This window comes from Camellia sinensis, chromosome 2 (assembly GCF_055761805.1).
Source record: "Camellia sinensis isolate YWXY chromosome 2, ASM5576180v1, whole genome shotgun sequence".
NCBI lineage: Eukaryota > Viridiplantae > Streptophyta > Magnoliopsida > Ericales > Theaceae > Camellia > Camellia sinensis.
Genome location: NC_138962.1, coordinates 70,769,621 through 70,841,709, shown reverse-complemented (window position 1 = coordinate 70,841,709; position 72,089 = coordinate 70,769,621). Strand labels below are relative to the sequence as shown.

Genomic DNA, 72,089 nt, shown 5'->3' with positions numbered 1-72,089 from the left:
ATGGAGGATGATTAGAACTAACAGAAGTATTTGGAGAAGTTTTCCATTTATGTTTGGTGATCGTATTAACCTTTTTGTAATATTGATCCATATAATCAAAGAAGGATAATTCAAAACCATATTGAACCATAAAATCATACCATTTTCGAGTTATTCGGGATTGTTGAGTAGAATCATATTTAGCACTATAAGCATGTCTTTTAGATCTATTTTCTTTAGATTTGAAGTCAATAAGTAATTTATCTAAATTAGGAGTAAAATCTTTTTTAATTGTCATTAGCTGAGGATTGACAGGTGGTATAAATCCTTCGAAATCAGTTTGAGTTGGGGAATTATTTGAAGCTATTTCTTCGTCAGGGAAATGTGAGGTAGTAGTATAAACAGGTTTACTAATTTGGGAAGTGGTAGAATTATCAATTCCTTTTAATTTATTTGTTGAAGTTGGATTAGTTGGACCAAGATGGATTTGACTGTTTTTCCTAAATAGAGGAGTGTTAAATATTTCATCTTCAGTTAATATTTCAGAAGGGACACTAGATGTACTATGTCTAGAAGATTGACTTCGATTGAATTTAATATTAACGGATCCATCATTGTTTTGTTGGATATGTTGAATGTCTTGGATTGAAGATTGTTGTTGATTATGTTTGTAATTTTCATTGACAGTAACCCATTGATCAGGTAAATTAATATCTTTCCATTCAATCATGTGAGGAATATTAATGTTTGATTCATTAGTACTACTGCTTTGGATTAATAAAGTTTTATCTTTGGGACTTTTATGTAGAGCATGAACATTTAAATTAGTTTGCATACATTTATAATGAACACGATAAATTAAAGCAATATTATGAGAAGAATCTAACATTTCAGTATATTCACCATGTAATTGAATGTTCAGTGTTAATGCTTTGAGAATATGTGGATCCCTTAAACTTAAGGTAAAATCAGGAAAACAATTAAAATGTACTGGACCTTTATTAAGACCAGTTTCCATCATTCCCATTAAACTAGCATTGTAATTAAGAAAACGAGCATCTCTTAAACAGAGTAAAACAGAAGTATTTTGTCCTATCATTGTTAATGGATTGACACCAATTTGAATTAAACCAATATGCATGAAATTGTAACCACGATCTAAATGTCTTTTGATTAATTTTTTATCAAATAACTGACATGTTTCTCTTGGTTTTTCGAGAGCATAAACTTGTTCAATAGTTTTAACATGAAGAGTAACTTTAAAGACATCCTGCATAAAGGAAGTTTTATAAATTTCTTTAATAGGCAGTTTTGGAATATTCCATCCATAATTAATTTGATCATTTTGTATTTCAACATCTTCTTCATTAATTATGATGCCTGGATTAGGTATGGAAGGCAAGGTAGTTGACCTAGAACTGACTGATGAGTTACTTCTAAATAATCGATTCATTGTTCTGTATTAATTAACCAGTTTTACAGATATCTTAATACATACCCTATTCTTGTCAATTTTATCACATACCTAGTGTACATACATACCCTATCTTTAAACCCCAAAGTCTGACTCTGCCTAAATCGAAGGACTTACAGAAGACTGGGAAGAAGTGGGTGACTTAAACTAGGTGGATAGAACAGACTGATCTTTCGGGTGATTAAGATGAACTGAAAACAGGATTAATTAAACAAACAAGGAAGACGATTGAACAGAAGTAGCTACACAGTTAGAAACAGGATACAACATCACTTGGCTCTGATACCAAAATACTATGATATTCACTAAAATTCGCTTTTTAGGATATGATATTCACCATAATACTATCCTACCCATTAGTCGATCCATTGAATTTGCATCCAAATTTCCTGATGAAATTCTTGATAAAACTCAATTACAAAGGTTCTTAGGTTCCCTCAATTACATTGCTGAATTCTATAAAGACCTTCGAAAAACTTGTCAACCTCTATTTGATAGGTTAAAAGATAATCCTCCTCCTTGGTCTTCTGTTCATACTTCTATTGTTAAACAGGTCAAACAATATGTTAAATCTCTTCCTTGTCTTGGTATTCCCACTGAAAATTCATTCAAAATTATTCAAACTGATGCCTCCGATATTGGTTATGGTGGCATTCTCCTTCAGCAACTTACTCCTCAATCATCTGAACAAATTGTTCGCTATCATTCTGGTGTCTGGAATAAAGCACAACTTAATTATAGTACTATTAAAAAAGAACTCTTATCTACTGTTTTATGTATTCAAAAATTTCAAGATGATGTTTTAAATCAAAAATTTTTACTCCGTGTTGATTGCAAATCTGCTAAATTTATTTTAGAAAAAGATGTTCAAAATCTTGCTAGTAAATATATAAATAATAGATCAATTGGAGGTGCAATAATGGGTTGACTAGATGGCACAATGGCAAGAGATTTTGTAGTAGGTTTATGGCTTGACATCTGTAAGAAAAATGACAGAAGTAGATTAGCATCCACTAAGGACATCTAATCTATTCATATGAAAGTTAACTAGATTAGTGTAATGAGCAATGAAATTACGATAACTTCTAATCTTATTGAATTGAAGGTAAGGGTTTTGATGAAGGTAATAAGGGCCATTTTATAGTGAATTTAAATAGGATATTTTAAACTTATATTAGCGAATAGTTTTGCGGTATCTTGTGACTTGTAATCTGTTTGTAGAACAATAAGGAGTAGGCATGATGCACTATCCTCCCTGTAAAAATTTTCGAGTAAGGAAATCAAAGATAGAATTTTGACTACCAGAAATATATTCAATATCAAAATCAAAAATATTTAAAATAGATTGCCATCGAGAAAAAACATGTTTACTAGCAATATTGTGAACATCTTTCTCCAAAACATATTTAGCGCTTTTGCAATCAACACGTAATAGGAATTTTTGATTTAAAATGTCATTTTGAAATTTACTAATACATAAAATGATAGATAAAATTTCTTTTTTAATCGTACTATAATTTTTCTGTGCTTTGTTCCAAACATCAGAATGAAAACGAACAATTTGTTTAGATGATTGGGGAGTGTTTTTCTGAAGGAGAATGCCACCATAACCAACATCAGAAGCATCAGTCTGAATAATTTTGAATGAATTTTCAGTAGGAATGCCAAGACAAGGCAAGGTCTTGACATATTTTTTGACTTGTTGAACAATAGCAGTGTGAGTAGAAGACCAAGGAGGAGGATTATCTTTCAACCTATCAAAAAGGAATTGACAAGTTTTCCAAGGTCTTTGTAAAATTCAACAATGTAATTTAAGGAACCTAAAAACCATTGTAACTGGGTTTTGTCTAAGATTCATCAGGAAACTTAGAAGCAAACTCAATAGATCGACTGATAGGAAGAATAGTACTTTGGTGGATATTATAACTTAAGAATCTAACTTTAGTTTGGAATAGCATAATCTTAAGAGCAGAAATAACTAGACCATTATATTTGATAATATGGAAAAAGGAATTAAGATGTTTCCAATGCGTATTGAGTGACTTAGAGAAAATGAGGATATCATCTATATAGACAATAGAAAAATGACTAAAGGGATTAAAAATTTCATTCATAATGTTTTGAAATTCACTAGGAGCATTTTTTAATCCAAAGGGCATGATATTCCATTTGTGATGGCCACAAGGTGTAGTAAAGGCAGTTTTATAGCAATCATCAAGATGAATTTGTATTTTTCAAAATCCACTTTTAAGATCAAATTTACTAAAGATGACAGCTTGACTAAGTCTTTTAATGAGATCTTTTTTTATTAGGGATTGGATAGCTTATCCATTCTAAAACTTTGTTTAACGATTTATAATTAATGACTAATCGTGGAACACCACGTTCAAGTTCAGCATTTTTATTAAAATAAAAACAGGGCAAGACCAAGACGACTTACTATTACTAATGATGTTATTTTTTAATAATTCATTAATCTATTTTTTGCACATTTCCACCAATTCATGATTCATTTGAATAGGCCGAGACTTAGTAGGAATTTGTATTTCATTAAAATTTTTAATATAATGGAGTGTAACTACATGTTTTTTCCTATGCCAGAAAGCACTAGGTAAAGTGGATCAAACCGTATTGTCTAATTGGTTTTTAAATTTATCAATTTTGGATATAAGAATTGGATTAGTCAATTGAGTTTCAATTCTTTTGTATTTTACTTCTTTTTTGAGAAATTTGAGTTGTTTAGTTAATCGATTAATAGATTGGGATATAGAATATTCTTTAAATTAATTTAATTCTTTAATTTCAGGAGGAGACAAGAATTTAAAAGTCACTGTTTGACCAAAAGCTTGTGTGGTTATGCCATGGTTAGTAGTGGTAAATGGATATAGTAAAAAGATAAACGGAGTTCCTAAGATGACTTTGGGGGTCATATTTCTGACTAAAACAAAGGATGTTTTAAAACAAACATTATTTTGACAAATATGTACTTTGGGTAATTATATTTAATATGCATTTGACTTCCATTAGCAAAACTTAATTGTTCACTAGTTTTATGATAATATTTTGTGGGGATTAAACCTTCTTGAATACAATTTAAATCAACACCGGTATCAATGAGGGCTATGACTTTTATTTTAAAGTCATTAATAACTAGTTTGACTTTCGAATGCCATTTTTTAATATGAATTCTATTAATAATATTTAAACGATGACTATCATTGTGATGATCACTATTAGATTTAGTTGATCGATTATCAAAGATGATGTGGCTAGGATCAGGACTAGAACTAGATTCGTGAGAGGAAGTATCATTATTATTTTGAAAATCATTAAGATTTTTATTGATTTTTAATATTGCAATTTCTTCTTCTTATGATTTGTCTTTAGCCTTTAACTCTTGAATGGTTAGTTTAATTTGGTTAATCTCATTTTATAAATCTTGTAAAGTGATTTCTTTATGTTTATTTTTTCAGAATCTTTCTAAAGTAGTTGTGAGACTAATAATTGGTTTATCTTGATGAGGTTTTTTGTCTTTATTTATTAGTAAAGATTTTAACTTATTAGTGTATTTTCTTTTTAATTTAGGATTTTCTAATTTACTAATTAATTCTAAGAACATTAATTTGTTTACAACAAGTATCATTACATCCAAATTCAATCTATCCGTTAGTATTCTCACTGGGAGAGTAATAAGTATAAGTATCACTCAAGGGAGTGGTGTCACTGGATGATGGACTAGAATGAACAGGAGATTGATTTGGGGTATTGGTTATTTTAAATATGTCGAATATTTGACTTTGATGTTCTTCAGTAATTTGTAGTTGATTAAGCTTATTCTTAAGTTTATCTTTAAATTTACATTTATTAGAATAATGACCCTTTTTTCCACAATTGTAACAAGCAACATTTTGGGTAGATTTTGACTTCTTCCTAAAGTAATTAGTTTGTTTGTGATATTTCTTTTTTGGTTTAGCATAACACTTATCAGGTGATTTGGTAGGTGAATAGTTCTTCCTATATTTAGCAAAGTATTTGTGTGAAGATCTCTTGTTATTATGTTTGCATCGTGATGGTGCAATAGGAGGTAGACCATATTATTCACAGAAATTTCTTAATTCATATTTAGCTTTATGTTTATCTTTAGCAACTTTTTGACTAAGTTTCAAATCTATACAAATTTTTAATCCTTCTTTTTGAATTGTACTAATGATGTCACCCTAAGTTAGATTATCATATTCTATAATACCAGTAGGTTGACTAAGAACATCTCTAATCTTATGGGCAAAAAGACTTGGTAATCCATTGATAAATTTCTCTTTCCAAAATGACTTAGTGCAATCCTCTCTAAGCATGACACGAGTGGTAAAGACATCTTTATACCAGTGAAAATCACTTAAAGTAGGGCAAGTGAGATTACTAAGTTGATCATGGATGCGAGAATGGATATTAGTAGGTGTTCTAATAAAATGTTTGACTATAGTAAATATTAAAGTATTAATACCATCAGGTTTACTTGATCCTATATTTTCATCAAAGATTGAGAAATCATTTTCATCTAATTGTTGAGCATGTTGAATACTTTCACGTGTATCAGAAGTTAGGTATTTATCCCACCAAGATTTGAGCATACCAGTAAATCCGGAGGTAAGTAGGGAGACTATTTCAGGTTGAGTGTAGTCAGGATAATTACTAAGGTAACTATTTGCAACCATGGACATATGATTTAATTTTGGTAGAATTTGATTTTCACTAAGACCATCAATAATAGCATTAATAATATATATACATATATATATATATATATATATATAATGTGATGACTGGTTCGAAAGCCATCCCGTTTCTTTTGAGTTATATTGGGTAGGTTGTTGTTGAAAATTCTTTTCTAAATATTTTCGACTGCATTGTTTCATTTCCGAGTTTTCACTTGTTCCGGAGGGTGCGAGGTCAACTCCGGAGTGTCGGGAGAGAGACCGAGGTTTTTCTGGGATGGAAGGCCAGAGCCGCACGTGCGGGGCCTTGAGCTGCACGTGTAGAAGAAGGGCCACACGTACGGGAGATCAAGCCGCATGTGTGGGAAGCAGGGGAGAGGGTTGTGTGCACACTGCCTAAAAGGCAGGTGCGGAAGTGGAGGTAGGGGAAGGACCGCACGTGCAGGGGTGAGAGCCGCACGTGCGGCCAGACGTGTATTCTGTCTCATTTTTCGTGCATTTCAGCTATGTATTGCACATTTGGCCCCTTTCCTTTCATTTTCTGATATATCACTCTCTCTATAATATTTTCTCTCTTTTGCTCTCATCTCTCTCTACCTAAACCCTCAAAACTTTACATTTCTTTTTGATCCCATGAATCCATTGAGTTTTGGATACTAGTTCCTTATACCAAAATGATGAGCATCCTGAGGGCTTTGTTTTGACTAGTGGAGATCAAATTCTGGCGAGGTTGATTTTTGGGGCATTTCTCATCTTCTCTCTTAAGGTAGGGATTTCTTTGATCTTTTTCAATACCTCTCTTATAGATAGACATGTGGTATATTCTGTTGCATAAAAACCATGTTGTTATGGATCTTTTTGGAAAATCATATAGGGAGATCTCAATATTGATGTGTAAGGTAGAGATTTGGGAAATAAATTATTGTTGGGTTAATTTGAGGTGTGGGTAAACATGTTCATGTTTAAAGAGAAACAAAACCCTAATCTTTTTTTCTTTTCTTTTTTTTTTTTGTAATAATGCTTAATAGGTGAAAATGATTGAAATTGTGAGATAATCATGCTATGAATTAAGGAAATTGACTAATGATTTGGTAATTGAATTGAGAATGAATTGGGTCTTATGATTCTAGCATTAACTTTGTGTTGGGATGATTATAGTTAAATGTAACGAATTGATAATTTGTTATTTGTTAAAAAGGGAATTTAACCATGATATTAGAATTATTGGGTTACACTTTTGATGAGTAGAAAGTGAGTGAATTATGACTTTGTTATCCATGATTGGATTTTTCCTTGTTTAATAAAGGAAATTGAGTTGTTGAAGGTATAGTTGGTGTATTGTAAATTGGAGAATTTTGGAAATAAATTTTGAAAGAAGAAGTGATTGTAAATTTCTTTTTAATAGGAAAAAAAAAAGAACTTTAAGTAATAGATGAAGCCTTAGAGTATTGTTGTTATTGGCTTAAAACCTCAAGAGAATTGGTTAATGGTATTATGTGTTTAATACATACTATTAAAGGTCTTGTCATTGGTCATCGGTGGAGGATGACATTGTGATGTTGAAAAGTGTACATGTATGTAGTGCATTTGAGTTATCTGTGCTTGTTGTATAATGTGATGATTGGAAAAATGTGTACTGCGCTGAGAATCAGAAATACCATTACCTTCTAGCTAGCGCTTGAAGAATTGGCTACGCTGAGAATCAGAGGTATCATTACCTTCCAACTAGCGCCTGGAGAATTGGTAGAGGTACCATTACATTCTAACTGGTGTCTGGTAAATTGACATTTCATTGTGGAAAAATGTTTCATTGGCTTACCATGCTTGAGGCTGGTAGAGCAGAATTTATTTATTATTATGGTCTCAATATATTGGAGTATGTTACGTGTTATGATGGTTGTGGTTTTGGAAGGCCGATTTGCCTAAATTGTTAAAGGAGATTAGTTGTTGGTTACTTGTTGATTTCTCTTTTGTATTAAAGGCAAACTTGTATAAACATAATTGTGTTGGAAGTGGATGTGAGTATTGTGCTGAGATTATGAAAATGTAAAGAGCATCGAATGCTCGTAAACATGTATTAAAAAGGCAAGGCAAGTCAAGTGTAATTTGGGAAGGTGGGTGAAAACATAAAGGTTTTGGTGAAATTCTTCCTTTCAGAAATTTGTCATTTGTCATATAAAATTTTGGTAAAAAGGTAATAAGAAGAAAGAAACATGAATTATTACGTTATTGAGAGAAAATGAATGATTTTGAGAAAAGTCTTATATGTGTATATTTGTGTATGAACTGTCACATTATTATATAGCATGAGACTAAACATTCATGGTCATAGCTATCTGTAAGTTGTTATTATTGAGGATCATGTTGAGATCCCTACTGGACTTTATGTTCATCCCATATTGTTAATCTTTTTCAGGTATATCTCGAGAAGTGTTATAAGGTCATGGATCTTCCTTAACTATTGGCCACGGGGCCTTTTATTTGTGGGGGGAATGCCATTGATGTAAAAGGGCTCCTTTCTTTTACTTTAAAGATGTAAGCCCACGGGCAATTTATTTAGTTATGTACATGTTGCATTCAATTTGCATTCCGGATGAGAGAATCTTTATTTATTCTTACACATGATGTAAAGAGTTTCTTCATGTTATCTCTGAAATTGAATAAACTTAATGAATTTGGTAATGGATAATAAAAAGTGGGCCGTTACATATAATAGCATAAATACATTATTAATGTATTAAATAATATAAATAATAATAAAAAGAATATTATCGAGTCGAGTCGAGCAGAGTTTGGATTTCATTAATATTAACGAATCAAACCAAATTAAGCTCGAGCCCAGTTAGTTATCGAGTCAGGCTTGAGCTCAATAAACAAGCTTGATAAGCAAACGAGCTATGTTTGAGCTCAAAAAAACTCAACTCAGCTCGTTTGCTTCTCTAGCTACTGGTGGTGTTGACACATTTGTATCTCATATTTTGAGTTTTTCCAAAATACTATAGTTGATGTTTATGTAAATAAAGAAAAGAACAAAATTTGAAACCAATATCATAGGGTTGGCAAAACAAGATTTTATCACTTAAGCAACACACACATATATGTATAATTTTCTTTGTCATTATTCTTATATTATTACGTTTTTTTGAATTGAAAACACATTGTGTGTACGCCGGATAGTTTCTTTAATTTTATCTCTATTTAAAATTGTCAAATAGTAAACCTTAAAAACTATGCGGCCTTAGATGTTTAAAACCTGCTTGTTCTTGGTTTGCACCTAAGTAAACTTTCTTGGAAGAGAACTAGGAGAGATTCACACACACTTAAAGATTTCTAGAGAGAAACAATTCTAGAAAGAGAAGCTTTTGAAGAATGATTGTTTTGTATTCACTTGGATGGTTTGGGCAAATGAGGCCTTCCCTTTATATAGGCTACCAGGAACATCCTAGAGATATAAGGATGGAGAGGATTCTAGATCATTCCCTTATCTTCTCAAATATCTATTCTAGAATATACGAGAATAATGTACAAGTTTCTAGAATTATGTACAAGGTTCTATCAATCTTTTGACTGTTCTAGAGAATTGTAGATTATTCTATTTAACCTCAAATTTTATAGTCATTCTCTAGAACTCTTGACCGGACGTGACAATAGTGTAAGCTTAAAAAAAAAATTAGTTTTAATGATTAAAATGTTGTACCTTTTCAAATTGACACGATTTTAAATATTAGAGACAAAAATAAAACAAGACTCAAACTTTGGAGACAAAAAAATATAATTAATTTTTTTTTTTTTTTTTAGGCAAACAAATTAGCCATTGTTGATGGCCTGATGTGTTTAGTATTTTCAATATCCATGGATCCTGTTCTTTATTGATTTTGTGCTTCTTCTTCTGTCTCTCTCGTATTTATTTATTTATTTTCTTGGTGATGTTCTCTTAGGTTTTGTTTGATTACAAAGAAAGTGAAAGTAAAAGAAAATGAAGTGAAAGAAAAGAAATAGAAAATAAAATATATTTTCTTACAAACATTTAATTAAGATGAAAATTTTGTAAGAAAAATATAGAAAAATTAAAAGTTCAGTTTAGATAACTTACACATTCAAAAAAAAAAATTATATATTTCTTGTGTTTTTTTGCAAAAATTACAAATTAGTTACAATGCTAATATGGATTGTACAAGAAAATTAGTTTTCTTATACTTTCCACCACTTTCAAGCTAAATAAACTCATAAAAGTTAAAATTTTTCTCTTTCTTTCACTTTCTACCTATTTCATCCTATACAAACTGAGTCTTACTAGTACCTTCTGTTTTTTTCTCTAACTTTAATTGAGTTAGTTTGCGTGGATAATTAATTGCAATAAAGCTACAGACCATAATTCATATATATATATATATATATATATATATATTATTTATCAAAAAAATAATTCATATATATATTTATCAATACTATTAGAATGAGTACATTTATTTAGCATGTCCAGGCAGGTGAATCGGAGTTTGGCCACATCACTATGGTTCTTTGCATGCCACACGTAGTACCCATTCACTTGTGTTCACCTTTCTTCACTTGAACATTGCTTGCATGGTGTTTGACAATAGCACTCACTGTCACAACACTCCCTTCAAGACAATAAAGATTTCCAACCCTGTTTCCTCTTAACACAACTTTGTCACCCTTAAATACATCAAGTGCCCTTAGATGATTCAAGTACCGTCTGATTATTTATCAAGACAAATTAAATTATTTTGATTGATCAAAATCAAGATAGTCAAGATAGTCAAAATATTCAAAGCAATGTAGGTCCTATCAAAATCATGGAAGTTAACCCATTTAAATAATGGTCATGCCTAAATCAAATGGTCAATCCATTTTAACAATTGGATCAAGTGGTTGGGTCAATCCAAAGGTGCGGGTCCCACAATGACACTTGTCAAAATCTCTCAATAAATAAATAATTGTGGAGAAATTAAATTAAAATTCAAAAACAAATTATTTTTATAAAATAAGAGACAAATTTCACTCTTTTTGGAAAATTAAAATCAAGTAAATATTGATTCAAGGGGGTTTCTAATTGAGGCCGAATTATACAACATTAAAATCGATAATTAGGATCTCTTAACCTTACTTGCCAGTCAAATTGTATATTTTATGTCTGTTTAATGCCAATCAGGTTAGAGCACAAAATGAGCAAAAACACAGCATTTTAGTCACAAAAGGACTTGCCGCACATGCAGAGGACCATTCTCGCACGTGCGGCTTAACCAAATAAGCCAAACAGCTACTACAAAAATTGCACGCGTGGAGGGTTTTCCCCGCACGTGCGAAACCCTCTCCGCACGTGCAGTGGTATTTCCCGCACTTGCGATAGTGCCTTGAAAAGTGTGCCCAATGTTTTGAACCTGTTTGGAAAGGCTAGAGATATAAAAGGCATAAGAAAAGGTTGGATTAGGGTTTTGAAAATTCCAAAAGAAAGAAGGGGCTAAGGTTTGGAAAAGGGGATTCTCAAGCTTGAAGATCAATTTTCATGGGGATTTTTGCTTCTTCTATCTCTTCTCACTCCTACATGAGTGGCTAGGCTCCCATTTCTAGGGTTTTGATGAAACTCTAGCCAAGTAAATAGGTTTCTTTTTGGTTTTCTTTTATGTAATGGTTTGAACAGTTGTATGGTTCTCAAGAAGTTTTAAAATATAATTTTTCATTATTTCTTCAAGTATTCTGCTTTCTGTGATTGTTGAATGCTTTCCATACAATGGTTTTTTATTCTTTCATGTTCAAGGTATGAAATGAGTCATACTATGAGGGACAAGTCGTGTTGCTACCCTAGTTTAGAGCAAACGACTCGTACTACTTGAGATAATTCGCGCCTATACATTGAACGTTTTAATTCTCTTGATAAATGCTTTGAGCTTGTAATTGCAAAGTATTATTTAGTTTGAACCGTAACATAATTGAGTCTCAAATTGAAGCTTTATTTATGTAACTAGTGGTGAATTCATTACCCTAGATTTTTCTCAAAATCAGTAACTTCATCTTTACTTCTAATTGCTAGTTTATTCACTTTGTTTAATTTAATTATCATTAGGTTATAAACAACCATCTCTTTCATCAAAATAAATTTAGGAATTTAACAATTAAATTAGTTTACTTTCTCGTTTGTCCCTATGGATCGATACCTAGACTTATTGTTATTCTAAAAAATTTGGTATAATTTAGTGTTTATTTTTTGTGCGTGAAACGACCCATCAGTTTCCAAAATAAGTGCCTCGTAGACTCTCATTCATGGAGAAAGGGACTTTTGGTTGAAGACTCTGCTGAAGCTCTAGAGATTCAAGCACAGGTTCTCAAGCATTCTCGAAGCTCTGCCAAAACTTGAAGAAACACATCCACCTATTCAATATTCATTTTGATTTTGCTATTCGTTAGTTTTATACAAACATCATAAATATGATCAAATTAAATTCCAAGAATGTAAATAGAATTGCTAATGAAACAAGTTATTTGACTTTAAAAAAAAAATTAGAAAAAAAAAAAGGCACACCAACATAAAATTAATGTGTAAACAGATGAGCAAAAAGTCATTGATCATATGTATATCCAAAAAGGTGATACAGTAGATAAATATAGAAGAAGAAAAATAAATAAAGGAAGGAATAAAACATTAACTAATTTTAAAAGAACCCATTATCATGGTGAAGATATAATGTATCAAATTCTACCAAAAAATTTCACCCAATATATTATAATCAAGTTGTGCTAGATACAGTTTGATTCATGAATTGCCTATTTAGGCTTTAGGGATTTCAAACCATACCTCTTCAATGAGAACTCTTTCTAACCAATAAGCTACTAGAGAAGACAAAGATTTTCAAGCAGCCTTCGAAAGAGAACGGACAGAGAAATCAGAGAAGAAGAGAGAGGGGCGTCATGTTTAGCCAAAAACAAACGAGAGAGAGAGAGAGAGAGAGAGAGAGAGAGAGACTAATGAGGGAGAGAGAATGACTAGGAAAAGTTTCAACTCGTTGAGCAGGTAAATTGAAACAAATGTGTAAAATATTGAACGGTTTAGATTAATTCAATCAAATCCAATGGCTGAAAATTAATATGCAACTTACATTTCATTTCACTTACTTTTTTTCTTTTCGTTTTCAAATTTCCTAACCAAATATAACGTTAAAGTTCTAAACCTTTTAGATTTGTCTTTTATTTTTCTTATAAGTAGATAGGTAAACACCTGCAAGTTAAATTATTAGAGTTTATTTTGTGTTTAGTTATTGTTCTCTTTATCTGTTTGGGGAGTATTCCACTTATTGGAGGAGAAGAATATTTATTATTTAGTGCTGAATTCAAGTAAGTATCTTTCAATTATTGTTTTTAATTTTATTAGTTAGGCTAGAGTTGTTGTTAGGGTTTGGGCGAAATCACATATTTGATTATTTGTTGTTTATGTAACTTAATTCGTTCAATAAATATATGCTTTAATTGAATAAATATTTTTCTTATTCACTCGTCTATTTTTAACTGAAAATAATTAAGGTTAGATTTTCATTGTATTTTGTTAGATTTAGTTTATGATTTGTTAAAAGAGGATATAAATTTTGTTTTAATGGATTCAATGAACATTTTGATTTTAAAATTTTGTTTGGGGAAAGAAAAATATATTTTAAAAAATAAATAAAAAGTACTTTCATGATTATATCATCCGCAACAAAAGAGTTTGCTTACCAACTTATAGTGAAGAAAATTTGAAGAATTAATTAATATGAATATTATAAATATAATGTATGTGACGGATTCTACTGTCCTAGTACTTTAATTAGAGTTATGCTAGGGACCTCAAATAAATTTCCAAATATTCTACCAAACCTCTCACATGAGTGTAGGACCCATACAAACCACATGTGTGTGAGTCCCACACCCATGTGAGAGATTTTTGGTAAAAAATTTAGTAATTTATTTGTGGTTCATAGCATTTTCCTTTCAATTATTTGATTTGAAAATCCTAAGTGATTCGTGATTAGATCAAGATTAAAATATTCCAAATCCCAATTATCCAAAACACTCAATCTAAAATCAACAAGTACTTACGAGAGTGACTTTAGTTTGTTTGTTTTGGGGAATAAACAATAAATCGACACAAACGATTTTTACGTGGAAAAACCACAATTGAAGAACCTTCAATTGTAATAAAAAACCACGGGCGAACCGCCACTAATCAATCCACTACTGAAGAAAGAAAGATTACAAAGATAATACACAAATTACCCAACCCAGTCAATTTGACCTCGAATCTTCTGTAACTCTTTCACCACGCCTTCGTCACGGAATTGATCAATCCTGAAGTTGATTCCACAACTTCACTTGTCGAATAAACGACTACGTATAGAATCAAACGCCTTTTGAAACTCTACGTTTTTAATCTTCGGAAGCCACCAAAGAGAACTCTTTTGAATATAAAGTATCAAACTCCTTGATGTATGAATCTCAATTCATAAGTTTAGAACTCTCTCAAGAACATCAAGGAAAACTCATAAAAATTCTACAGAAGAAAACCTTAGAAAACCTCAAAATAGATCTGAAGAAGTAATCCTAATTTTGGAGTAAACCAACTACTTATAGAAATCCCGGATTTTGAAGCTCGCTCGAGCGAAGCTTCTCTCGCTCGAACGAGAAGCCTATCTCGCGTGATTTCCACTAGTGCCTTCGCTCGAGCCACGAACCCTTCACTCGAGCGAGGAATAACCTCTTTCAGGTTTTTGTATGGACGCAATTCTTTGCTCAAGCCACCAAAGTTTCGATCGAGCGTGCATTGATCTTCGCTCGAGCCACTATAGACACCCTATTTTTGACCGTCCTCAAGACTTGGACGTCACCGTTTGAGCACTCGGTGATCATCCATGTTTGTGTTCGTTTGGAGTTCCCGGAGGTCTCGGCTACACGCCTTGCCTCAGGATCTCCGAACTCGACTGTTTAGTGTCTGGTTTTGCACCAAACACTTGTGTTTTGCCTTGGAGGGGCAGGGAATGCCTTGTAAGGCATCCCCACACACCACCGGCTGTGGACAAAGCTCACCAGCTGGTTTTTTGTTGCCATCGGCACTTTTTATTGCCGGTCGGCACTGTTTGTTGCCGGTCAGCACTGTTTGTTGCCGGTCGGCACTAAATTTTGTCAAAATGACATTTTTGGGCAGCCGACCACTGTTCATCCACTTTATGGAGATATTTTGTGCCAGCTGTGATAGTTGGCACCAACTCTGCCCCCCCTCCATACATGTGTATGGAGGGATGTCCCTCTAAGCAAGCTTGTTGTATAAGCTTTGCAAGAGGGACCTCTATAAGAGGAGGGCTCTCCTCTTGGCTCTAGGTTAGAGACTTGGAAGTAAAAACCAGAGCTTAGAGATATATATACATCCTATCTCTATATCTCCCTCCCTCTCCTCCTTTGTGTGTGTTATTTGGCCCAAAAGTGTGATTTTACCTTACTTTTGCACCATTACACACACCATTACACCTTGCTCCGAGATTGAGGGACTTGGGGGGTTGATTCTTGAGTTTTTGGACTGATTTTGATCAAAAGAGGAGGGCTGGACCATTTGTTCTTCAAAGGTTCTTCAAGGGTGAGCATCTTGCTTTATATTCCCCAAACTTGCAATAGTTTTTTACCTATCTTGCTTGCTGAATTAGCTTTTGTGCATAACATGAAAAAGGCTTGTATTCTCATGCTTTAGAACTTTCATTAAGGTTGTTTTGTGGTTTGAGTGCAAACTCACCTTGTTAGGCTCTATTTGGCCCTTTTTGTGCTTCCCTTGTGAGGCCTTGTTTGCTTGAGTGTGTTGGTCTTTTCACCACTAAAAACCAGTTGATTTTCAGTGATAAAGAAGGTGGTTTGAAGTCTTGCATAGGGGAGGGACCCCCCTCTCCCTTCATTGTTTTGTTCCCTTGCTTTTTGGCTTAAAAGGGTAGCATGTGTGCTTGATCATTTTTTGCCTCATTTCAGAAGTTTTTTAGGTATTTTAGGTCATGTGTAACCTCTGTTTTTGGCCAGATTTATGTCTCTTGGCATGCTTAAAGTACTTGCTTTGTATTGCTCCATTTGGCCTAGAAATGCCCCTTGTGCTTAGGCCATGATTCTTGCATATATTGGCATGGTTCCATGAAGGTTTTGGTATTATTTCATCATGTTTGAGGTCTGTTGATCATCTATTTCAGCCATGTTTGCCTTGTTTGATGTCATCTCTTTATGTTTTGGCTTGTAAGCTTTGAACATTTTGACCTCTAGCATGCATAACTATGATCATCCTCATGATTTGGCATCATTTAGGACCCCATTTCAGTCCATAAATCATGCTTGTATGCCTGCATTTGTGACCTCTTCTATGCTCTTAGGGTGTACCTTTTTATGCCTAGAAATGAGGCTTGGTGGGGGCATTTCATGGAAGTCACCTTAGCTGCCATATTAGGAGGGTTTGGAGTCCATTTTGCATGTAAAAAATTCTGTCTTTACTTGTTTTAGTCATGCCATGAGTGGCCATGTTGGTGGGGGTGAAATGCCTTCTTTTTTGTGCCTTAGCCTTGGGACCATTGGATTGCTTGTTGGCGTAGGTTTTTGTCCACCCTTTTAGACACTTTTGGCCGCTGTTTTAGGGTGGTTTAAGGTCTGCCCCTTTATGGTTTGAGGCCCCCTCGCATGCTTGTCTTGTGACCATTGCATGATTGCTTCATTAAGTGTTGTAACATTTTGGTCCCATTGCTTAAATTGTTCGTATTCGCATCGCATCTTGCATGTCTAGCATTGCATACTCGCCATATAAGTTGCATAACATTTGGCATGCTTTGCATTTCCATGTCATTGTTGCATTTTAAATCATGTTTGCATAACATGCATTGCATTTACTTGGTTTGGGGTGTCAAACCAAGTGTGGGAATCAAGGAACATTCATACTTCAAGTGATGTAATGTGCCTCGGTTCTCGGTCACCGGGGCCTTTGACTCCAACTTGATAAGGCTTTGGTTCTCATTTTGTTTGTTGCATGCATCTTTACATCAAGTGGCAAATTTGATTCCTTGGGCTATCATACACCATTGATGGCTCGAGGATCGAGGGTCATGCTTCCTTGAGTTCAAAGCATGATAGGAAGCATGACCATGCTCACATGTGCCTGAAAACTCCATGCCATGCACTGCATGTTCTCTGTTTGCTGTCAAAACTGTCTTCTGCAAGAAGTTTTTGCCGACCGGCAGAATTTAGTGCCGACCGGAAATATCTGAACGGCCGATGAACCTATGGACAGCCGGTGGAAATTCTGGACTGCCAGTGGGGATTCTGTCTAGCCGGTGGTGCTCTGCAAAATACAAGGAACCTGTTCTGGAGTTTTGGCAATTTTCAGAGAGACAGGGCAGTACAAACAAAGGTGGCAGGGGTACGGTACGGGTTTTTCGAGTAAGCCGAGTTCCGAGCATGCATCATTTGCGCATCCCGAGGCAGAGGCTGCGGCCATCCTCTTCTTTCTTTTGCATTCTTTCCATTAACTAATTAGAATTTCTGTAATAATTTTATTCGTTTATCATTCGGACTGTAATATTTATTTGGCCCTTTCGAGTGAGGGCAATTATGTAATAAGTGTGCGTGAGTGTGTGTATGTCTTCCAACCTCACGTCTTTCTTCCCTTTTATTTACCTGCTTATGATGGTAGATTAGGGCACGTTTAATTTAGCATACCTTATGCTATGCATGCGTGCATTCATGCATTTGTACTGCATGCATTAGGCTCGGTACATCACGCTAACTGCATTTGCACTACAATTCACAAATTGAATATGTGATAGTTGGTCGCATTTCATAGGCCATGTTTAGGTTAGCTGAGCCTATCTAGATTGCATTTTTGCATGCGATGCATTAGCTATTCTTAACATGAACTAGGACATGCATGTTTGCTAACTAGTTTACTGTTTTGGCACGGAGTACGATGTAAGTATTTATGTTTTTAGCATCCCGCATGCGTGTGAGTGTTGCCATGACAGTATGCTTGCCATGCGGCTAAATGCTTATATGATAAACTGTTTGAATGCCTGTGGGTGAAGGTTGGATTGCCTGAGTTGGAAAAATTCATTGAGATCCGTGTTTTAGCCTACTTGCGAGTAGCAAATCCCAAAACGCTTTTTCAAAACAAGCGGATATGCAATACTTATTTCCAAATTACGCAATCTAGTCTATACTTGTTTGTTGCGCGCATAACATAGTAATTCTAGGCTAATAACCGGAATAAGAACACATAAGATTTTCAAAATCGGGTATCACGGTTAGTAGAGGCCGGTCTCCGGACCGGGCGAAAGGGGGTGCTCATAGCTGACCTTCCCCGATCGTACCCAAGCTCTCGAGCCGAGACAACTCCGGTGATGACGGACACGTGGCCTTTGGCACCGAGTCAGGGTTTCCTAAATTCCCCCAAAATAAAATATTTAGGTGGCGACTCTGTATCTGGCAAAGCAGTCCATGTTTGGCATTTCTTTCAAAAAAAAAATCTGTTTTCTCAAAACGATTTGCCAGATTTGGACTCTTTGGTTCGGATTTAGAACCGTGACACAAATCGAGTCCGAGCTGTAGCATGAGGCCCACGCGGGCGTGCTACAGTTTCTGGCCACTCCGCTGGGGAAAATTAGAGAGCTTGACTCGAACTCGTGATATCCTGTTTTGATTTCATTTATGTGTCTCTTTGCATTGAATGTGCATTGGTGCGCCTAGGAACACGGTGTTTGCCATCTGCCATTCCTGAACGGTTTGCCGGAGGCTTGTCTTGTCAAGGCATGACCATAAGGCTGATCGGCTATGGGCTCTGACAGTATGGGAACACAAACCCCGATTTTACCGGGGCACCCTTTTCGACCATTCGACCTAGTGCATATTCGGATCCATAGTGACCATTCCAAGTTAGGACAGGCTGCTTACCCGATGTTAGGTTGTTTGAAAACTGCTGCGTGCATAGTGAAACCCTAGCTCCTGACAAGATAGGACAGGGAAACCCTACCCCAACATAGGGGTGTTTTGGTTCTCTTTACCTGCTATGTGCTTTTAGAGTATATCTCTACAGGAATGTGCATACCAGTTTGCAAGTCTGGGGCATCAGGCTTAAGGGCATGAGTATCAGAATTCGAGAATCAGTTGTATCCGCGGGTATCAGATTCAGTATGTGGGGAACAGAAATCTGGGGAACAGTGATCAGTATCGGGGAACAGTGTGTTCAGTTTACCAACTGTGTGTTGTGAATGCCCAACTGCGTGTTGTATGTGTTTATTTTAAGCAGCTATGCCATCCGATTGTTTGTTTATTTACTGCTTTATTTATCTTTTGCTAGGTAGTTTAGCACCATTGCTTCTAACCCGGTAGATATCCCCCAAGCACTCTGGATCAGAGGTCGTCGGCTCCATCGATCTGAGGATCTGATAGACGGACAACCGGTGTACCGCTCCCTACCCCCGGTTACTAGACGGAGAACAGCTGGGCAGAGGATATCAGTTCAACAGTCAGTTCAAAGGGCCTTATCTACCCCGCCTGAGTTCAGTAGGGATCAGGGTCTTGTTTCACCTACAGAGAGGGGACATATACCAGTAATTCAACCAGAGCAGAATAGTATGGCTAGCTTGGAGGAGATGGTGCGCCAACTCCAGGAAAGCATGAAAATGATGCAGCAAGATGCTGTTCGGCAGGCAGAGTTCGCCAAACAGCAGGCCACGGTTGTGAGCGAACAAGCAGAGTTAATCGGGAGGTTACGACAGCAAGACGGAGCATCTGCTTCGCAACAAGTTCCTCTCCCGCCAAGGGTTCTGATACCCGAAGAAACACCGAATACCAGGAATGTCCAAGAGGATACCGACCTTCCAACGGGGCCAGCTCCGCCCCTGATCCCGCCTCAACTATCCAAAGCACCCACTCCTATCAATCAATCGGATTCTCCCTTCGAGTCCGAGGTGGACCCCATGGCATTAAAAATGAGCAAGCTTGAAAAGCTGTTTAAGAAATCTCAAGGTGTGAAGTCCATCCCGGACATTGGAGACGGATACACCGACGCAGCCGTGACGCTGCCAGACCGATTTAAGATGCCACAAATTGATCGTTTTGACGGATCTGGGGATCCTATGGTGCACCTACGACTGTTTTCAGACATCCTAAGGCCAATGGGCCTCACTAGACTGCAGAAGCTGTCTTTATTTAGCCGGACCCTGTCGGGTGTAGCGGCCACATGGTATGCCAAATTGGAGGATGGTGTCAAGAGAAGTTGGGACGAGATGGCTGAGGCTTTCATCCTGCAATACTCATACAACACACAAATCGAGATCACGACCCGGGATCTCGAGACAACGAGGCAAGAACCCAAGGAGAGCTTCTCTGAGTTTCTAGCCAGATGGCGGGCTAAGGCTTCGATGATGACCTTAAGGCCCACGGACAAGGACCAGATTTGGATGATTGTGCGCAATCTCTAGCCGAAGCTAATGCAAAAGATGATTGTACTCCCCTTCCCTACCTTTTCAGACCTACATGAAATGGGGGTGCAGATTGAGGATGCTTTGAAACAAGGATTGATCGATAATGACCGGGAGCAGCCCCGCAGAACTTTCAATCGCAACGCTAATGCAGGCCCGAGTGGCACTGCAACTACCAGAACCTCCGAAGTGAGTATGGTCACCACCAACCCTTCCCCAAGAAATATGGCAGCCACACCATTTTCCGGTGCGTCCGGAAGCAACCCACAAACAACCAAATACCTTCCCAGGAATACCAGAACCTTCGCTCCGCTTTATATGCCCCTGTCCAAAGCTTTGGGGGTTTTGATCAGAAAAGGGCATCTGAAGCCCCTAGAGCCGCGGCCCTTACCGGAAAGACTTCCTGCTGCCCACAATCCAGCCAAGTATTGTGCGTTCCACCAACAGCACGTTCACGACACCGACCTGTGCTTTCGATTGTGCCATGAGATTCAAGATCTCATTGATAACGGGGTGATTTTATCTCCTGAAAAGCCCAATGTCACTACAAATCCTCTCCACACACATAACCAAGCTCCACCACCTAAAAGAATCAATTTCGTCCATACTGGGGTCGTGTCCTACGATCCTAGTATCTATATCACACCTTCCCACATACCTAAACCGGAAGTTTTCCTTCCTGATTGCACCAATTTGTGCGTGATGGACGTCTCCATAAACCAGCCCAAGCCAGCGGTGGTGACCATCGAGAGCAGGAGAGAGAACACTCCAGAGGAGAAGGGGGTTGTCAAGCCAGAGTCTGTGGAGTTTGGAAGTGATATTGGAAATGCTTACAGTCCGAGTGACTACATTTCGCCGATGGGCCAGAATAGACCAGGTGTGAAGCTTCCAGTAGAGGGAGAGCTGTGTGCAATCCAAGGGGACAGCCGAGGACAGGAAACGGATGATTTGACAGTTGTGGAAGAGGATCTTGCCAAGTTCCAGTTTTACAGTGACCAAGATCCAGAAGACTCAGCCGTCAACTGGTTCGATTACGAGGAATCAGCAGAGGCCACGGGATGGTTGGACGATCAGCCAGATGTGGTAGGAGAGTTTCAGTCAGAACAAGGCCCGGCAGGGGCAGGAATGTCAGTAACAGCCAGGAACGTCGAAGAACAAAGTACATCGCCGAGGAGCGCCGGTGTCGAGAATTTCGCTCGGGAATGGAGCATTTTGAGTACAGGGATTACTGAACAATCTATTGCATTGACACAGTCAGAACGGGAAAAATTTGAAGATTCTGAGAGAATCAGGAAGGCAAAAGCCCATGTAGGGGTTAAGACCACCGCAAGTACAGAGATGGAGAATGCCGCGAGCATAGGAATAGGAGGTACTGCAAGTATCGGAACAGTCATGCCGGAACCAGACAAGTGCCTGTCGGCCGCGGATGGAATGTGGTGGAAAGATGACGATCTGTGTCTTGCCCACACCGACGAGGATTGGGGGAACCACCAACCGGATGATACCTGGTATATCGGCGAAGTCGATCACATGACCAGGAGTGGACGGTATTTCAAGCCTCCACATCTGGATCAACCAGAGGCGTCTGGAAAGGATAGGGAGGCAGAGAAGCAAAAGGAAAAGTAACTCGAGAATGAGGCCGTTTTGAAACAATTAAAGAAGATACAAGCAGACATCTCCATTTGGGGGCTGCTTATGGCTTCTCGAGTACATAGACAGGCTATCCTCTCAGCCATGGACAAAGCTAAGCTTTCCATAGACACCACGCCCGAACAGCTGGTGGGCCTAGTCTTTTCGGGAGGGGCCGCCCCGATGTTGACTTTTTCTGATAAAGAATTACCACCTGAGGGTGCGAACCATAACAAGCCACTCTACATCTCCGTGGAGTGCAGAGATAAATGGATACCCGTGGTGCTTGTCGACACAGGGTCAGCCATCAACGTCTGTCCGGCAAGAACAGCCTACGCGATCGGTTTGAAAGTCACGGATTTTGTGCCAACGGCCCAGGTGATTTGGGCGTATGACAACACAAGCCGGGAAGTAATGGGGACAGTTAGGATTCAAACAAAGGTTGGGCCGGGACAGCACGAGATAGATTTCCATGTCTTGGAGGTTCTTGCAACGTTCAACCTGCTTTTGGGGCGGCCGTGGCTGCATCAGGTAAAGGCGGTCTCCTCTACCCTACATCAAGTGGTGAAATACCCCTATGGGAAGGGAGTAGCCATTGTTTTTGGAAATTCATCGATTCATCCGCCACCAGAGGTGTCTACGCCTGTTCTAGAAATCGAGCACGGTATCGAAGACGTGTTCATATCAGGTTTTACCTTGGCTGAGGCTCGGGTTGTACAGCACATCATGGAAGCTAATGAAGGGGTATATGTCGGTGCCCAAGTAGTCTATCTCATGAACAAACTCCAGCACATCCCCGGGATGGGATTGGGGAAAAGCGGCCGGAAGGGCGTCGCGGCATTGGCCGAAGTGCCACACAACCTTCACACCTTTGGGTTGGGTTACCTACCCACCAAAGAGGACTGGATAAGGAAAGGAAAGGAGATGGCCGGAAGAGCCAGGGCAAAACAGATGGGGAAGCCCTTTGACTTAATGCACCGGCCCATTCAGGGTACCCTAAACGGACGCTTCGTCCGGGAGGGGGAAGACTTTCCGTTCTGTGGCTTCCTTGAGCCGTGGTTGAACGTAGAAGGGAAGCGCGTACCAGGGTTTGAAATTTTCTTCGACCTGCCGTTACCTGAGAATGACATCACTGAAGAACAGACGGATTCGTTAGCCGAGGCTAAGCAAAGTAAGGAAGTACAGTCTGAGGACGCTGAAAATGAAATTGGGGTAGCACTGGCGTGTCTACTTTCAGATCCTCCGATCGAACAGAAGTGCTTGGGGGATAACTCTTCGGTATGCATGATCGGGAACGAAACGGCTGCGGGCCTACCATCAGCTATTTTGGATGCATCCATCGCACCTTTTCTCATCTGGCAATATGAAGAAGGATTTTTGTCCAGCAGCACCGGGTCAGGTAGTGAGCCGGAATCTGATTCCACCGAGTCCTGTGAGTCCGAATCAGGTTCCAGCTCGACTGAGTCTGAGTTCGGTATTCCTGGGGGTGATAACCCGGATGCCATGATCCTGTCTAGGTCATCATTTTCTTTCTCTTTTGAGTCTGTTGTAACAGAAGAATCGGACGACTTGGAAGTATTTAATAAGAATAATATGGATGTGGTTTCTGAGTATTTTTCTGTGCCTTTGATCTATTGCTTAAATCAGGATTTTCAAAATTTTGATGAAAACGACGAGGAAGAAATTCCTCCGGTTTTGCAACGATTAATTGATCAAGAGCAGGAAAGATTTGTTAAACCCTTGATGGATGAAATCACTACTGTGAATGTTGGTACTGAGAAGGACCCGCGGCTGGTCCAGATCGGGTCCACGTTGTCTTTAGAGGAACGCGAGCGATTAGTCGCTTTATTAAAAGATTTCAAAGATGTTTTCGCGTGGTCCTATGAACACATGCCTGGAATCGATCCTGAGATTGTACAGCACCGGATCCCTCTTGATCCCGAGGCCCGACCTGTCAAGCAGAAACTCAGAAGGATCCGTCCTGATTGGGCCATCAAGATCAAAGAAGAGGTCACCAAGCAAATTGATGCAGGCTTCCTGCTGGTATCTGAGTACCCGACTTGGTTGGCCAACATTGTTCCAGTGCTGAAGAAGGACGGCAAGATCCGAGTATGTGTGGATTTCAGGGATTTAAATAGAGCCAGTCCGAAGGACGACTTTCCCCTGCCGCATATCGATGAGTTGGTAGATTATACAGCGGGGCATGCCTTGCTTTCGTTCATGGATGGTTTTTCAGGCTACAATCAGATAGTGATGGCACCCGAAGACCGGGAGAAGACCGCTTTCACCACCCCGTGGGGCACATACTGTTACAGAGTGATGCCGTTTGGGTTGAAGAATGCTGGAGCCACATATCAACGGGCTGCAACCACGATACTGCATGATATGATCCACAAAGAGGTTGAGGTGTACGTAGACGACATGATTGTCAAGTCCAAAGAAAGAAAAGGCCACTACACCGCCTTGCAAAAGTTTTTCCAAAGGATCAGAGAATTTCGACTGCGGCTAAATCCTCAGAAATGTACATTCGGTGTTACAGCGGGAAAAATGTTAGGGTTTCTGATTACACAAAGGGGCATCGAGGTCGACCCTTCCAAAATCAAGGCCATCTTAGAAATGCCACCACCAAGGACTGAAAAGGAGGTGCGAGGCTTTCTAGGTAAAGTGCAATTCATAAGACAGTTTATCTCAAAATTAACCTTGACTTGTAAACCACTTTTTGGTCTCCTGAAGAAAGGAAAGAAATTCCAATGGGACGGCTGATGCCAGGCAGCTTTCGAACAGATCAAAGAATATTTACAGAACCCGCCCGTGTTGTCACCACCAGAGCCGGGTAGACCGTTGATATTGTACCTGTCAGTAACTGAGACTACCATGGGCTTCATGCTCGCACAAGAGTCAGAAGACAAGGTGGAAAGGGCCATCTACTATCTAAGCAAGAAGATGCTAGATTACGAGACCCGCTACACCCCGCTGGAGAAGGCATGCTTGGCCTTGGTATGGGCTACCAGGAAGCTGCGGCACTACCTGTTAGCTCACTCTGTAATGTTGGTTTCACGCTTGGATCCCATCAAATATCTTTTCGAGAAATCGGCACTTACAGGTAGGCTAGCTCGCTGGCTGCTGTTGCTTTCCGAATTTGATCTGAAGTATGTAACGCGCAAGTCAGTAAAAGGAAGAGCAGTAGCGGAGTTCCTTGCCGACCACCCGGTTGAAGGGGATGAAGCGGTTGAGTACCTGTTCCCGGATGAAGCCATTCTGTACATCGAAGATGAAACTTGGACGATGTACTTTGACGGAGCGTCGAACCAGTATGGGTATGGGATAGGAGTGTTGCTGATAGCGCCTGACGATTCCCGTATCCCCTTAGCATTCAAGCTCCGGTTCAAGGGGCAAGGCGGTTGGACGTTATTGGGGACTCGAACCTTGTCGTGTCTCAAGCAAAAGGAGACTGGAAAGTCAAAGAGGAAAGGATGATAATTTACCACCAAACCTTGGATTTGTTAATTCCTCGGTTTGAGAAGCTAAGTTTCACCCACCTAGTAAGAGAGAACAACAGGTTTGCAGATTCACTAGCAACTCTATCTTCCATGATAGACATCCCGTCCGGAGTCCGGATGCGTCCAGTCATTATTGATCAGAAGTTTGCGCCAGCATACGAAACAATTTCCGCCATAGATGAGGCTCAGGACGACAACCCCTGGTACTACGACATTTGGAACTTCCTGGAAAAGGAGGCGTATCCACCAGGGGCAAATGCCAAGGATAAAAAGGCAATCAGAAGAATGGCTGTTCAGTTCATCATCTGCAGGGGTAAGCTATACAAGAGGGGCCATCTGGGAATGCATAAGCTCTGTGTAGAAGCTGAAGAATCGAAGCGCCTGATGAAGGCCATCCATGGAGGAGAGTGCGGTGCGCACATGAATGGAGTGATGTTGGCCAGGAAGATCCTCAGACAGGGCTATTACTGGTCTATAATGGAAGAGAACTGTATCGATTTTGTTCGGCGATGCCAGAAATGCCAGATCCATGCGAACCGCATGAACATCCCGCCGTCAAAGTTATATAACATGACCTCGCCATGGCCGTTTTCGGTTTGGGGAATTGATGTGATCGGGCCTATTACCCCGAAGGGATCAAACGGGAATGAGTTCATCCTGGTAGCGATAGATTATTTCACGAAATGGGTCGAGGCCCAATCATACGCGGTGTTGAAGGCGTCGCACGTCGCCAAGTTCATCAGAAACAACATCATCTGTCGCTACGGAGTCCCAAATGAGATTATTTCGGATAATGGTTCCCACTTTAAGAAGGAAGTAATTCACTTGTTGGAGAAATATAACGTGGCTTTTCATAAGTCATCCATATACCGGCCGCAAACCAACGGAGCAGTTGAGGCCGCCAACAAGAACATCAAGCATATACTACGGAAAATGGTGGAAACCTACCGGGACTGGCCAGATAAGTTGCCATTTGCTCTGTGGGGCTACAGAACTTCAATTAGAACTTCTACTAGGGCAACTCTGTATTCATTAGTATATGGGATGGAGGCCGTCCTACCTATCGAAATTGAGGTTCCGTCATTACGAGTATTGGCCGAGTGTCAAATAGCCGAAGCAGATTGGCAACAGAGCAGGTTCGAGGAACTCATGCTCTTTGACGAGAGAAGACTGAGAGCACTGTACCACGTTCAAAGTTATCAGCGGAGAATTGCCCGAGCTTTCAACAAGAAGGTTAAGTCCCGGAATCTGAAGGAAGGAGATCTGGTGCTCAAAGACAACCGAGCTCCCATCCACGACCCAAGGGGCAAGTTCAGACCTAATTGGACTGGTCCTTACATTATCAAAGCTATCTGGTCAGGTGGAGCTGTGGTTCTGATGGACCTAGATGGTCTAAAGTTCTCCCAACCGATCAACATGGACAAGTTGAAGAAATATTACCCTTGAGAGGCTCGCTAGGCCGAAAACCCGAAAGGGCGACCTAGGCAAAAGTTAGAGCACAAAAAATTAGAAAATATAAAAACTAAGCTCGCAAGGTTGAAAACCCGCAAAGGGCGGCTTTGGCAAAAGTTAGAGCGCAAAAGGAGAGTTGAAAATACTCGAGTGAACCTTAGCCTGAACTACGTAAGGCTTGATTCCCATCTTTGGGATACGTAGGCAACTTCGTCTTGGAGTTCAGCCATAATCCTTTTCCCCGATCAACTTTGTCCATTTGATCGTCTCGGCCATCTTTGTCTATTCAACATTCAAGGGTTCGGTTATGACCTCCGGTGCAGTGCTCTTCAGACTAGGGGCAACTTTCCGCTGCCATGCAGTGCTGCGGTACTATTCAGACTAGGGGCAACTTTCTAGTTGCCGGGATCCGAGGTTGTGCATCTCAGTGACAGATTTCAGGCGTGTCCAGTTCTGATCCACATTGAAAATGTCTTTGAAAAGTTTTAATAAAAGCTGACTTTGTTCAAATAAATCTTTTTACAACTTTGACCATTTTTGGACCAAAGCGAAAAATTTTCAGTACCACAACTTTCAATTTCATTGATTTCAAAATAGAGTTCTCCTGCTCGTACATACAATCAAAGTTTATTTTTATTACATTCATAAAGAAAACTTGAAAGTACTAATAAAGCAATAAATCTGGGGCATAGTCAAGTCAGGTGCTCCTGCGCCCCCTCCCAGAGCTGGTCGAAGCCTCTGATGCCAAGCTAGGCCCGACCTGTGCCTCCTCATTAAGCCAATCCAAGCACTCATCAGACAAAGTGCAACTGAAAGTAGGAGCGGGGGCCAGGAGTTCTCTCATCCTCCACGCGGTGGCCTGCCAAGTAAGCTGTGCGCCTCGGGCTGGGAATGCAGCAGGATACTCTATCCCCTCTGGCGGGCAAGTCTAATCATGGCCGAATTGGCGTCGAGTCCGAAATGGGAAGTAGAATACACAGTGAGTAAGGCCAATCAATTGAATCCCAGTCTGCCGGGGCATATTGTAACTCATTGCCGGAAGGCTCAGCCAAGGGCACCGCCAAGCAATACGATCTGCAGACAAGTGGCACATCCAAGCGAACCACCATCCTTCGTCCAGGGCATTGACTAGACGGTGCCGGAAGAAGTAGCCGCGAGCTGAATACGCTGGGCAAGAGTCCACAACCTACAGTTTATCCATCAACCATACTTGGGAAGGGATGAAAAATGAGAGAATAAAGAATAGAGAGATGTACGAGGAGAGAAAAGTAAGAGTAGGTTTTTGTGAGAAAAGACCGAGCTTGAGGGCCGAGTGATGTGAGCAATGCATATATGTGAGATTGGGTGGGAAACATTACCTGTAGTAGTAGTGGACTCCCTGCTAATCTGGTCGTCTCATGACGATAAAAGGCGTCTAAACCCATCAACGTCTCAGCCAGAGTCATGACAATGCAGCTCTTGCCCTCCTTCAAGCCTTGGGCAACCTTGGCCAGCCAGACACTAGACCCTCCGGAGCCTGAGACGAATAGAAAGCGAGATAGCATGCACAAACAGAGGGCGTGTCGCCAGAAGCCTTGCCAATGATGGTCATTGCGATCGCCGGCATCGGAAAACCGATCGATCAAACTCGGAATATCCAGCATCCCGTCACAAATCAGAGACCGAGCGTCATGCATATTAAGCCCATACATTCGCCCTAAGGATTGGGCATGGCCAAAATTGAGTTGGGGTAGGAGCTCCTCGTCGCGCTCGGACTCCATTAAGGCTCGGAAATCCTCAAAAGTAGGACATATCTCTTGCCCAGCGAAGCTAAAGACATGCGTCACCGGATTCCAAAACCTTGCCGCGACATGAAGAAATGGGAGATGCAATGGGGTACGACCCAGAGTGAATAGTGCATTTATGCCGAAACCCCAGAAATTCACTTTTTCCGAACCATCCAAGCTAGCCATCCAAGCTGTAAGATTTTGAGCAAGAAACTCTTCCATTGGGGCAAATCAGTGTGAAAGTGAGAAAAACCACGAAGCTGGGATCTTTTGTAGGAGATAAGGTTAAGTGGAGGACAGGTGTCAACATTCTGGTGATCCCCTCATTAAGTGCCGGCCGGCCAAACTCTTTGCCGACTGACCATGGTATTTTTCCGACGGAGAAATTTTCTGGCCGGTGGCCATTCCTTGCAGCCGGTGGTCTCTACCCCTGGCCGGTGGGCTTCCTCTTGGTTTCCTGAGTTGTTTTGCTAGGCATTGGGGAACTTCACCACCTCCCATCCCTCCCCGGCAGTCGATTCTCGCGACGGCACACCTGTCCGATTGACAGATTATTGTACATTTGCTTATCGAGTTGTATTTCACTCTCTTTGAGCTCTTGATTTGTTTATCAAGTTGTTCTCACACTTGTTTAGTTATATCATGTCTTTGTTTTGCTTATCGAGTTGTAAGTCGGTTCACTACTTGTTTATTACGTTGCAAATTTTCAATGTTCAAAATAAGTTCAATTTCGTTCACATTGTGGTGTGATGCCTTGCGATGCGATGCACAGAAAATTTACAAATGCAACATCTTTTGAACAAAATGGTTGTTTCATTCCCATCACATGTTTGCAAAACGGGTAATTTCGAGGAAAAAATAAAACCTGCCCGGGGCAGTGCAATGTGCTTAAACTACTAGTAAAAAGGAAAGTAAAGCATAGAATGACAGGGTAGCAAAGTATCCGATACCAGTGAAACTCCCCTCGCGGTCAACGCACCTTCCGCACCTCCGTTCGGGTCAACCACGTCGTTTGACGCATTCACAATGCGGGAAAGCACACCTTTGAAACGTGAACCTTCGAGTTGACCTCAGGCCACAACCTCTGCGGGCAATGCTCGATTCATGCGGAGGACGTCCCGTTCCATATCCTTTTCATGCCTTGTGGGTTCCACAAATTGTTTTAATTATGCTGTGTAACAGTACATTTTATTACTTACGTAGACCGCATGATTATTCAATTTCATTACTTGCGTAGACCGCATGTTTTGATTGCGTAGACCGCATGATTATTCAAATTCATTACCTGCGCAGACAGCATGTTTTGATTGCGTAGACCGCATGATTATTTGATTTCATTACTTGCGTAGACCGCATGATTATCTAATTTCATTACTTGCATAGACCGCATGTTTTGATTGCGTAGACCGCATACCCTACTTGCGTAGACCGTATGTTAATTTCATTACCTGCGTAGACCGCATGTTTTGATTGCGTAGACCGCATGATTATTCAAATTCATTACCTGCGTAGACCGCATGTTTTGATTGCATAGACCGCATGATTGTTTAATTTCATTACCTGCGTAGACCGCATGTTTTGATTGCGTAGACCGCATGATTGTTTAATTTCATTACCTGCGTAGACCGCATGTATTGCTTGCGTAGACCGCATGATTGTTTTATTTCGTTACCTGCGTAGACCGCATGTATTGCTTGTGTAGACCGCGTATTTGTTGATTTCATTACCTGCGTAGACCACATGCTTATGATCAACTTCGTTGCCTGCGTAGACCGCATGCTCCACTCACGTGTTTGCATTTTCACAGCATTGTTATGCTCCCCACTCGCATTGCGCTGCCACGCATTTCAAGAACACTCTCTATGCATGTTGCTAACGATATTGTACCTGTTAAGTTTGTTTTCTTTGCAGGCACGATATTGTATGTACGGTTCATTCGAGGCTGGTGCAACCAGACGAACCGCACAGGTATTGTATCCTCCGAGTGAGAAGTATCGAGAATTGCATAATTCTCTTACATCCTTTCCACATTGTAATGTAGCTTGGTGTATGCTAGCTTAAAATCGTCGCATGTATGCTTCATTACAGCTTTCTTTGCATGATCATAAGTTATGTCCGGCTCTGTGCATTGTCTTGCATTTTGCCCCCGCCTTCGGGCGCATACCTTGTTTGTCTTGCATGTTTTTCTAAGTCTTCGGCCTTGTCAAAAATGGGTCGTCTCTGGGCTTTGACATTTACTCCCGTCATTGTTATGACTTTCGAGTTCTGTCAAAGAGGGGCAACTGTAGACACCCTATTTTTCACCGTCCTCAAGACTTGGACGTCACCGTTTGAACACTCGGTGATCATCCATGTTTGTGTTCGTTTGGAGTTCCCGGAGGTCTCGGCCACACGCCTTGCCTCAGGATCTCCGAACTCGACTGTTTAGTGTCTGGTTTTGCACCAAACACTTGTGTTTTGCCTTGGAGGGGCAGGGAATGCCTTGTAAGGCATCCCCACACACCACCGGCTGTGGACAAAGCTCACCGGCTGGTTTTTTGTTGCCACCGGCACTTTTTCTTGCCGGTCGGCACTGTTTGTTGCCGGTCAGCACTGTTTGTTGCCGGTTGGCACTAAATTTTGTCAAAATGACATTTTTGGACAGCCGACCACTGTTCATCCACTTTATGGAGATATTTTGTGCCAGCTGTGATAGCTGGCACCAACTTTGCCCCCCCCTCCATACACGTGTATGGAGGGATGTCCCTCTAAGCAAGCTTGTTGTATAAGCTTTGCAAGAGGGACCTCTATAAGAGGAGGGCTCTCCTCTTGGCTCTAGGTTAGAGACTTGGAAGTAAAAACCAGATCTTAGAGATATAGATACATCCTATCTCTATATCTCCCTCCCTCTCCTCCTTTGTGTGTGTTATTTGGCCCAAAAGTGTGATTTTACCTTACTTTTGCACCATTACACACACCATTACACCTTGCTCCGAGATTGAGGGACTTGGGGGGTTGATTCTTGAGTTTTTGGACTAATTTTCATCAAAAGAGGAGGGCTGGACCATTTGTTCTTCAAAGGTTCTTCAAGGGTGAGCATCTTGCTTTATATTCTCCAAACTTGCAATAGTTTTTTACCTATCTTGCTTGCTGATTTAGCTTTTGTGCATAACATGAAAAAGGCTTGTATTCTCATGCTTTAGAACTTTCATTAAGGTTGTTTTGTGGTTTGAGTGCAAACTCACCTTGTTAGGCTCTATTTGGCCCTTTTTGTGCTTCCCTTGTGAGGCCTTGTTTGCTTGAGTGTGTTGGTCTTTTCACCACTAAAAACTAGTTGATTTTCAGTGATAAAGAAGGTGGTTTGAAGTCTTGCATAGGGGAGGGACCCCCCCTTTCCCTTCATTGTTTTGTTCCCTTGCTTTTTGGCTTAAAAGGGTAGCATGTGTGCTTGATCATTTTTTGCCTCATTTCAGAAGTTTTTTAGGTATTTTAGGTCATGTGTAACCTCTGTTTTTGGCCAGATTTATGTCTCTTGGCATGCTTAAAGTACTTGCTTTGTATTGCTCCATTTGGCCTAGAAATGCCCCTTGTGCTTAGGCCATGATTCTTGCATATATTGGCATGGTTCCATGAAGGTTTTGGTATTATTTCATCATGTTTGAGGTCTGTTGATCATCTATTTCAGCCATGTTTGCCTTGTTTGATGTCATCTCTTTATGTTTTGGCTTGTAAGCTTTGAACATTTTGACCTCTAGCATGCATAACTATGATCATCCTCATGATTTGGCATCATTTAGGACCCCATTTCAGTCCATAAATCATGCTTGTATGCCTGCATTTGTGACCTCTTCTATGCTCTTAGGGTGTACCTTTTTATGCCTAGAAATGAGGCTTGGTGGGGGCATTTCATGGAAGTCACCTTAGCTGCCATATTAGGAGGGTTTGGAGTCCATTTTGCATGTAAAAAATTCTGTCTTTACTTGTTTTAGTCATGCCATGAGTGGTCATGTTGGTGGGGGTGAAATGCCTTTTTTTTTGTGCCTTAGCCTTGGGACCATTGGATTGCTTGTTGGCGTAGGTTTTTGTCCACCCTTTTAGACACTTTTGGCCGCTGTTTTGGGGTGGTTTAAGGTCTGCCCCTTTATGGTTTGAGGCCCCCTCGCATGCTTGTCTTGTGACCATTGCATGATTGCTTCATTAAGTGTTGTAACATTTTGGTCCCATTGCTTAAATTGTTCGTATTCGCATCGCATCTTGCATGTCTAGCATTGCATACTCGCCATATAAGTTGCATAACATTTGGCATGCTTTGCATTTCCATGTCATTGTTGCATTTTAAATCATGTTTGCATAACATGCATTGCATTTACTTGGTTTGGGGTGTCAAACCAAGTGTGGGAATCAAGGAACATTCATACTTCAAGTGATGTAATGTGTCTCGGTTCTCGGTCACCGGGGCCTTTGACTCCAACTTGATAAGGCTTTGGTTCTCATTTTGTTTGTTGCATGCATCTTTACATCAAGTGGCAAATTTGATCCCTTGGGCTATCATACACCATTGATGGCTCGAGGATTGAGGGTCATGCTTCCTTGAGTTCAAAGCATGATAGGAAGCATGACCATGCTCACATGTGCCTGAAAACTCCATGCCATGCACTGCCTGTTCTCTGTTTGCAGTCAAAACTGTCTTCTGCAGGAAGTTTCTGCCGACCGGCAGAATTTAGTGCCGACCGGAAATATCTGAACGGCCAATGAACCTATGGACAGCCGGTGGAAATTCTGGACTGCCGGTGGGGATTCTGTCTAGCCGGTGGTGCTCTACAAAATGCAAGGAACCTGTTCTGGAGTTTTGGCAATTTTCAGAGAGACAGGGCAGTACAAACAGAGGTGGCAGGGGTACGGTACGGGTTTTTTGGGTAAGCCGAGTTCCGGGCATGCATCATTTGCGCGTCCCGAGGCTGAGGCTGCGGCCATCCTCTTCTTTCTTTTGCATTCTTTCCATTAACTAATTAGAATTTCTGTAATAATTTTATTCGTTTATCATTCGGACTGTAATATTTATTTGGCCCTTTCGAGTGAGGGCAATTATGTAATAAGTGTGCGTGAGTGTGTGTATGTCTTCCAACCTCACGTCTTTCTTCCCTTTTATTTACCTGCTTATGATGGTAGATTAGGGCACGTTTAATTTAGCATACCTTATGCTATGCATGCGTGCATTCATGCATTTGTACTGCATGCATTAGGCTCGGTACATCACGCTAACTGCATTTGCACTACAATTCACAAATTGAATATGTGATAGTTGGTCGCATTTCATAGGCCATGTTTAGGTTAGCCGAGCCTATCTAGATTGCATTTTTGCATGCGATGCATTAGCCATTCTTAACATGAACTAGGACATGCATGTTTGCTAACTAGTTTACTGTTTTGGCACGGAGTACGATGTAAGTATTTATGTTTTTAGCATCCCGCATGCGTGTGAGTGTTGCCATGACAGTATGCTTGCCATGCGGCCAAATGCTTATATGATAAACTGTTTGAATGCCTGTGGGTGAAGGTTGGATTGCCTGAGTTGGAAAAATTCATTGAGATCCGTGTTTTAGCCTACTTGCGAGTAGCAAATCCCAAAACGCTTTTTCAAAACAAGCGGATATGCAATACTTATTTCCAAATTACGCAATCTAGTCTATACTTGTTTGTTGCGCGCATAACATAGTAATTCTAGGCTAATAACCGGAATAAGAACACATAAGATTTTCAAAATCGGGTATCACGGTTAGTAGAGGCCGGTCTCCGGACCGGGCGAAAGGGGGTGCTCATAGCTGACCTTCCCCGATCGTACCCAAGCTCTCGAGCCGAGACAACTCCGGTGATGACGGACACGTGGCCTTTGGCACCGAGTCAGGGTTTCCTAAATTCCCCCAAAATAAAATATTTAGGTGGCGACTCTGTATCTGGCAAAGCAGTCCATGTTTGGCATTTCTTTCAAAAAAAAATCTGTTTTCTCAAAACGATTTGCCAGATTTGGACTCTTTGGTTCGGATTTAGAACCGTGACACAAATCGAGTCCGAGCTGTAGCATGAGGCCCACGCGGGTGTGCTACAGCCACAAATGCTTTGCTCGAGCGTACATTCACCGCTTTCAGGTTTTAAGCCAGACGCAGTTCTTCGCTCGAGCGGGTACTTCTTCGCTCGAGCGAGGAAGAAAAAAAACACAGAAAATTACAACTCAATCAATAAGTTTGTTCGCGGGTTTTGACAAGATAGGACCTAACAATCTCCTCCTTTGTCAATACCCGGACAAAACTTTCTAAACAATTTCCTGAACATAAGAACTAACTAAAACAATTACAACTCGAAGAATTGGCTAAACAATTACAACTCAGGGAATGATCTAATAAATTATAACTCAATGATAGACAACAATGAAACCAATCTTGATAACCACCCAATCTGCACACCATAAACTTGAAAAAGATTTGTTATTCACAAAAAAAATATTAAGACAGTTGCATTTATAAACGAAAAATTAATCCATTGAGCTGTAAAGAAAACACCATGATTATGCATCATGAGTATGCATATATCCTTGCATCAATCCTGTCTGCAAACTGTACATCAATCCAAAACATTGCATGAATCCTGTCTGCACACTACATCCCCATGTATATCAATCCAAAACAAATCTCCCCATTTTTGTCCGGGAGGAAAACAGAAGCGGGCAGATACAGGATAAGCAAGAAATACCAAAACTAGCCAAAAAGTACAACTGTCGAATAGAAGAAACCAAAAAAGTCCAGAAAATAACCAAAAAACCAACACTAGGAAAAAGGAGGGGGTGGATGCTGCAGCTGAAGGAGAGAGAGGAGTTGTGCTAGCATAGTACTCTGCTCATTGAGGCGAGCATCCATGAGATCAAGGCGACGAGTCACAGCTTGCTCCAAGTGCTGTAACTGTCCACGGAAAGAGCTAGAACGATCATGAGCACTGGCGGGAGTAGCATAGGCAGCCTCAACCTCCTCTTCCTCGGCAAGAGGATCATCATCACCTGCAGTACCTGTACCACCTGCACCGGAATTCCCGACCCCAGACACACTCCCCCTCACGTGAGCCTGACTCTGGGATACGGTGAGTTTTGTGATGGGTTTTATGGGATGTGCAAACTCATTGTCCTCAAAAACAGGAATATCAAATGAAGTGAGAAAACGTGTAATCAAACAACCATAAAGGAAGCCCCAAAGATTTCCTACCCTCAGAAACCCCGATCATTTTGGAAACAATCATTTCGGGAAGATCTATAGGAAGTCTGTGATGAATACAATACAAAACATAACCTTGGTCCTGGGTAATATGGGAGGAATGGGTGGTGACATAAATGTTAGCACATACAATGAGATTGAGAAGACGGAACCAAGGGAGCAACTCATTCTGTTGGATGAGTGCCCCGGCAGGCCAAATCCGATCAACACCACATAACTCAGAGGCAACCTTATCAAAATCAACACCGGACCGGGTAAGAAAAGGAAAATGACAGTTACGAACTTCAGGAAGATCAAGAAATATTTGAAACAAATCCCCAGTAATAGCTAGGGACTTCTTCCTAACCCAAGTCTTAAAGGTACAGGCTTCTTTGTGAATAGAGTGGATGTTGCAATAGAACTCCCGTATGAGACTTAGATTTTGTGGACCTGAAAAGTGTAACACTTGATCCCCACCTAAAGAATCGAACAAGGAACGAATTGGAAGGACCTCAAAATCAGTTGGTAAAACATTGCGCTCTAAATGGACTTTGCGAGAGGCAAAGGTCTCTCTAACACAATTTGGCCTTTGCTTTCGATTCAAATTTGGCAGTGTTGAAAGGGGGACGAGAGACAGTCATTTTGCGACGCTTGGAAGACTCTGCCATTACTAAACAATCCACAGAGGCATGACAAAGACAAAGGAAAAACAGAGCAAAGAAGAACCCAGAAACACAGACCACCCAATAACCATCCATAACAGACAAACCCCACATCCCCAATTCCAAACCAAGGAGCACAGAAAAAAACATTAGTCCATTAGTCCAACAAAACAAAAATTAGCATTATAAAATCCAGTAAGATATGGAGCAAGATAAGGAGAACAGAATACATGAGAACAAGGCAGTATAGATATAAACAAAATCCCCAATGTAAAGCAGACCACATTCCCATTAGACAAGAAATTCCCAAAGAGAACTTCTAAATAAAAAAAATCCAATTGCAGAATGGCAAGATATGTATATGTAGAGGAAAACCCCAATGTGAAAACAAAATCCCGAATGTGAAACCCTAACAAAAAATTGCGAATCAGGAACCCTAGATGCAAGATAGATGCGAAAATAGGAGAAAAAAAAAACAAAAGTAACAATGGTGAACCCTAGAGCAAAATAGAGCAAAGGCACATTTACAAGACAAACGAAGCACAAAAAACAACTAAAGAAAGAAAAAAAAACTTACCAATGTCGGGTAATGCACAAGAGGGAACAGAAAAACCCTATAACCAGGAGAGAATCCACGGACGAGATCAGCAATGGAGAGAACCAAAACCCTAGGGAAGAGAGAAAAAACGAAAAGGGGGGAAAAATGAACTGAAAAGACTCAGATTTAGAATTTGAACCGCGACAGTTCGCTCGAGCGAGGATTTTCTCGCTCGAGCGAGTACAATTAAGCGCAAGCGGTCGCTCGAGCCAAGAATGGTTCGCTCGAGCCAAAAATACAAGCTCTCAGGTCTAAAGCAATAGCAGACGCACGCTCGAGCGAAGACTCCGTCGCTCGAGCCAAGATGGAAAAAAAACAAAACCAAATTTTTTTATTTTTTTTTCCAAAGAAACAGAAACAAGATACTCAATAACATTAAGTGAGACCTGGAACTAGGGGTGTGCGCGGTGCGGGTCGGTGCGGTTTGAGAGAAAAATAAAAACCGTATGGCGGGTGGCGGATTGATAAAAGTGTCACTAGAATTTGTCATTTTCCTTATCAAAAACCGGCGGTTCGGTTGGCAAATAATGGCGGATTTGCCTTGGCGGTTCGGGCGGATTGGCGGTTTATAAAAAATATAATTCAAATTACAAAACTTAAATAAAGAGTAAAAAAAAGACGAGAGATACCGTGATGTTAAGTATCTTGCGAAACTTTCTTCTGATGCAGCAAGTGTAGCAACAACATGATAATATCAACGACTATGCCATCAGTTCATTACAAGCATTTGTGGAAGCTACAATGATCAAATACAATACGTAAAATTAATAGCATTCAGTGTTTACAATATATTGAAAATGTTTACTGTTGAAAAGTATTTAGATTGAAAAGTGAGCTGATGTAAGTTTGCAACATGGCCAGAAAAAAAAAATTTTGAAAAGTGAATTGGAATCTAACTTTATTTTGGATTACTAACATCTTGAATTCTCCTCGAGCAGTAATGTAATACTATATTCTAAGGTATAGAACAACAAGCAAACTTAAGTAAAAAATAATTTTTAGAATCTTATAAAACATGATTTAATAGTAGTGCGGGTCGGTGCGGTTTGGCAGAAAAATAGAAACCGGCGGATTGATAAAAGTGTCACTAGAATTTGCCATTTTTCTTACCAAAAACTGGCGGTTCGATTGGCAAATAATAACGAATTTGCCTTAACGGTGCGGCTCGGTACAGTTTTGGCGGTTTCGGTGGTATTATGCACACCCCTACCTGGAACTCAAGTAAATGAGCACATTTAAGCAAAATGTAGACTAAGATGAAATAATCTGAACATCATGAAACCTGTAAACTTGCAATTTTGAAAACAATGACACTGTAATCATGAGCAAAGCAGATAAAATATAATCAGTGATCATAAGCTACATGAGAATGTACAACTCAAAATCCAACATGAGAGCTCACAAAAATAAAGTGTGTGTGTGCAATCCATGAGAGTCCACGGAGCTAGAGTTAATCCTCGTAGTGATCGGATGGCTGGACCTCCACCAAGAGTAACTTAACACCACAGAGAAAAGTCAAACCACTAGGAATCACGGGGTATTTGTTGAGTAACAGCGGAGGCTCCCCCTCAATCATTGAGTCCTTTTTTTTTTTAACTTTTCTTCCTTGTGGGCACTCACTGGTGGCATTCACACTCAAGAGTATAGAAGCCAAACCAGAGAAGTATGAAATCAGAAAGGATGGCCTGGTTGGTGCCTCTGAGGTAGCCTTTTCCTAATGCCCGGACTTCAAAGAACTGGGGGAGAAACCGTGGAAGTGAAAAAAGATGATTAATGGTTAAGAGACTCAACATCACCCATGATATACTAGTATAGGTCAATTCCACTGTAAAAGTACAAGAAACACTGTTAGTGGTCCATAGAGAACTTTGATCACTTGTGCGGAAACCCCTGCAACAATTTATCTCAAGGATGTGTACAGAATGAGATCATGAGGTTAATGAGCATGGGCATTCAAAATGAGCTATGAACAATGACCAATGAGATCTTATAAGCAGCATGAGTAGTGTACATAAAAAGTTGGATGCAAGACAAGCAGATATCAATGACAATGAGATTATAGCATCTAAGCACACATAAGGCCAAACACGTACACCTACTCAAGGAGCAAGAAACACTCTAGTGATCGAGCATGACACCCAAGGTCTTTCTAAGGAACTCAAACCAAAGAAGATCAAGGGGTTTTGTAAAAATATCAGCTTTTCTATGCTCAGTGGGGACATGCTCAAGAACAACAAGGCCCTCTTTCACTAACTCTCGAATAAAATGATGATGAATGTCAATGTGTTTGGTGCGAGAGTGTTGGACAGGATTTTTTGAAATGTTTATGGCACTTGTGTTATCACAGAAAAGAGTGAGAGTGTTCTGTTCTATCCCATAATCATGAAGCATTTGCTTCATCCACAACATTTGTGCACAGCAACTCCCCGCAGCAATGTGCTCAGCCTCAACAGTTGAAAGAGAGATGGCATTTTGCTTTTTACTATGCCAAGAAACCAGATTATTCCCAAGGTAAAAACACCCCCCGGATGTACTTTTCCTATCCTCAGCACACCCTGCCCAGTTAGCATCAGAAAAACCAGTAATTTCAGCTGTAGTATCAGTGGAAAACCAAACCCCATACCCCAATGTCCCATTAACATATTTGATGATGCGTTTTACCGCAAGAAGGTGAGACTCTTTAGGACTGGCTTGGTAACGGGCACAAACACCGACACTGAAAGAAATATCCGGATGACTGGCTGTGAGATACAAAAGACTTCCTATCATATTCCTATAAAGGGTAGGATCAACATCAATACCAGAGGAATCCTTGGAGAGGTGAAGACTGGTGCTCATGGGAGTGTGTGCATGTTTGGCAGACTCAAGACCAAACTTTGACACAAGATTTTTAGCATACTTAGATTGAGAAACAAACATACCCGAAGGAGACTGTTTAATTTGAAGACCCAAAAAATAAGACAACTCTCTCATCATGCTCATCTCAAACTCATGTGTCATGCAATCCGAAAAATATTTCACAAGATGATCAGCAGTGGAACCAAACACAATATCATCAACATATATCTGAGCAACAAGAATATGAGACTTAGTCTGTTTCACAAATAAAGTTTTATCCACACTACCCCTTTGAAAATCATTATCAAGAAGAAAGGTAGTAAGTCTATCATACCAAGCCCGAGGGGCTTGTTTCAACCCATACAAAGCCTTGTCTAACTTGTAGACATGACTAGGACATTTAGGGTCCTCAAACCCTTTTGGTTGCTCAACATATGCCTCTTCTTTTAAGTACCCATTCAGAAAGGCACTTTTCACATCCATTTGAAACAACTTAAAGTCAAGAAAACATGCAACACCATGCAAAATACGAATATATTCAAGACGTGCAACTGGGGCAAACGTCTCATCATAGTCAATACCCTCTACTTGTGTGTAGCCTTGAGCAACTAACCTAGCTTTATTCCTTACAACAGTACCATTCTCATCAGATTTATTTTTAAAGATCCACTTGGTACCTATCACATTCATGTCTCTATGTCTGGGAACAAGAGTCCAAACTTTGTTACGCTCAAATTGACCTAATTCTTCATGCATATCATTGACCCAACTATCATCTAGCAAGGCCTCTTTAAAATTATTAGGTTCAATTAAAGAAACATAACACATATGTGATACCTCATCCCAAATCTGTCTTCGGGTTTTCATTCGATTCGAAACACTTCCAATCACCTGTTGAGCTGGATGATTCAGTTTCACCCTTGCCGATGGTTTAAGTTCAGGACTTGCGGTGATATAAGCAATAGGAGTGATATCCCTTTGAGCACTCTTTGGACTTGAGCTTACCTGTGAGGATGGTGCTGTAACAATTTCTTGTGATTAAACCGCAGCTTCTCCTTGATTTTGTGGTTTAGTATCCAAGATTGGAGACTCACCATTGTCATCCTCATTTGTTGCTGGAGTAGGTGAACCTATGTCATCTATAACCACATTGATAGATTCCATTAATGATGAAGTTCACAGGTTATATACTCGAAAAGCCTTACTATTGGTTGAATACCCTAGAAAAATACCTTCATCACTTCGGGAGTCAAATTTGCCCAAGGGCACTCTATCTTTGAAGATGTAACACTTACTCCCAAAAGTTTTGAAGTATTTTACATTAGGTTTCAAACCCTTCCACAATTCATAAGGAGTTTGTAAAGTGTCGGGCCTTAAATACACGCGATTTATGACATAAACAACAGTATTTAGGGCTTCGGCCCAAAACTTAGGAGGAAGACTCGTACTAAGGAGCATAACCCTAGCCATTTCTTGAACAACTCTGTTCTTCCTCTCAACCACTCCATTTTGTTGTGGAGTAATAGGTGCAGAAAATTCATGCTTAATTCCATGCATATCACAAAAATCCGAAAACGAACTATTTTCAAATTCACGACCATGATCAGTTCGGATTCTTATGATACGCCCAATGGAAACACTCTGTTCATTTTGGATTTTAAGGACTAAGGCCTGAAAAGCATTAAACGTATCAGATTTTTCCCTTAAAAAGTTTACCCATGAAAACCGAGTAAAATCATCAACAGTTAAAAAAATGTATCTTTTACCTCCAATGCTTTCAGTGCGAATAGGACCCATTAAATCCATGTGAACTAATTCAAGAGGACGTTTGGTTGTAAAGCTGTTCACTTTTTTATGAGGGGCACGGGTTTGCTTTCCAAGTTGACATGGTCCATACATGGCTCAAATTCTTACCCAGTTTAGGTACTCCTCTCACAAGCTCTTTGTTGGCTATCTTAGTTAGGTCTTTGAAATTCATGTGACCTAATCTTCGATGCCACAGGTCAATGTTACTTATGATGGCAGAATGACAAGTGAGATCATTAGTAGTAAGAATCCCATAGCAGTTATCAGATGTGCGAACCCCATGCAAGACAGTATTTTCCTTTTTATCCAAAATTTCACATTTATTTTTTGAAACAATACTTCATGATGGGAATCACACATTTGACTAATGCTCAAAAGATTTGCTTTAAGACCATCAACAAGTAAGGCATTATCCAGCTTGGGAAGACCAGCAACACTTACCAATGACTCTAGAAGTGCCGCCATCTCCAAAGGTAACAATTCCTCTTTCATATTTTTCAACAAAGATGAAGTAGGATTTGTTACCAGACATATGACGAGAGCACCCACTATCAAGATACCACATGTGTGAGTCACGTGCTTTTAGAGCAGTGTGAACAACTAAACAAGTCAAATCATCTTTTCTTACCCAAATCTTTTTAGTCTTGGTGTTTCGCCTAGTCATGTAAGGTTGTCTCCTAACCCAAAAAGTATTTGAATTTCTATCCTTTTCAGACACCTTATCAAACAATTCAAAACAGTAAGGACGAATGTGGCCATACCTACCACAGTGATGACAAATAAAAATAGGTTTTACCTCCCATTTGTTGATCTTACCTGCTTTCGGTAGATGAAGAGAGGAATCATCCTGGTCTACCTTCAATTTTCCCTTTGCTTGAGTCTTCAGGTTATGTGAGGTAGATGCTTGTCCCTTGTGAGCTGTCGCACCATAGCCTAGCCCACTTTTGTCAGAACCCATTTGTTGAGATCCGAGTATGTCTTTTAGAGATCTGGAACCTTTGTTCCACATGGCAATTGTTGCTCTAACGATACGGAGTTCTTCATCTTTCTGACTGACTATCTCTTCCAATGCAGCTTGTGACAACTCAAGACTTTCAAGCCTTTCTTCATATGTGGAATATACCTTCAGAAGTTCATTCCTTTCAGTTTCACAGGATAGAAGTTTTCCACCTATGTCTTGCCTGTCACTTGAGATCTTGATGACATTCTGTTTTGCTGTTATAAGTTCTCCTTTTAGCCGGACATTCTCGCTCTCACATGTTTTGAGCTTGAGAGAGAGTTTGTCGTTGGTTTTGGGCAAATTCAAAGATTCCTCGTACAGCTTTTCGTAAGCTTGTTGTAGTTCATCGCCATTGATCTCATCATTGTCTTCAGATGTTTCATCATCCTCTTTTTGCTCTTCATTCTCCTTGACCTCATCCAATCTAGCGACCAAGGCTGAAAAGTTGATGGATGGAGGTGGAGGTGAATTTCTTCTTTTATGGAATTGGCTCAGAATTTCCCATGCATCTTTAGCCTTAGTGCAGTGAACAACCTGTTGCTGTTCTTCATTAGAAATTGCTCCATGAATAGTGATCAGGGCTCTCTGATTGCCCGGATTATCTGCACTTTCTGTATCTTCTTCAATGGCTTGCCAACCTTCTGGTTCAAAAGCTCTCAGAAAAGCCCTCATTCTGATTTTCCAATACAGGTAGTTAGTCCCATCAAAGGTGGGAGCATGATGCAAGTTCTGACCACGAGCTACTTCCGAAGGCTTTGGAAGAGGTTGAGTAAAAGTGGTCCAAAATGCCATGAAAGCACTATCCCCGTCTTCACTGGATTCAGGTTCTTTAGGTTCTTGCTCCGACCCACTTTCATCATCCCAAGTCACAGTGTAGACTTTCTTTCGATTCTTTTTCGAAGGGCATTCAAGGGACATATGACCAAACCCTTGACATTCATAGCACTTGACCCCTTGCCCCTTTACAATCTTCTTTTCAAGTTTTTGAGCAAATTTTGATGGAAACGCTTTGGGTTTATCATTACTCTTATCTTTTGAAATAGGGTCTCTGAAATTAGGCTTCTTTTTCAAAAAAAATTTAAACTGTTTTGTGAGCATAGCCGTCATCTCAGACTCTAAATCAACTTCAGTCTCCGGAGGTTTTGCAGTCTCATGAGCGCTAGTGAAAGCCACACTTTCTTTTTGTTTTTTCTTTAAAATTTGGTGGGCTTCATAAGTCTACAAATTTCCAACCAATTGATCAAGCTTGAGGGTATCAACATTCTGAGCCTCCTCAATGGCTGTCACCTTTGATTGGAATCTCTCGGGAAGGGACCTCAAAATTTTTCCAACAACTTTAGCTTCTGGGATTTTTTCACCGAGTGTGAAACAGGAATTCACGATATCACTGAGTTTTGCATAGAAATCATCAAATGTCTCATCGTCGCGCATAAAAAGGGTTTCAACGGCGGAGGTGAGACGTTGAAGTTTTGACCTTTTGACAGAGGTAGTACCTTCGTGAATTGTTTCAAGAATATCCCAAGCCTCTTTTGCTACCTCACACGTGCAAATTCAACGAAATTCTTCAGGTGTGACGGAGCAAAAGAGGGAGTTGAGAGCCTTGCTGTTCCAACTCGAGTTTTGGTAATCAGTTGTGTCCCATTTATCAAGGGGTTTAGGAATATCAATGCCATCAATGGTGACAATAGGTTCACTCCACCCATAGATTACGCAGTGCCAAACTTTCTCATCGATGGATTTTAAAAATGCTCTCATACGAGCTTTCCAATAAGAATAGTTTGTACCGTCAAGTAAAGGGGGTCTATGAGTCGAGTTACCTTCATGAATAGAATCCATAATACTAGTCACACAAAATCACACTCCTATAGTTTAAAAAAAAAAAAAAAAAAAAGAGCGACCTGCTCGGATACCAAATGAAAATCCTAAGTGATTCATGATTAGATCAAGATTAAAATATTCCAAATCCCAATTATCCAAAACACTCAATCTAAAATCAACAAGCACTTACGAGAGTGACTTTAGTTTGTTTGTTTTTGGGAATAAACAATAAATCGACACAAATGATTTTTACGTGGAAAAACCACAATTGAAGAACCTTCAATTGTAATCAAAAACCACGGGCAAACCGCCACTAATCAATCCACTACTGAAGAAAGAAATATTACAAAGATAATACACAAATTACCCAACCCAGTCAATTTGTCCTCGAATCTTCTGTAACTCTTTCACCATGCCTTCGTCACGGAACTGATCAATCCTGAAGTTGATTCCACAACTTCACTTGTCGAATTAACGACTATGTATAGAATCAAACGCCTTTTGAAACTCTACGTTTTTAATCTTCGGAAGCCACCGAAGAGAACTCTCTTGAATATAAAGTATCAAACTCCTTGATGTATGAATCTCAATTCATAAGTTTAGAACTCTCTCAAGAACATCAAGAAAAACTCATAAAAATTCTCCAGAAGAAAACCTTGGAAAACCTCAAAATAGATCTGAAAAAGTAATCCTAATTTTGGAGTAAACCAACTACTTATAGAAATCCTGAATTTTGAAGCTCGCTCGAGCGAAGCTTCTCTCGCTCGAGCGAGAAGCTTATCTCGCGTGATTTCCACTAGTGCCTTCGCTCAAGCCACGAACCCTTCGCTCGAGCGAGGAATGACCTCTTTCAGGTTTTTGTATGGACGCAATCCTTTGCTCGAGCCACCAAAGCTTCGATCGAGCGTACATTGATCTTTGCTCGAGCCACGAATGCTTTGCTTGAGCGTACATTCACCTCTTTCAGGTTTTAAGCCAGATGCAGTTCTTCGCTCGAGCGAGTACTTCTTCGCTCGAGCGAGGAAGAAAAAAAACTCAAGAAAATTACAACTCAATCAATAAGTTTGTTCGCGGGTTTTGACAAGATAGGACCTAACATGATTACATCCATTTCAATATTTGTAATTTTATTATTGTTCATTCTATTAAAATTCAAGAATTTGTTGAATTAGATAGTCATTTATTTTAAGTTTAATTGATTATTTTTAACCATCAAATCTCTGTTGGTTCAACCTTATTTTTGCCTTGTCTATACTCCAATAAATTCGTGCACTTGTGAGTAATTAAAATTGGGGTAAATTACACTTTGCACCCCATTCACTTTATACAAAATCTCACTTTAGTCTCTACACATTAAATTGTGACACTTAACTCCTTACACTTTTGATCAAGTGTCACATGAGTCCTTCTGTTAATAGTGAGGCTAACTGAAGTTATCATTTAGGGAGTTAAGTATCACAATTTTGATATGTAAGGACTAAAGTGGGATTTTGTGTAAAGTGCAAGGGTGCAAAGTGTAAATTATCCTCACATGTTTTTCAAGTGACTAACTTCTGTTAACAATGATGCTAGCAAAAGGGCCAAAATGACACTTGACCAAAAGTGCATGGGGTTAAGTGTCACAATTTAATATATAGGGGCCAAAGTGAAATTTGATATAAAGCGTAGGAGTGCAAAGTATAATTTACTCTTAAAATTGATACGTAAAGATACACACAACTTCTCAACCACCTCTTCATACAAAAAGAAAAAACTATTCATGCTCATGTTATAAAACTTTTAGGTTCTTTACAGACATGAACTACTACATCACTTCATAAAAAAATAAAAAATAAATAAATAAAAGAACTATCGATTCAAAATCATGGGTGGTGTATGTACATCAAAAGTATGTTAGTTTGAAGCTAATTATCATGTTAGATTAGTCTTGATCAGCTCTCTCCTCCATTGAGGATCATGAATGCTCTGGATTTGACAAAAATAAAATAAAATGAGAATATATTGGAGCTGTATGAATATGGAAACAAAGAATTTTGTTGTGGGAGGTATATAACATATGGAGCTCCTAATTTTATGAATGTTTAACTAAAATCTTTAAAAAAAAAGAAAATTCAATGTAGCGTTGGCCTCCAACAGTGCCTAGCAATTAGCAAGGAATCAATCTAGAATTCTCTACTTCTAAACTTTCATACAGATAACCCAACCTTTGTGTGAACTATATAATTGAACAAATCTTAAAAGGAATTATAGTTTGTTTTTTTTCTGACAGAGCAAAAATTCTACAATCAATGGATATGAATTTCCTTTGTTGTCCTCTACTTACTCAACAATCAAACAGACTAATTCCCAAACAAATTTAAATCCAAACTTTACTAGGATAAAAAACCCAAATTAGATTAACAAATTAAACAAAAAAATGCAAGTACCTAAAGAGCTTGCTGCTTTCAGTGATAAATTAGAGAAGCTCTCTAGGCAAATCCAAAGTGATTGGCCATTGCACATCTTCTTCGACGTGTTTTGGCACTGCAGAGGAGAAGAACGAGTAGAGAGTGAGAAAAAAACTAGGGCTAGGGAACTGGGGAAGTAAGAAGAACCAGGGAGGGTCGTTGACGATGGGCAGATTGCCGGAAACAATGAATCAAATGGATGGAGATTAAGCCAGGACAATGCAGAGAATATGGGGTAGAGACGAAATGTGGAACGAGAAAATGAAAGAGTGAGTTTTTCTTGACCGGTTATAACCGGTTGCCATTTTATTTTTGGATGGTCAAGATCCTAGATTCGAGTAATGTTAAAAATACTAAAACTTCGATTAAAATTTTTATCTCACATGAGTGAGATATTATAAAATTTTTAGAATCTCTAATAGTTTAGTCCAAATTTTTATCTAAAGGCTTAAAATTGTTTTTGTGTACGGTATGCAAATAAATACCACTTTTACGTACCATAGTCGGACTCCACAAGAAGGCTTAGCGTAGAAGCACTAACATGCAACCGGGCCAAAGCCAGACATTTTGCATGTTAGGCTATATTGCGACAGTGGCTTGGCTCCATACCTAAACCAAAAGTAAAGTGGGAACACTTGTATAACTGATGGGAACAAGAAAAATGGAAAATAAATCTCCTGTGCTCGATTGTTGGAGCCATAGCAGTTCTCAATTAATTGTTAAACATCTTTTGTGTTTGGCTTATGTGTAAGACTAAATTAATTATTTAGTTATTATGTTGATCCACATAATGTGCCTGTTTGGTGCAGTTTAAAAGCTGCTTATTTCAGCTTTCAGCTTAATTTAAGTTATTTTGATGTGTTTGGTTTAGCTTATAGCTTATAGCTCATACCTTTTTGGAAGTCAGAAATCAGCTTATTCTTTGAGTGGGGCAGGATATGCTTAATTTATAAGTTAGAAATTAGCTTATGTTCATAGTTATAAGTTATAAGCTGCTTAGGCATAAGCTATAAGCACTTTCCCACAGCTCTACCAAACATAGTAATATAAATTAGACATTTGGCAGATTATGATTCAATATTTTTTATTACAATTAATTGGTAAATTAAGAAGAGTGTTTTTTAAGTATCCTACTTTGATGGGAAAGTAAAATCATTATTGAATGAGGAAACTGGTAATCTCTTTACCTATAAAAAGACATTCAAACTACCATCAAATTATTCTAAATATAGTGTATTCTAAAGAGGGTCAAAAGAAAGAAACATTTTTTTCAATAATATTAAGATATTAGGTTTATGTTCAATCAATTATGAATCACTCGAAGGTTTCACATAACTGATTCGGGTATGTTATTTATTTTTCACATTATGTTATTAATTATGAAAGTCATAATAATTCACAATTTTAGATTATGAAAGTTATTATATGAATAACACCATAAAATTATTTACATTATATTGAATGCTTTCAACATGGATTTGCACTAGTTGAGAACTTGAGAGAATGAAATTGAACAAATGAACTACTTTTATTCAGTAGTCCCTTATATGAACCCCAATTTTTCTTAGCCAAATGCAAAATTGTTTGATTATTTATGTCCCCTAAACAAACATGTATTATTAATTGAATAATACTATAGGTAATAATTAGTGTACCAATTGATGATGTCGCATAATTTAAGAAATTTTGGTATTTATAATTTGTATAATGAGTGGTATCAATAATAATGTCATAACTAGTGTTGGTACATTAATTAGTACACTAATTAGTACATGTAGTACCACTACTATTATTTAAGCTATGATTCACTCAACTACGCCATGAATATTTCACCATTGATTCAACTAGCACGCTTCAAGATTGTTAAGATCACGATCCGATCGTATGATCTAATATACGTAAATCGATCCAACCCGCATTTTCGATTGCACTTATAAGATTGGCACATGATCGTTATGGGATCATAGAAGATTTTTACGGGATCACGACTCTAGCCTATTCTGTTTAAGATGGTATTTACTATTTTGCTAGTTTTAAAGTCAAAAAACGTCTTCTGAGGCGTCCATTTGGCAATTCAATCTTCTAAAAAATATATATATAAAAAAAAAGCATCTTATATCAAAAATCAAAGATTCTTTTTGTCTTTACTTTATGCACATCTTTTCATAAAAAGTAAAAAAATATTCCAAGCATACTAATATTTTTTACCTTATATTTTAGAAAAAAAAATAAAAAATTACTAAAATGTATCTTTCCAAACAAGGAAGTTGAGAAAAAAAAATTGGAGTTTGTTTGGTTTGTATTTCAAGATATAATTTTTGAGAAAAATTTTCAGAATTTTGTTGGTTCAAATTTTTTGAAAAAAAATTTCAAAATCACTTACTTTCTTCTGCACACCAATCAATCACTTTTTCTCTCTCATCTGTTTTTTCTCATTCTCAATCACTTTGGGTGTGTTTGGTTGGTATTTTAAGATAATTTTAAAAATAAAAAAAAAATTGGGGAGAGAGTTTAAATTTTTTTTTAGTTTGTTTGATTGTATATTTTGAAAATAGTTTTAGAGTTTGGAATGATTTTATATTTTATTGTAGTTGAGTAGATGTGTGTGAAAAAAATTGATTGATAAGGAGAAATAAGAGAAAAAAAGTGATTGATTGATGAGTAGGAGAGAGAAAGTAATTTTGTATTTTTTTTTTCAAAAAATTTGAACCAAATAAAATTTAAAAAACTTTTCTCAAAAATTATATTTTCAGATACAAACAAATAATTCAAAACTTCCAAATTCTAAAACTATTTCCAAAATATAAAACCAAACAAACTTAAAAAATAAATAAATAAATAAATAAAATAAAATAAAATCTCAACCCTCTACCCAAATTTTTTTAAAGAATTTATCACAAGACAGAGACCAAACACACCCTTACTCTCTCCAAGCTTAAGAGCGCATTCCATTAGGGCAAAACAAATCAAGCTTAAGAGCGCATTCCATTAGGGAAAAACAAATTGGGGAAACAGAGATTGGACCTTAACATTCAGATTTGCTGGAACTGGAACGAGGTACTCTTCGTCTTCTTCTCTCTATTCGAATTCGATTCTGCATTTTTTTCTTCTTCCGACTTCTTTTTTCCTCCTCGTCCTGTTATCTCTGTTCGACTGTGTTCTATGTTCTTTTTTGTTTTGCTTTGTTTTTGTTTTTGTTTTTGTTTTTGTTTTTGTGTTTTTTTAACTTTTTCTTCTTCTTTTTTTTTCTTCTTCTTCCTCCTCTTCTTCATTTTTTCCGCTTCCCTCTTATGTGATTGACTGTGTACTGTTCTTAGTTATTTATTTTTTATTTTTATTTTTTCCTTCTCTACTACTTTAGTTCTTTTTCCCTAAACTTGTGCTGAAAAAATAGTTCTTTTAACCAAAAAAAAAAATTCAGCACAACTTGATATAAAAACAGTAATTTTAACCCCCTTTTTTTTCTTTTTTTTTTTTTGTTTTTTTTTTTGAGTTGGATGACACCGTGGGTGATGATGAGGATTGTGGTGATGACATTAATGTTGATTGCGGCAATGATGATATTTTCAGCGACAATGATGATTTATTTTAGTCTTTTACTTGTTCTTCCCTTGTTTAGTTCGTCTTCTTTTCATTAAGAAACAATGAGAACCTTGTGCAAGTGTTGGTATTTTCTTTTATTATGTTTTTAATGTTTGAATGATAGGTTGAATTGATATATTTCTTTATTAAGAAAAGATCTAGCATAATAATTTAAATTCCTTATAAGTGAGAATGCAAGGATTTGAACCTTGATCTACTCATACTAAGCTCAAGTAATTATGAAGCAAGTATGAGAGCTCTACCATTTGAGCTACATTCCCATGTTTTTTGGGGTCATTCTATATACATTTTGATAGTATTACATATAAAAATTATTATTATTATTATTATTATTATCCTCAATCCGATCCGGCAGACCCCCAAAACAATTCTATGTAGGATCCCAATCTTAACAACCTTACACTTCTCTTATAAGAACTATTTCATCTTTTGATGGATTGTTCTGTTGTCAAAATATGGATAGCTATGCTTAATCAAATATGAGATTCTTTTATTAGATCTATTTCATCTTCTGGTTTCTTGTTCATGTTGTTGACTATGAAAATGTGTGCTTAATCACATGATTATCTGAATCCAGTGATATTTATAACCAAAAAAACAAAAAAAAAAGAAGAGGATTATCTAAATCCAGTGATTCAAATTCACAGGTAGCTAGTATAATTTTGTCATTTGCATTTTCACATTAGACACATTATTTTGTAGTGTTTGTGTATATCTATGCATTCATCTATGTCACAAGGCTTTTTTTTCTTGTTAAGTGAGAATTTTGTAGAAAATTTTAGTACATTGCCGCAACATAATGAAACTAAGAAGCTTTAATGTGAGCATCATCTGTAGAGCTCTACGTCCAAGTTCTATTTGAAGAAGCTTACATTATGTTACTTTACTGAAGTGACTTATAAATGTTTCATAAATCTTATTGTGATGCTTTTATCTTCAATTCTTTCCATCTTGCTATCATGAAATTAGTATGTTTTATTTGGTGAGCTTGATTGGTATTTCTACTTCTTCAGATACGATGGTCGCTCAATGGTTGACATGGATTTCACATCTTTGGGTTCAACTAGTCTGTTCAGATACTCTTCATAAGGAGGGGTTTATTGGACTTCTTCCCGATGAAATCATCATTGATATCCTCAGTAGACTCCCAACTGATAGTGTTTTAGAATGTCGAAGGGTGTGTAAGAAGTGGTTGGCACTAACTTCAATACCATATTTTGCTTCTAAAAGAGCTGCAAAACGAGATGATGTATGTGTGTTCTACCATCCACTGACAATGGAATCTCGAGTTCTTCAAGTGCTCCAAAAAGCTAATTGTTTTCAATATAACATACTTACCATTGGGGATAAGTTGTGGAGAAAACTTGATTTGGTCTCTTACCGGCCAAAGTGTTTTGCAACCCCAACAATTGTAAAAAGAGATTTGTATTGGATGGTTAAACACACATATGAAAATGAATACAACGTTCCTCCTTGCAACAACTCCATCATGAGGTTTAACATGGGCACTGAACAATTTTGCTCCATGCCTCATCCAGGAAAGGAATGTCACTCACGACCAATGCATGAAAAGATGCGGCTCTTAAAGTTGGGAGTGAAATTATGTTTTGGTTATTTGGATGCAAGATTAATTGATATATGGCGATTGGAGGATGTTAAAAATTGGTTATGGGTGAAAACATACAAGGTTAACCTTGATTGGGATGTGAATTGTTACCCTTTTGTGTTTAGTGTTATTGATCCATATTATTTGAACTTTGAAGTGAAGCTTTTGAAAATCCAAAAAGGTGAGTTGTTGATGGATTGGTATTCAAGAGGATTGTTTGCATATGTTTTACCTCGGGGTACCATCAGAAAAATTGATAAAGCAAGGATGAAGAGGCCTGGGTGGCTGCAATGCAATTGAATATTATCAAATATTCTCGCGGAGCAAGGATGAAGAGGACTGGGTGGCTGCAATGCAATTGAATATTATTAAATATTCTCGTGGAGTAAAAAGAGTAAGAAAGTAAGAGAGTCATGTACTGTGATATTTCAAGTTCAGTGCTAGTTTTTTTTTTTTTTTGATAAACAGTTCGGTGCTAGTTTGTTCGTCATTTTTCATATATACACAAGTAAATTAGTGGATTTTTTTTTTCTTCCTCTGCATTTTAAATATATTTTACAATCAATGTTTGTATTATAAATATTTTACAACTAATAAACTTATTCATCACTAAATCGGATGTTTGTGCCTGCTGCACAACAGACTTGCTGTGAGATTAAGCGGCGCCGTATTTGATGCTGCTGTGTGTCAAACAACTGTGTGCAAGTGCAAGGCATAACATCCATTTTTTTTTCTTTTTTTTATTTGATTAAAATCATTTATATATGATATTAATTATGTGTACCCACTAATTTATTTATAATCAATTACTTTTATTTTTTAAAAAATTATAAATAAATTTCATTTAACTGTGTTTCAGTATTTTTTTTTTTTTTTTTTTTTTAAATGATAACAATTTGTTCAGTATAATACACTTGAATGGGGTTGGGTCAGTTTTTATATTTTTCAATATTTCACAAACACCAAAATTGAAATATAATGTAAGGAAATACTTTATGACACATTTTTTGTTTTATTTTTTATAATTCAAAGCCGTAGATTTAATGTGTATCTCATGATTATTGTATTTGTTGACATTTATAAAAAAAAAAAAAAATCAAGAGCAAATTATACCAATAGTTTATGTATTTTAGTTTTTGTGTCATTTTAGTTTATGTCTTTCAATTAACTCGATTTTGACTATCTAAATTTGGTCTAATTGGATACAATTGTTAGCAATATTCTATAAAAATATATACAGTTTTTATATTTTTCAATATTTCACAAACACCAAAATTGAAATATAATGTAAGGAAATACTTTATGACACATTTTTTGTTTTATTTTTTGTAATTCATGGCCATAGATTTAATGTGTATCTCATTATTATTGTATTTGTTGACATTTATAAAAAAATCAAGAGCAAATTATACCACTAGTTTATGTACTTTAGTTTTTGTGTCATTTTAGTTTGTCATTCAGTTAACACGATTTTGACTATCTAAATTTAGTCTAATTGGATACAATTGTTAGCATTATTCTATAAAAATATGTATATGAAAGGCATATGTCATGTTTTTTGGGACAAAATTATAAATTTGATCAATTCAATAAAATAATTTCAATCAATTCAGCGATTATTTTTGGGGGAAAAAATCTTAATCAGTATGTTTGGCTTAAGTTTTCTGATAACTGAGTTTTTTTTTTGTATTTTTTAGTTTTTAGTTAATATTTTTAAAATTTTAAGTAATTTTTTTACTTTTTTAGATGCACCTTGCTTAGATGTATCTAAATAGTAAAATATTTGTGAAAAAATATTTTTAAAAATTAATAAATACACAAAAATACGAAAAATGTATTGATTTTTTGTATTTTTTGGTATTTAGTGGATTTTTTAAATATTTTTTTCACAAATATTATACTTTTTAAGTGTATTTATGTTAGGCGTGTCTAAAAATTTTATAAAAAAAAAGATTGTTTAAAATATTAAAAAAATTCATTGAAAATATTAAAATATGAAAAATAAAAAAGTATTAAAATACGAAAAGTAAACTATGGTCAAAGTAAAGGTAATTGAAAGTAAGATCAAAATGACACAAGGAATAAAATGTAATGACTACTAATGTCTAACTTAGGCCAAGTTTGAGTACTTCCAAAAAAGTCAAAAAGTTAAAAAGTTACTCAAAAAGTTAAAAAGTTAACACTATTCACCAAAAGTCAACAATTACGGCTGCACAACTCCCAATTCAAATTTTTCCCTACAAATCAATTTTTATAATTTTTTATTACACATTTTTCAATAAAAATTCAAAAAGTTAACACAAACATCCATATTTTCAACCTCAATTTTTTAGTCCAAAAAGACAAAAAGTGCACTTATTTAGTCTTCCCAAACTTGGCCTTAGCCACTAAAAATACAATGAAACTTTTGACTATTAAAATATTTTGTTCCTTAAAAATATATTTTTTAAAATTTTTATCTCTAAAATTTTAATTTATTATAATGAGCTATAGTAGTTAGAGAATTTTTGTTAATTACTACAGAATTATGTCATTTTGGCTTTACAAGAGCATTTTTTAAGTCACACAAAACTAACTGTTTTTAATTTCACAAGTGTCTAATAAAAACTTAACACAATAAAAATTAAAAATTAAAAATTAAAAATTAAAAATTAAAAAAAAAAATTACAGTGCACCTCTTGTCAGTGTTTGCCTTTTAACTAAGTCAACAGAAAATATAAAATGAATTTATTTCCCTTACCTAATTATCCTCAGTAACTACACCCCCTAATACTTGAGTCTTCTTCCCAAAGCTACAACTTACCATCGACTATTTCTCTCGTCATTCAAACAGTCCACCAAAACCCATCAAAACTCTACCACTTTTGCCTCACTGCCACCAAATCAGTACCCAATCTCCACCCACAGCCATGCTCTTTTCCACAACCACCACCAAACTCATCAATGCCCATGATCATCAATTTTCATATCCACAACAATTTCAATTCCACCATTGATGGCCACTATTAACGGCAAGACGGTGGTGAGAGAGCCGTTGATGATGATTCACAGGCCATGGTAGTTGTAACAATCCCATTATGTAATACCTTATATTTAATTAATGACAGATAAGGCTGCAAACGAGCCGAGCCAAGTCGAGCTTTAGTGTGTTTGAGCTTGTTTATTAAGCTTGTAACGAGCTCGAGCTCGAACTGAATAAAAATTTAACGAACCGAGCTCGAGCCGAGTTGGCTTAGGCTCGACTCGAGCTCGAGCTCGAGCTCGAGCTTGTTCATGAACCTTAACGAGCCAAAAAATTTATAAATTCATACCTGCATGTAAGACTAAAGTTACAATTAAAACTTTGATTATACAATTATATATGCAATATATATAAACATACTAAAAAAAAGTCCATATTTTACTAAAATAATAATATCTACTACCACTATTATATAAATATATTATCTATAGTTAAGTATTATTTACATTTATATTTTTTAAATATATAAATAGCATATTTCTCTTATTTTTTATACATAATTTTATATTATTTAATATATAAGTAATAAATATTAAACGAGCCGAGCTTACGAGCCGAGCTTTAGACTGTTTGGGCTTGTTTATTAAAAATTTAACGAGCTCGAGCTCGAACGGCAAAAAAAATTAACGAACCGAATTCGAACGAGCTCTTACCGAGCCGAGCTCGAGCTTGTTCATGAACGGCTCTGTTCATTTGCAGCCCTAATGACGGAGATTTGAATTTTATGGCTTACTATTCTGATTTAATTTGGGAATTATGAAAATCATGGAGACTGATTTGTATATGATTTTATGGGAGATTTATTTTGGAATTAGAACTTGAAAGCCTTAGTGGCTTAAGAAAGAATAATTGATATTTTAAATTCGAATATCGGACCATATGGAGGTTTGATTAAATATTCGATTCAAAATTATAAAATTGAGATTCAATTAATTGGGTCCGAATTGGAGTTAATTACGTTATGAGGATTGGGAACTAAGGTTATTGTGGATTAAATTTATTTATAAGGTATTTAATCTGAGTATATAATTTATTATCGGAGACCTTGAGTTTACCTGAAATTGAGAGCCTTACTGATGTGAGATTTCACAATTGAAAATGGAAATAAGCTTAATTAGATATTTGGAGCCTTTTGGGAGTTTGATTAAAAATATGATTCGGACTGATAAATTTAAATATAATTAATTGGGCTCTAATGAAAGTCAAATTAGGTTAATTGAATTATGTGAGACTTGTGATTAGTCATGTTTTTATGTTATTGATGTGGAATTGCATGTTTAAGATTGTGAATCATAAAGATTTGAAGTTGTATTTGTCGGTTATAAGAAAATCTGTTGAAATTGTAACCTTTGGACTGAAATTGAAAGCCTTAGAGGTGCGATAAACCAAAACCAACCATATATTTATGATCAGCATGATTTTTAGAGCATGGTATGAAGTTTTGTAAAAATCTGATTTGGGACGAGTTAAATTGATTTTATTTATATTATATCTTTATATATATATATATATATATATATATGTCTTGGTTGAGAGAGAGACTCAACAAAAGAGAGAGAGAAAGAAAAATCTGGAGAGAGCAAGAGAGAAACAAGAAAAGAAGAGAAAGCTTGAGAATGAAGAAGAAAGATGGGGAAATTGATGGAATTAAAGTAGAATTTAAGAGATTGACTCAAGGTATGTGTAATCAACTTAACCTCTTGAGATTGACCTATTATTTGTTTAAATTCATGATCTAAGATGTAGAGTAAACACCTAATTGAGTTGGGGTTGAGAAATATAAGTTTAAATGAGTTCTCTTCATGGAATTGAACTTTTATTCTTTAGATTTGCTTGATTTAAGAGTCAATTTCCTTACATTTGCTTATCTTGAAGTTGATTATGAGATGTTGAACCTTAATCTTGAGGGTTTGTATGGTTAATCATATATGAGATGAAGATCTACATGAGTTTACAAGAAGAAGTTCTGGGAAAAGTTTGATAAAGAACTAAATAAAGATTTTGATCTTTCTTGCTTAAAGATTCATGGTATTTTTGTTATTTTGATTTAGAAAACAACCATAATCTCATGTTTTCTATTAGTTTTACATGTTTTTGAATGATTTAAGTTGAAACCTAGCTTAGAAAATGAAAGAACAAGTGTTAAAACCAACTCGTATTTTCGGACAGTAGTTTTTGCCCAGAGCCGCACGTGCGGCGGGGCTTCCCGCACGTGCGGGAGCCTTCTTATAGCAACATTTTTTATTCTAAAATAAAAGCACGTGCCCCCACACGTGCCCTGGATTTCTCGCACGTGTGGATTTGGTCTCGCACGTGCGGTACTCTCCCGTTTCAGCTGAACTTCAAATAAGCATATCTTTCTCATCTGAACTCCGTTTTAAGTGATTCTTGAGCCTAAATTCAAGCCCCAGAAGTCTAGTTTCCAATGGTGATGGTCTCACATCCAAGTTCTAAGTATACAAATAGATATGCTCAAATTAGTGAAGGTTGTTCACTTTCTGTCCATCGATTTCATGCTATTTCTTCTTCTAACCCAGTTTCCTTTCGTTTCCTCCTATTTTCCTAGACACGGATTATGACCTATTGAGGACTAATAAGTTTAAAATCAACATAACTAATTGATTAAAGAGCAAAGAAAGGGATCGCTTATGTTCATATGTTGTGTTATGTAATTGTGATTGTAGGTCAAGATGAGGACATCGTCCAACTGCTACCAGAAGCCCATCACTGTGAGTAATAGTATAGTAAAGATATGTTTTCCATTATCTCTCTTAATTTATGTATGACATGATTCTCTAAATGTTAGATTTTATCTAAATGCACAAGTTTCCAAGAAATGCGAAATGAATTTTGAACAAGAAACGTGAATTATTTATAATATGATATGGTGGGCCCAAGGCCGTTCTGTTTATCTGTTCCGCTTATGCTATGGCATGGTATGAATTGTTCGGTCTTTAAGACCTAATCATTTTGGTATGGAACAAATTGTTGTACGGAACTAAGTGCTAAAGTGTGAGTCACCTCTAGAGTCCGTACGAGACACCTCTTGAGTCCATACATACATGAATTGGGCCCAAGGAGACACTGCTGGAAATCGGGCTTTTAGTGGCGTTTTAAAAACGCCGCTATATCTATCAAAAACGCCGCTAATTCATTTTGTGGCGTTCAGTACCAAACGTCGAAGCTGCGGCCGTCGCTGTATCTTTGCGACGTTTAAAAAACGTCATGATATTAGTATAGGAGGCGTTTTAAAAAACGCCGCCAAATGTCCCACTATGCACCAGCTGACGTCACCAACGATATTTAGCGACGTTTTGAAACGCCGTCGTATCTGTTTAAATAATATGACCGTTACTGTTGAGGGTTTAGGAGGCGTTTCTGGAAACGCCGTTATATCTTCTTTTTTTTTTTTTTTTTTTGAGATTGTACTAGTTTTATTTGATTAAATTAAAAAGAATACCTGTAAGAAAATATTAAATTTGGTTTCTCATTCAATTAATAAAAAAACACCTGTAATAAAACTAATATACAAAATATTAACTCCCATTCAAATACCTGTAATAAAACTAACAGATAAAATAATAACTCCCATTCAAGTAACAAATGAAGCTTTAATTCAGTTTCATATGTGCATTCACTGTGTAAAATATGTGTACTATCAGTTACACGAAGGCAAAGTGTCTCCCGTATCAACAACAAAGAAAACACACAGAACAGAACAAAAAATAAAACTGACAGTGTTAATGGTTTTCCCATCCTGCTCGACTGTGCGGATTTTCTGCATTAGTGGACATAAAAATAATTACTACCTTATATTAATGTCAAAATAATATGATACAAGCCAAGGGAAATAAAAGAGTTTGCTTACAAAGTCAACTCCAATAGTGCTAATGTAACTTTCTAGATATGAGTCATCCTGATTATAGAAATAATAAAAATGGTAAACAAAGTTAGCAGTAGTCTGGATACAAGAAGTAGTTTTGAACAATAACACAATCACATGAACATAATATGGAGAAATGAAGCATGCTTCCCAATTATAAAGCCAAACTGCTTATAATTGGTGAAGTTTCACAACGGGTGATATATGCCAACTGCGATTCTGTCGGTTTCTCAACCATTAAATCAGGGGCTCAACTCCTTCCTTCTCTTGCAAGTTAAAGAAAAATGCATGTACCATGGAACATATTAGACTTGTGCTTAAGTCAGAATTTTAGTACAAAATGTTACTTGTGTAATCTTAATCCACATCACAACAACCTCCCACTCACACAAGCACCAGCAGATCTGTTGCAAAACTAACCTAACAAAATCAAGCTAGAAATCTAAAATTATTGCTTGGTAGCAGGTGAAAATCATATAGAGAAATAAAAAATTAGCTCAATCTTAAAAAGGGTATTGATATTGCAAGCAATTTGTCACTCCTAAGTAACCATCACATTAAACAAATATGAGAAACATGATGTTGCAATGCAGAAACACTACAAAAAAAAGTCACTTACGTCATAACTCTTCCACAAAATTCACATGTACAAATTCCAAATCATGCAAAATCAGCAAAACATGAAAAAAGTGCCATCATTCCAAACTATAGAAGGTTACCAGGTTAGCGCTTCAGAATTTTCTCCCCAAAATCACTAATTCAGCACATGTTATCAGAAAACAACTTGACTACTTGAGAAACCACTGTCAAAAAACTGATGTACAGACTAACGTTTGAGCTGCCACTACCTCAGAATATGATATGAACGAACCAACTATTTTAACCTTCTTTTAATTCTCCTCTTGTCTGCCTCCATCAAAAGCAAGGCTTGCCCATCTAAACAAGAACCATAAGCAAATCCCTGAAAATTAAGGGATGAGATGTAAAGTTTTTGCATTCATGAATTAGATTCTATATTACTTAAAAGCATGAAGAAAATTTTATGATTTTTTAGGGCAGCCAATTCAAGCAAATAGAGCTGAAGTTATTTCTGTACCATGTCCTCCCCAGAGGTTTACGCCACTTTGTGAATTGGCCAGAAGTAATATCATTTTATATCTATAAAGTATGATCATAAATAAAAACCAGTGACAACATGATTTTGGGAAACTATCATAATGATAATGACATAATTAGATAACTGTTCAAGGTGTCTACATCAAGAAAACATGATTACAGATGAGAGACATAAAAATGCTGGAAGAAAGACCCTCAAAGTTACAACATGCAAATATCAAGACATAATATGTTTTAGTTTGACTGAAATAACTAATAATTTCAGAAACAAGAAAGAGAAGATGATGCACACAGCCAAGCCCCATGGCAAAGTTACAGTGATGCAGGAGTACAGTAGCCTGTAGCCAGTGACAAACACCCACAGCAACCTCTCAGCCAAGGTCGCTTCCAACCCAAATGACAATTTGGAGGTGCAAAGTATTGAGTTACATGTAACTCAATCACAGCTCACATACATACCAACAAGCACTGAGCCCAAATTCAAAGCTTCAAATGCAAAGATGACTTCATAAATGGTCACCCCTTTAATTTTCCATCTCCAAAAATACCCAAATTTAGTCACTAGTCACAACAGTAACAACCAAAACCCTAATTTCAGAACCAACAATGCCTTACAAATCAAATGAACATAAACCACGAACTAGTGATATTAGTACTTTTACCTTGTTAGTTCTTCTTCTTCTTCTTCTTCTTCTTATTCTTCTTCTCTTTCTTTGAAAGGTGAACCTATATTTAATAAGAGCAAGTATTGTAATTAATAAGATATGTTATTTTTCAAAAAAGCTTTGATTAAATGATTGCTCACCTCTTGGGATGAAAATGCATGAGATTGTTGTTGATGTGACATTGGCCGAACAGTGGGATGACTACTAAGTGAATCCACAACCTATCATTCAATAAGAGACTTAAATTGTATATTAGCTCTAGGCAATTTAAAGTAATAACTAGTAAAAATAATTAAAATACCTGCTGCCTATGTAATGGGTTTGATGGTGCAACAACTGGATCAACGGGCACGCCTGCAGCTTGCAATTGAGATTCCAAAAATTGAATTCGTGACTGAAAATCTGTGCGTATAGCCTGAATTTGTTTCTCCATTACTTCATTCATCTTCGACTCAAACTGCATTTGATACCGTTGAAGTTGCTCTTGAACTTGTTCTTGAACTTGAGTTTGGAAGAGACGATTCTGCTCTTGTGACCGCCTATATCCACCTCCAAAAACATCAGTGGGTGACGGTCCCAATCCAAACGTCCGAACACGACCAGGTCGCTCTGGGCCCATAATTTGTGTGAAGATTTGCTCCTGTAATGCTGCAGGGTCAGTAGAAGATCCCTCCATGTGCTCTGCTAACTCATTCATTTGAGTCTGCAAGTTTGAATTCAATAATTAGCCTCCAATATAAATATAAATCATATTAAAAGTCCAAAGATAAAGTAGTATTACATACCATAACCTCATTAACTGAATCACTATTTGACGTCCCATCTTTCATGTATGCGGCCATCCACACCTGTGACCTACTAGCAGGAACCCCATTGTTCTTTTTGGTCTCCTATAAATGAAAGACAACCAAAATCTTAAGATAAATAAGAAAATTAAATAATTAAGCAATTAAATATGTGAACAAGTGTAAATAAAATAAACAACTAAGCAAATAACATCTGTTTTTGTAGAACTGGTATAAATTCATTATGGTGCAAATTGTTGACACCTTTTTAGCACATATAGACAGCTATAGTTGACAAAGAATGAAAAGGATGAATGGAGAGAATAATTATACCTTCAGTCGAACTACTGAGAAAGGCTTTCGGCCTGTCCTATGATGTAATGTCTTCTTCTTCCGGATTTTTCTATTCTTCTTGCTTGATTTCTGTCCAATATGAAATTTATTTAAGATGTTATAAAAAATTATCATATATAAACATTGTTTCACATAAATAAAATTTTACCGATGCACTCTGAGTGCCCCAATAGTAGACCAAAGCCCGCCACTGATCCTCATGTACTCTATCTGGTCGATGAGCCAACCTTTCTGCATCATTCTTGAAGGGTTTGTATCCCATTGTTTTCACTCGACTTTTCCAATCTCTCCATTTCTTTCCAAATGAAGCCATTATTGTTCTCTTCATGGATTCATCTGCATCCGTATGAGCCTGCATTACAATTATAGACACTTGTAATATGCAATGTCAACTACACTTGTAATATGCATTTCATATGGAATACAATTGTAACTTGTTTCATATTAAATATCCATATATACCTTTATCTCCCTCCATATGTTATCTTTGTTTTGTTTTGGAACATAATGCCAAGTCGTAAAAGTGAGTGGTGCAAGACTCCCATCTCGTGCCAAAACGCCCAAATGTGAAGCAAGGGATGTGTGTCCTTCAACTACTTGATTCAACTCGTTTGGAACAACTTTTAAAATGCCATCTTCACTAGTACCCCATTGACCATGCACATATGTGGGACCCCTTGTCTGCTTTTGTGTGGCTTGACTTGAGCTAGGACCTACAAAACAATAGTAATAAGCTTCATATCAGTTTCTTTATGATGCAGTCAATTGGTCACTGAAGATTCGTTCTATAATAGCGTTCAACATGAATTCTAAATCTCTCTTTCAAATATTAATATATATTTTTTGCACTACTCATCGTTACACCAGATTTAAAGTAGTCTGTTCATGCACAGATTTGATAAGGCCTTTTCACTGTTTTATATTTTGCGAATTGGGGCTGAACTTTCGGGTTCTTCTTCACAAAAGACTCTTGTATTTTTTCAGCGGCACCATGATGTACCTCACTCATTCCTAGAGAGACAGACAAAATTTGTGAAAATGTTGAGCCATCAGAACTTGAGGAAGCTTCCTTGAAAAGTAGTTTAATTCAGCAGATTGTTGTTATTGGCCAGGTGAAATTTAATCTTTCTTTTGAATTGGGTTTTTTCGCTCTTTATTTCCTTTTATTGTACTTACGAAAAAACTACCACTCTTGAGGTGATGTGTAACTTTTCCTTTGAAAATAATCACGTGTAGGACCAACGTCGTCTTGGAGCTATAATTGTTCCAAACAAAGAAGAGATTTTAGTGACCGCAAAGAAGTTGTTGATTGTAGGGGCGGATGCCTCTGAACTTAGTGAGGAAAAAATGACAAGTCTATTATATGAAGAGCTGAGGAAATGGTAAGTAAAAAATGACCAGTCTCTTTCTTTTTAGTTTTATTGTTTTCTACAGGAAATGGTGAATAAAAAATGACCAGTCTCTTTTTTTTTAGTTTTATTGTTTTCTATAACTAGATTTTCCTTCATGCAGGACTTCTCGGTGCTCGTTTCAAATTGGGCCAATCCTTGGTCATTTTGATACACGGGAAATACTCCTCAACCAACCAAGACATAAACATATCTTTCTGCAACCTTCAGCATATCAAAAGAATATAGGGAAGAAAACCAATTGACAACTATATGTATTTATATATATACAACCATAAGGATTTGCAAATAACCAAATAATCACTTCAAGGAATATAGACCCAAAGGAAATAAGCTCTTAGAAATTAAGGAAAGTTAACTTTACAACATATGAAATAATGACTATGGAAATCTGATCTGATAAAGCATCAAAATGATGTCCACCACTCCTGGGGAAACAAACAAGGATCAACCACAGATACACCAAAAGATATATATATATATATATATATATATATATATCATATAGCACTATCATGTAGTGGCCACAAGCTAAGGAGTATTAAAATTAAGTAGCTAGAATCTAATTCAACAACAAAAAAAAGAAATAGCTTGTTTTAGTTTGCAAGTCCAGGTACACAAAAACAGAGCACAAATATTGCAAAACTTTCCAATATCCATCAAAGCAGACCTATAAAACATAATATATCAAACCTAGATTTGGAAATTAATAATAAAAACACTATAAATAAAAAGAGAGACAAGAGTTTAGGTACTAGAACATATATGTGCCTCTTCGGTTAAAAGAGCCCACTGATAGCAGCAACCACCACTGCTTAATATAGCAGAAAGATATTTAACCAAGCAAGCCAGAATATATATGAAGAAGTTCAAATGATTCCACACTACCTCAATATACTCTTTGCATGAAAACTAATGAAAGGTTTCATGGCAGTGATAGGGGTACCGTCCGTATCGAAGAAAAAGGCAATACCAACAATAAAAATAAAAATATGATGCCCTTAAGGGAAATTGAATAAAGAAAGCTAATATTTTTAAAAACCAGATTATTAAGGGCATCAGATGGCCCAAAACTGCCTCACTATATTGTACAGAGGTAAGAACATAGGAATATTGCACTTCACTTATAGAAATATGGTGTAGAAAAGCAATATGGAGACCTTCATGCTATACTTGCAAGGAAATTGACCAAAGAGAGGAATGATGAATATCTGTTGAATGGTAAAAAAGAAAGAAAGGTACAAGTCGAGAGGAAACATGCGTCAATATATACAAAGATCCAAATGCTAAAAACAAGTCTCCTCCATGCTCAAAATTAAGTCCCAAATCCAATTGAAGACAATAAGATGCTTAAAATTTTAAATATTTTCCTACCTCGTCTCGGCAAATAGACACAGGATTGTCAAAATATAGGGAGAAAACCCCAAAAAGTCAAGCCATGCAAAGACCTCTAGAGTTCTAGGTCCAACTTGCTACAAGTGTAACAAACTTATTATGCCACAACTTTCCTCAAATTGAACAGAAATCTCATTTTCATTTTAAACCGACAAGAAATTTGATAGTTTCAGCAATACCCACAAATAAATTTTCCTAGCTCATTCACACCGATAGAATGTAAAAGTCTACAACAGATGCTAGAATCACATACTCATACAGAAAAGGAACAGAACGAGTAGAAACAAGATGTAAAACTAGGCAACGCACTAAGAAATGAGACAATGTACAAAAGAAGTTTTCCATTCTCATACATAAACACAACATTAAACTTTTGTTTGGAGAATGTAGCTTCTAGTTTTAGCAGAGCAAAAGAGAGTTGTGATGCCAACGTAGAAACTAACAAATGTCTCTTGTGGTCACAGTTCCACAAGTCAACACACTGAACATCAACGATATGAACTCCTATATTCAAAACCAGTCTCAACAATAAGCAAGGACACTTCTATGGAAAAAAATGCCGTGTTGATGTATGATAATCATGCATGATGTATGATAGATAGGACTACAAATCTAACTCAAAAACACCATAAGAAAATATCAAGCAAAGTTGATACATACCAGCTGAAACAGAGCCATGTGATGTACTACCGCTACGTGATGTGGTAGGAAGACTGCCTGGTGGATGCCATGATGCCGGTGGATCGGGTATGACTTTCATCTTGAGTGTGTTCTGAGTCTCATCTGAACTAGAACTACTAGAGCTTGATTGCTCACTTTCACTAGAAGAATGGTCGAAGCTAGAACTCATAGATAATATCTATAAAAAAACTACAAACATAAGAGTAAGGACATGATAATCTATAAATATCTACTGCATTCAAAACAAAATAAGAGTACATGAAAGGTAAAAATGGCCATTTAAAGAAAGGTACAAAGGTACAAAAGCAAAGATTTTATTACTCCCTCCGTCCCAAAATATTAGTCCCTTATTCCATTTTTCATTGTCCCAAAATATTAGTCCCTCTTTATAAATCAAGTACAAAAATAATGTAAATTTCCTATTTTGCCCTTCTTTTTAATTAATAAACAATTTAAAAAGTACAATTATGACATTGATATTCCCAAAAAATGTACTATCAAAAGGGTAATTTTGGAAAACCAACTTTTTTCAAATGCAATAAGTGTACTACCAAAAAAAGTTGGATTCCCCAAAAGGGACCAATATTTTGGGACGGATGGAGTAATATGAATATCCATACAGAAAACACAAATGTAAAAGTGAATATGCTGCCAATTACAATATCATATCAGTTCTTCGTCATCTTCAAATTGTGCCTCTGTCGATGCTTCAAGAGGTCCAATAGTTTCATCAACAGTTGTTCCATCAATACCCTGCCTAACCCAATCCATATCCTCCTTACAAGTGAAGGAAGCTACATCTAACTCTTGATCACCAAATCCTTCCACTTCGTTGTGATGTAGTCCTTCATCAATAGTTGGTTGTTCTCCACACACCTCATACAAGTCTCTAGGTTTCATCTTGAGTACAACATTCCAATCTTCATCAACAGAATCATTAACATAAAAGAATTGTTGTGCTTGAGATGCTAGGATGAATGGCTCATCACTGTCTTGTTTCTTCGCATATAACAAGTGATTAAAATTAACAAGTGTAAAACCAAAATCATCCTGCTTGAGTCCCTTATTGTTATCAATCCAGTTGCACATGAATAACATGTATCTATGGTCGTGTGAGTAATACAATTCAATAATATCTGTCACATATCCATAGTACGCTACATCACCTTCCACTGGATTAATGTCTTTGGCACTTGCATAGCTAGAAGTCTTTGCCTTCACCATAACCCCACTATTCTGAGTTTTTCTTCTCAACTCACAACTCTTAGTATGATACCTGGTACCATTAATTATATACCCATTAAATCTGGTGGCCTTTCGGCTGGGTCCCAAAGCCAAAATTTTAATCTCTTCTGACAACGCTACATTTTCAGTAGCTAATAGCTCAGCAACCTATTTTTCAAAGAAAGTTATCAATATTAAACATCAATTAACAACTTCAAAAATATAGAAGCACATGGATTGAAAAAATATAGAAGACTTGTGCTTAACATGCACTTACATGAGAATTGAACCATTTGGGAAACTCATCATTGTGACGACGATCCACATCATAATCTCTGAGACGACGATGTGACCGCTTAATAAATTCACGATGTTCCCTACACAATTAAACTACTTGTAAAATGCACGATAATTATAGTTGGTATAAATACATTCACAATGAGACAAAGGTTGCATCTATCTTACTCTCGATATGGGACAACCGCAGCAATGTTAAATAACATATACCGATGAGCCTGTACCCATGTTGTGTTATCAAGAACAAAACCTTTTCCTTTTCCTAAAGCCCGCCCCATTAATATCTCAGGATTGTCATTAACATCGCAATTCCTTAACGGTCGATGCAATTTCGACTTAACATCATACAAGTACCTTGAGCAAAATGTCATACATTCTTCGACCAAGTATCCCTGTGCAATTGAACCTTCAGGATGACTTCGATTACGCATGTATGATTTAAGCGTCATAAGGTACCTATAAACAAAAGATACATACATGACTTCCAAGTATAAACAATCAAATATATACAAAATGGATATTGGAGTAGAATTACACACCTTTCTATAAAGTACATCCATCGATATTGCACTGGACCGGCAATCTTCACTTCCTCTGCTAGGTGAATGGGTAAGTGCTCCATTATATCGAAAAATGATGGAGGAAAAATTCTCTCAAGATGGCAAAGTGTAAGAGCGATTTGGGACTGAAGACGATTTAGACCATCCACCTCTAGGGTTTTGAAACACAACTGCCTGAAGAAATTGCTTAACTCAATTAATGGTTCAACCACTTTCTTCGGTAACAAATTTCTCACTGCTATTGGAAGTATTTGTTGCATGAGTATATGGTTATCATGACTTTTCAGTCCAGATATGCTACGCTGTTTGAGGTTAACCCGACGAGAAATATTGGATGCGTAACCATCTGGAACTTTGATATTCTTTAGAAGTGTGCAGAATAGACTTTTCTCTCTATTGTTCATGGCAAAACATGCAGGAGGCAAATAATACTTGTTTCCAACCTTTTTCTGAGGATGTAGTGCCTTCCGAATTCCCATATCTTGCAAATCTCGACGAGTATTTAAATTGTCCTTCCCTTTCCCATCAACATTTATCCTTCCTTTTCCCATCAACATTTAATATCGTCCACAATACATTATCACACACGTTCTTTTCAATGTGCATCACATCAAGATTGTGGCGAATCAAATTATGCTCCCAATATGATAGCTCAAAGAAAATACTCTTCTTCTTCCAATTATGACCCGAGTCCTCATTTTCCTCTTTTTCTTTCCCCTTTCTATTCCGTTTGCTAGATTGTTGACGCTTAGAATTCAATTTGAACTTAGGGCCTAGTTGTTGTAGCACATTAGCCCCTGATAACCGAGTTGGACATGGTTCGAATTCATGAGTGCCATCAAAAGACGCACTAGCTTTCCGAAATTTGTGACCCTCATTCAACCAGCGACGATGCCCCATGTAACATAATTTCCTTCCGTTCTTCAAATATCAAGAACGAGTATGTGTGTTACAACAAGGACAAGCTAAAGCACCTTTCGTGCTCCATCCAGACAAAATTGCATAGGCAGGAAAATCATTTATAGTCCACAATAACACAGCATGCATTCGGAACATCTGATTAGTTTCCGCATCATACGTGTCAACACCGTTTTCCCACAGTTCTTTCAATTCATCCACTACAAGGCGTAAGTAGACGTCAATATTATTTCCAGGTGAAGAAGGACCATCAATGAGCAATGTCATCATCATATGAGGCTGCTTCAAGCACAACCATGGTGGCAAATTGTATGGCATTATAATAACTGGCCAACTGCTATGAGAGACATTCATTGCCTTGAATGGATTGAATCCATCCGCTGCTAAACCCAGTCTGACATTGCATGGCTCACTCGCAAACTTGGGATACAAATTATCAAAATTTTTCCACACTGGAGAGTCAGCGGGATGTCTCATTTTGCCGTCATCAATTCGGCCCTCTGCATGCCATCTCATTAAAGAAGATGTTTTGGATGACATAAACAATCTTTGAAGCCTTGGAATCAATGGAAAGTATCTAACAATCTTATGTGGAATTCTTTGTTGCTTCTTCTTAACATCATTCTCCTCCCCCTCAAACTGTTTGTATCTAGGCATATGACAAACTATGCAATCATCCATACCAGCTGTTTCCTTCCAATATAATGAACAATCCCTTGGGCATGCATGTACCTTATGATAATCGAGGCCCAAGTCCCTAAGAAGTTTCCTAGTTGCATAAAATGACTTTGGCAAAGTTTCACCCTTTGGGAACGAATCCTTCAAAAGCTCAAGCAACATCGTGAAAGACTTGTCACTCCATCCACTAAGGCACTTGATGTGCAATAACCGAACAATAAATGAGAGCGTTGAAAACTTCTGACACTCCGGATACAACTCTCTTTCGGCCTCTTTCAATAAATTGAAGAATTTTTCGGTTTTCTCATCTGGACCTTGTTTAATACCAAAACTTACTGCATCGTGAATAAAGCTTGGTGGAGGAAGTCCAAATCCTTCGTATAGCATTTCATAAGTTTCATCACCATCATTTGAATCAGTTTTCCCGACATTCACATTGTGTGGCACAGGTGATGACAAATTCTCCCCATGAAAAATCCAACTGGTGTAACTTGGAAGAAACCCGTTGATCATTAAATGTTCCCCTAACAGGCCTTTCTCCACCAATTTGACATTACGACACCGTTTACATGGGCATGTGACTTCATTCAACAACGGCTTATTTTCGCATGCAAATTTAATAAATTCCTTAACCCCTTGTATGTATTCCGGGTGCAACCTATGTTGATTTATCCAACTTTTATCCATCTGATTCTCTCTTACACTACAAATGCCACTGCCAAATCAACAAAGTTCAAAATTACCGTTCCGTTTTAATTAATCTTAACCTCAATTAAGTACCTTATAATGCATGCAATATGGCATCATTCACCTCTAACTGGTCTCTAATATGTTGGTTCATCCTACTTTCCCATTCAAGAATGCACAGTCTATATTGTAAAAAGCAGCTCATACCGCTCTGCTCATCTCTAACGAAATTTCGGCAGCATCTCCCCATGGTTCTCCAAATACACGACATAGACTAGGTGTACTGTTATACCTTGTCTAGTATGCACTCGGAGAACACAAGGAGTTGCTACACGAAATCTCTACGAGATGGACTATAAGCAGTAGAACTACTAATTACAATACAGACTTGTGCTCCTGAACTGTCCAACTGGACAATCCAAGAAGAGCTTCATTAAAGATGACTAGGTATCTCTAATGAAGATTCTTGGACGGGTCTAAGGCTATTTATGCATGCATGCACCATTAATGATTGCATCCCGGTGGTGCAATCTAAATTAGTACTATCAAACATACTAGAAGCATATCTAGTATAAAGCATATTAATGAAGAAACCAAAAGTTTCTACAATGCTCTTGATAGACAAAGCTCCGATTATATTAATAAAATATGTCCCATTTCAGATTCTAATGTTTTAACACTCCGTGTCACATCAGTTTGTAATATATATATATATATATATTGTTTGTATATTTTTTTTCAAAATATTTACCAGGAAAGTGAAGGGGTTTATTTAAAAAAAGAAAAGAAAAAAAAATATGAAAACCATAAATAAAATATTATGAATGTGTATAAGTAGATGTTAGACTCTGGTAACTCTAAAATAAAATATGAAAGGGGGAGAAAACAAGAACATAATATATAAAAACCATAAATTGCATATATAATAATATATACATATATGAATGTGCATAAGTAGATGTTATATACCCAATTAAGATCATCCTTAAAATGAAAGGTTGAGAAAATTCTCACACTTTCATCCCTTACTTGGTTTCCATTTTATTTATTTATTTTTAAAATCAACTTTAGAAGGTCTAAATCATTTGGTTGTTTGGAAAACTTGAACATGTTTTGGGTGAAAGAATCCGAACAAGTTTTGGGTTGTATAAGTATAGATTGTATTGGGAGTTTTGTATCAGGTGTTTTGTTTGTTGGTTGATTTCTCGCTAATCATTTTTCTTGCTATTTGGTTTTTCCTAATTGATGCATAGGGCACTATGCTCTCTTTTTTATAAATAAGTAAATAAAATAGTAGATGGCTAATGAAGAGGCACTTCATCTACCAGAAAGCACCGCACCTACGAGACTAATCCGAACAAGTTTTGGGCTGTATAAGTATAGATTGTCTAGTCTTTTCTGGTTTCTTAGCTTTTCTATTATTGCAGAGGAAAGATTCCTAGTGAAAAGTAATCAGCAATATTCAAAAATCACACACAAGAGATAGCAAGAGAGAAAGAGGCCCCTTCTCTCCCACACAGAGCGGCGGAGGCGGGCACAGAGGTAGACCATACTGTAGTTTTTGATTGGAAAAGTAACTAAGAATCCATTTTCCATTTGAAAAGTATGCAAACCTCCCATAAGCGAAGTCTAGTCTAGTCTGAGTATAGTATGATATAGTCTAGTCTAATCACAACCAGATTGCAAGTGTGATCCAACTACTCATGTGGGATCCATCTATGGTTAGGCTAGATTTGGGACACAAAATGTACTATCTATCTTAGACCCAAAAAGCTCCATTATTCACTTCCCAATTTTTATTGGAAACCAATTAGTTAAAAAGCATATACTT

The 72,089-nt window shown here is 37.5% G+C and overlaps 3 protein-coding genes and 2 long non-coding RNA genes across 6 annotated transcripts; 1 reads left to right on the top strand and 4 right to left on the bottom strand.

Annotated features, from left to right (window-relative positions):
* Positions 1 to 37,806: 37,806 nt before the first annotated feature.
* On the bottom strand, positions 37,807 to 47,615 carry LOC145820109 (uncharacterized). Of its 2 annotated transcripts, XR_014361078.1 has the most exons (3): positions 47,355 to 47,615; positions 38,577 to 38,676; positions 37,807 to 38,202 (listed from the first exon to the last, which is right to left on the bottom strand). It is a non-coding gene; the product is annotated as an uncharacterized LOC145820109 (long non-coding RNA). The 2 variants fall into 2 exon arrangements; XR_014361077.1 differs by lacking the exons at positions 37,807 to 38,202; positions 38,577 to 38,676 and adding an exon at positions 46,663 to 46,893.
* A 2,641-nt stretch (positions 47,616 to 50,256) lies between these two features.
* Positions 50,257 to 53,116, top strand: LOC114263898 (uncharacterized). Its single transcript, XR_014361072.1, has 2 exons — positions 50,257 to 50,432; positions 51,992 to 53,116. It is a non-coding gene; the product is annotated as an uncharacterized LOC114263898 (long non-coding RNA).
* Positions 53,117 to 61,255: 8,139 nt separating this feature from the next.
* On the bottom strand, positions 61,256 to 62,190 carry LOC145820106 (uncharacterized). The gene is made up of 4 exons (XM_082914793.1): positions 62,056 to 62,190; positions 61,572 to 61,973; positions 61,411 to 61,491; positions 61,256 to 61,331 (listed from the first exon to the last, which is right to left on the bottom strand). The coding sequence occupies exons 1-4, from the start codon at positions 62,110 to 62,112 to the stop codon at positions 61,272 to 61,274; spliced, it is 600 nt and encodes a 199-aa protein (XP_082770919.1). The 5' UTR covers positions 62,113 to 62,190; the 3' UTR covers positions 61,256 to 61,271.
* Positions 62,191 to 62,254: 64 nt separating this feature from the next.
* Positions 62,255 to 68,875, bottom strand: LOC145814232 (uncharacterized). Its single transcript, XM_082910801.1, has 9 exons — positions 68,641 to 68,875; positions 67,955 to 68,516; positions 67,584 to 67,871; positions 67,396 to 67,495; positions 65,874 to 66,072; positions 62,872 to 63,122; positions 62,558 to 62,761; positions 62,389 to 62,478; positions 62,255 to 62,269 (listed from the first exon to the last, which is right to left on the bottom strand). Exons 1-9 carry the CDS (start codon positions 68,873 to 68,875, stop codon positions 62,255 to 62,257), a joined length of 1,944 nt encoding a protein of 647 aa, XP_082766927.1.
* A 30-nt stretch (positions 68,876 to 68,905) lies between these two features.
* On the bottom strand, positions 68,906 to 70,258 carry LOC145814230 (uncharacterized). The gene is made up of 2 exons (XM_082910797.1): positions 69,476 to 70,258; positions 68,906 to 69,313 (listed from the first exon to the last, which is right to left on the bottom strand). The coding sequence occupies exons 1-2, from the start codon at positions 70,256 to 70,258 to the stop codon at positions 68,906 to 68,908; spliced, it is 1,191 nt and encodes a 396-aa protein (XP_082766923.1).
* Between the last annotated feature and the right edge of the window lie 1,831 nt (positions 70,259 to 72,089).

Coding starts and splice junctions, on each gene's coding strand:
- LOC145820106 (XM_082914793.1), bottom strand. CDS start 62,112: ATGGCCGCATACATGAAAGATGGGACGTCAAATAGTGATTCAGTTAAT. Junction 61,974..62,055: donor ATTCAGTTAATGAGGTTATG/GTATGTAATACT, acceptor TCAAACTTGCAG/ACTCAAATGAATGAGTTAGC. Junction 61,492..61,571: donor ACCCATTACATAGGCAGCAG/GTATTTTAATTA, acceptor ATTGAATGATAG/GTTGTGGATTCACTTAGTAG.
- LOC145814230 (XM_082910797.1), bottom strand. CDS start 70,258: ATGGATAAAAGTTGGATAAATCAACATAGGTTGCACCCGGAATACATA. Junction 69,314..69,475: donor AAAGAATTCCACATAAGATT/GTTAGATACTTT, acceptor TTGTATCCCAAG/TTTGCGAGTGAGCCATGCAA.
- LOC145814232 (XM_082910801.1), bottom strand. CDS start 68,875: ATGGGGCATCGTCGCTGGTTGAATGAGGGTCACAAATTTCGGAAAGCT. Junction 68,517..68,640: donor TCATAATTGGAAGAAGAAGA/GTATTTTCTTTG, acceptor TGATGGGAAAAG/GAAGGATAAATGTTGATGGG. Junction 63,123..65,873: donor ACATGGCTCTGTTTCAGCTG/GTATGTATCAAC, acceptor ATTGTTTTGTAG/GTCCTAGCTCAAGTCAAGCC.